This window comes from Chenopodium quinoa, unplaced genomic scaffold (assembly GCF_001683475.1).
Source record: "Chenopodium quinoa cultivar QQ74 unplaced genomic scaffold, ASM168347v1, whole genome shotgun sequence".
NCBI classification, from domain to species: domain Eukaryota; kingdom Viridiplantae; phylum Streptophyta; class Magnoliopsida; order Caryophyllales; family Amaranthaceae; genus Chenopodium; species Chenopodium quinoa.
Window position 1 is genome coordinate 228,529 of NW_018742552.1, and position 72,089 is coordinate 300,617.

The 72,089-nt window shown below is 38.8% G+C and overlaps 3 protein-coding genes across 3 annotated transcripts; all 3 read left to right on the forward strand.

Moving 5' to 3' along the window:
• Positions 1–5,040: 5,040 nt before the first annotated feature.
• Positions 5,041–30,276, forward strand: LOC110720259 (probable inactive serine/threonine-protein kinase scy1). Its single transcript, XM_021899262.1, has 21 exons — positions 5,041–5,355; positions 10,675–10,770; positions 12,059–12,210; positions 15,731–15,803; positions 16,487–16,609; positions 18,099–18,207; positions 19,986–20,065; positions 20,265–20,346; positions 20,606–20,745; positions 20,862–20,972; positions 21,125–21,241; positions 21,402–21,491; positions 23,900–23,953; positions 24,717–24,791; positions 25,143–25,218; positions 25,325–25,424; positions 25,960–26,029; positions 26,623–26,684; positions 27,886–27,995; positions 28,717–28,995; positions 29,703–30,276. The coding sequence occupies exons 1-21, from the start codon at positions 5,230–5,232 to the stop codon at positions 29,972–29,974; spliced, it is 2,397 nt and encodes a 798-aa protein (XP_021754954.1). The 5' UTR covers positions 5,041–5,229; the 3' UTR covers positions 29,975–30,276.
• A 7,691-nt stretch (positions 30,277–37,967) lies between these two features.
• On the forward strand, positions 37,968–49,957 carry LOC110720244. The gene is made up of 3 exons (XM_021899245.1): positions 37,968–38,360; positions 48,987–49,300; positions 49,384–49,957. The coding sequence occupies exons 1-3, from the start codon at positions 37,968–37,970 to the stop codon at positions 49,955–49,957; spliced, it is 1,281 nt and encodes a 426-aa protein (XP_021754937.1).
• Positions 49,958–52,095: 2,138 nt separating this feature from the next.
• On the forward strand, positions 52,096–52,662 carry LOC110720245. The gene is made up of 2 exons (XM_021899247.1): positions 52,096–52,431; positions 52,543–52,662. Exons 1-2 carry the CDS (start codon positions 52,096–52,098, stop codon positions 52,660–52,662), a joined length of 456 nt encoding a protein of 151 aa, XP_021754939.1.
• Positions 52,663–72,089: the final 19,427 nt, after the last annotated feature.

A 72,089-nucleotide genomic window follows, 5' to 3' on the forward strand; every position in this document is an offset into this window, starting at 1 on the left:
ATTTAATGGTTCCAACTTGTATGACTTAATTTAGTTTTGTTCATTGGTTTTGAACTTATTTATAACTGAGTTGGTTTTTCCGCTGCTAAATTCTGAATTAGCCTTAACGTTTGAACACGTGGCGGTAGTACGTCAGTAATTCTCTTGGATTTTATTAAAGGTATTTACAGGTTTAAAGATAGAATTATTGGGATGTTACATATGGGGGGGGGGGGTTATGTGACTTTATATTTGATCATAACTTCTACTGGAAGTACAAGATGCTGCATTTTCCTTTTTATTTTTTTGCGCAGGACGTCCGTCACTCTCAAGTGACATTTATGCCTACCCGGTTAGCTCTCAGAGTAGTTTATCCCAATTCTTTGGGGTAAGGATTTGGTGGGAAATCCGTTCGATGCATTATCAAAATAAGTAAAGTAATGAGTCCATGTTGTGTCTATTGTTTTTAGGTTGAACTCTGAGGCAAGGTAAGTTTTGTTGTTATTGCTAGGATGCTATCATGTTAGTGTGTTTCCTATTACGTTTATGTACTCAGCATTGCTAGTTGTTGTGTTTTGTGTTCATATTGGCCTTGTCTTTATCTTGGCTCTACGACGACCCATTTCTTATGGTGAGTAGTGTTTCGGGGTTTTTTGATGTCCTGCGGGAGAGTTACAATTCCGGGACTGAATCCGTGCGCCTGTACCTGCAAAACAACGGAAACTCCGGTTGGTGGGAGCTCCGCCTCCAACGATCAAGTTAGAACGTGTTTAAGGAGTAAAAGGTGCGGAAAAGTAAAGGTGATCTGGTTCTTCTAGGGGGAGGAGTGATCAAGGTGTACAATTAATTGCTAAGTCTGGTCTAGTAGTGAGAATGCACGTGTGTTTAGGCTTCTCTTGGTGAGATGAGTAATTAATTCTGAATCTGTTTAATGGAGGCTAATTACTGTTTTATAGCCTCGAAGTACGTGCCCAATACTAGGTTAAATGGTAAACCTAGGACTGATTGGGCTTGCCTCGGGAATTGGGCCCAGTTGGCCGTTTTCCAGGTTGGCAGATCGTGGGCCACGTGCACGTGGCGTGGCGTGATTAGTCCATGTTGGACCTCTCAGAGTGACAAGTGCACGGACGCTGATTGGTCCTTATGGCGGACACGTGGCAGGTCTGGATTGGTCCATTTGTCATGGTTATTTTTACCCTAATCAAGTAGTAGGGACAATTAAAGAGAAGCTTTTCAGGTGATGCGCCATATTCATGTTGAGGTTTAAGTGAAGAGCAAATCTTGTTCTAGTTTCTTTCAAATATGTGTTTATTATTTATTGTTGGATTATTAATATTGAATGCCTACACTAACGCATTGGTTTTAAATACTTTGGTTTTGAAAGGGCCTACAATGGTTCCAAGTTATAGGCTTGACTTCGTTTGACTTTGATTTGACTTTACTTTCATTTGGTTGGACTGTTGTACTTTTACTTTGTTTTGAAAGATTTTGAAAAGAGTCTTCCGCTGTGTGTCTTTGATAAATGTCTTAGCCGTTATCACGGTGGTAGTAATACCTTATGATTTCCTATTTGTGTTTTAAAAAGGGTAAAACAGGTATTTTAAAGGAAAGAGATTTCTAGGGTGTTACAATTGTGAAATACTAGATATTTCCGAATATAGTTAGTTGGCCATCCCATCCAGCGTTAAAAATGACTATTACTCAAATGTAGTTTGGAACGATGGAATATTATTTAGGAAAAGGTAATCAATACATAGGCCAACTACATGAATAATGAATGATATATATATTTATATTTCTAAGAATAATATATTTCTAAGAATAGCGGTAACAGTAACAACATACAGAGAATTATTATTCTGATTTTTGTTTAATTGTATTTCTTGCCTATTACTACTCATCAATTTATACTTATAAAGTTATATGGGCGTAGCACATGCCTTTGACTAGTTTAAGCAAAAACTACTCCAGATTTAAAAAAGGTACAAGAAATTACCACTCGGACTGCAGAAAGAGATGACGATGATATGGATAGTGGAGGACAGGTCTAAAAGCTGTCATAATGAATCAGGTATGTTTCCAATCGAATTTGAAATCACATAAATAAAAGAGTTGAAATGATCAACTAGCACCAAAAAAATCGGCATTACAACAATCATAACTTTAGACACCCCCAGAGTATATTGTTATCTATACTAAGATGTCAAATGTTTCTAAAAGAAAGCACCCTATAATATTGCATATTGCTCGGCAAAGAAACCATATTAAGTCTAATGACATTCATATCAAATCAACATTATAGGCAACATTGAAACATTAGGTACATGATATGAGCTCCAAATTCTCTAAGACGCATCCATATGATCAAAGAAGAATCAAGCCTATAACTGAGTATGTTTAGCATTTTTTAGCACCAAAGGGGATTAAGTACAACTATCAAGAAAGAGGAAAAAGAAAAGGAGTATGTTGAAAACGCCGTTTGGTTTGCACGGGGTAAAAGGAATGGAATGAACAAAGGGAATGAATAAAACAAAGGGAACCACCACCACCACCCCCATAACCCCCTCTTTCTTCACTTTCCCACTTCTCCAGCCATCACCAAGCCACCCCACCGCCCAACCACCACCTCGCCGGAACTCACCACCTCTCGTCGCATCTCCACCACCCTCGCCGCCCCTCCCCTCCCTGAGAAACCTTCCCCCACTCACGCATAACCGTCGACTGCCCCTTACATAACTTAATCAACTGCGAAAATTCCTTAATCCAAAGCCAAAGAATAGAAAAACCTAATTACAAACACAGAAATCACCTATTCAAGACAGAATATAACTTCCAAAACAAGCATTTCAAATCAGAAAAAGTACTTAGGTTTTCGGCGAAAAATCACACAAAGTCTTCAATCGAAATCGATTTAACAAATCCAATCAAGCAACAAACAATGACAAACACAATCAAGAAGAACACGAAGCCTTGGAAATGGAGGAGAGAGAAAGAGAACTTACATATGGCAAATGGGTCTGCGGCGCGGTGGCAAGGTGAGTTCTCGCAAGCTGACTGGGTTTTCGGCGAGGTGCCTGGGTATGGTTGTAACACCCCCGACCCCAAACAAATTAGGGAGGGGGCCTATTGTCACGAAATGCGCATCAAGGGCCAACAACTGTCCTCACAGACCAACACAAGTCCTTTCGGCGCATTTTGTCCTTACTCATGCGCATTCTGGGAAAACCAGGAGGTCACCTATCCCAAGACTACTCCCAGCCAAGCACGTTTAACTGAGAAGTATCTTAACATATGAGCTCCCTAAAAGGAAGATGCATCTTGTTGGTATGAGTAGTATATTAATTCCCTTTAAAGCAATCATGAGGAGTATTACAATAGTGGTGTAGTAGTGGCTAAGGAAAGGGAATGGAAAAGGCTTGGGGGTGGGGCCAATTGACCATATTGGTAAAATAAAAAAGACCTGTATCGACAATTTGGCTAAAAAAAAACTTCAGCTACACTTTGGTAAAAAAAGCTAACCTCAAATGAAGATATAGTAAAAAAAATTATCATAGGAGACAATTAACCCAAAAAACAACAAAAATTCCGACAACCCTTCTCCCGAATGCTTTATTTAGTTCGTTTTTCGTGGTTTTTTTTTTTTTTTTTTTTTTTTTTTTTTTTTTTTACAAAAATTTTCCCACCCCTTTTAGGGCATTAACAATTTGAAGTAAAAAAGCATTATAATTTTCCAACCCCTAATTAACGAAATTCCTTTTTAAAAAGAGGTTGGAGATAAAATTTGATATCGGGATTTATCAAAATAAAAAGGGGATGGCATATTAATACAAATTTTTAAATGGAAAAAAATTAATTTAAAAACACATTAACGAATTAAATTAGGATTTTTGAAGAGTTTATTGGAAAAAAAAAAGATATTTTGGTCTAAATGTCGCCTGAATTTTTTTTTTTTATACCAAATTGTCGCTTAGAGTTAGTTTTCTTTTACCAAATTGCCATCGAAGTTATTTTTGTTTTTTACCAAATTAGGGGTTTTGTTTTTATTTACCAATAAAAAACCGATATTTCATGAAATGCCACTGATCAATTGCAAAATTCACCAAATGCCATGAACCTTTTCAAAATTCACCAAATGCCACCGAGTTTTAACAAAAAATCACCGAGTGCCATTAATGACTGTTGACCGTTAGTTGACCCCACCACTAGCCACGTGTCAATTTATGATTGGTTCGTTTTTTAAAATAGAAAAAAAATAAAAAAATAACAAAAAAATTAAAAAAAAAGGAACTCAGAGGTGGCTAGCCACCACCTCCTCCCTGCCCCCTGCCCACCCCAAAACCCTTGCCACCACCACCCCCTGCCGCCGGGGCTAGCACCAGAAGGCGCGCCGGCCGCCGGTGACCCTTCCCCTTCCCCTCTCCTATCCCATCGCGACCCACCGAAGCTTTAAACACAAAATCCAAAACCCACTCCCTTCCTCCACCTCCCCGAACAATTCAAATCAAATTGGGGCTTAATTGAGGTTTATGCGGCTACAATGGTGCGAAGGCTGGTGGTGCGGCTGTGATTAATTGTGTGTGGCTAGCAGGGGTTGCGGGATTTCTGGCGGAGCAGGTTGTAAATGGGAGAGGAGCTGCGCGTGGTGGCTGTGAATTAGTGGTGGAGATGCGTTGTTGTAACGGAGCCGGTGGTTTTGGGGGTTTTGCGGGTGGTTTTGGGGGTTGGCGGTGGGTCAGGTGGGTTGCTAAAGGGTCGGCCGTTTTTCGGCAAGGTAAGGGGAGGGGCAGGGTTTTGGGGTGGTGGCTGGGGTGGTTTCAATGGTTTCTGTTTTTTTTTTAAAAAAATATTTTTTTTAAAAACGAACCAATCAGAAGGTGACACGTGGCAAGTGGTGGGGTCAACTAACGGATAGTGACGGTCAACTAACGAAAATGACATTTGGTGATATTATACTAAACCTCAGTGACATTTGGTGAATTACGAAAAACGCTATGACATTTGGTGAATTTCGAAATTACTCGTGGCATTTCGTAATATAACCGAATAAAAAACTACAATATCACGTATTAACCATTGAACCTTCTCTCTCCTAAAGGCCAAATTCTGTTGGTATTCCATTGAATATTACAGATCGCACATCAATTGCTCGTTCATTCGTTCAAGTTGGCCTTGCACTACTCTCTTTCATCTTTCATCTTCAATTTCAATCTCAATCTCCGAGATCGAGAAGCGTAAAGCAAAAAGCTAAAGATGTTCAAGTTCTTGAAAGGAGTAGTTGCAGGATCTGGCACTGGCGTAAAGGATCTACCCTACAATATTGGGGAACCATATTCCTCTGCTTGGGGTTCTTGGGTTCATTCTCAAGGCACTTCCAAGGTAAATTTTTAACTTTTTTCTGCAATTTTTTGTAATCAATTTCCTCTAATTTTGGTGGGTGATTGAATTTTGGTGCTCAAGTTAGCAATTGCTGTGACTTTGTTGATTGAATTGAATTTTGTTGTAAATTGCACTATGTTTTTGGTGTGATTGGAATTTTTTATTGGGGTGATTAGTGGGAATCTGAATCGTATTGTCGGCGAAAATCGTTACGTTAGTCGGAAAGTCTTCTTGAGATGAATGTACTATGTTTATTGATTGTATTGGCTCTAATTGAATTCATAGTGTTCATTTTAACTCGATCTCGTAGTGGTTTGGTTCGACTCGTGTAGCTGGATGGTATCAATTACTTGATTGCTGTGAAAGGGTTGGATTTTTGGCAATTGGGAATTGTCTTGATGGGTGTTTACAGGTCTTTCCAAGTTATTTTAATTTTTTTTTTTTGTTTGATATTCAAGCTCGTTTCATTAGTTGGATGTGCTGGTTAGAGTAAGACATGTAATGGTTGTCGATTTCTCCTGCAGTTAGTTGTGATTGAAAGATGGTTGGATGAATTGGGGTTCTATGTTTGACTAGGATCTTAGATATGCAATTGCTATTTGGCTTTGGTCTAGTGATGTAAACTGCACCTGGGATGAGTTAGTTTGGTGAGGCGCAGCAGAATGTTGCTGATTGATATTGAATCGGTATTCTGATTTTATGGGTTAGTTGGTTGCAGTTTGAATGTGTTTAGGGCATGTGTGGTATCAATACATATATTAGAAGAGTTGATTTAGGAGGAGATAGTTTCAAAGATATTTTTTCTAGGGTTAAAATTTTTTCCTCTGAGATATTTTGGATAATTATTATATAATTTCCCTTGTTTTAAAAACTCCTATTTTCTCTTACTTTGTCCCCCCTTTCCATCCCTTCCATTACTAGTCTGTTAGTGCATAAAGGTAGGTTTGATCATTTTCTTGTTAGCCCATGGAAGTTGTCGCCTTAAGAACTTAATTGCAACCTAGTTAACTAGAGAAGGAAAGGAACGGAAAATGAGAAGATAGGGAAGAAGCTTACAAGTGTGTTTTTTATCTAATTTTTCTTTTGAGGATTTGATGCTCCTATTGAAGTGGAGAAAATGCCTAATAGATTTTGTTTCTTCCTTTAGAGAGAGAAACATCCAATCTTCAATGAGGTCCAAGATCATATATGGATGGAAAGGAGGGAGAGAGAAAGCAATGAGAGAAAGATTACGTTAATAGTGGTAAGGTGTGTTTGGATTTGCATGATGGGGCTTGTTGCATAGTGTAATAGCAATTGATGGCACTAGAAAAGTGTAGGAGGTTATGTTAGAAGCATGAATTGTAACTCACTCCATTTCTAAAAGTTCTTCTCGTACAGAGTAGACACTATTCATAGCTTAAGAAACTATTCTAAGTTCTTTCCTACATATGAGAAAAAAACATAGTAAAGTGTGGTGCTGTTGATTTGTCTTGATGAGTACTTTTAGATTATCACTAATATCATGTAATTATAAATTTTGACGATTTAAAATGTGCTTTGACAAACGTTTCAAAAGGAAATGAATAAACGTAAAAGAGCGAAAGTAGCAATGTACAGGAGAGGAGAAAGGGTATTTGGTTATCCATAGGCTATGCTTGGATTGATGGTAATGTATTAAGGGGCTGTTTGGTTCGCATAGGGTAAACGGAATGAAATCAAGAAAGGGTAAGAGAGAGAATTGAAAGCAAAACCCTTTGATGTAAATTGTTGTTTGGGTAATAGTTGGTGAGTCACCTTTCTCTCTCCTCTTACCATTGCACCACCACTACACCACACATTCATATGTTGATGTCACCCTTTATGGTTGTCGCCCTACCATTGCCGTCATTTCTTGCCCCCTCCCCCTCCCCCGCCCCAGCCCCAGCCACCGCCCCCTTCTCCTTGCTGCCATTGCAACCCCTTGTCTCTCCTCTTCTTATTGTTTCACCACCACCATTGAAGCTCAAATTCAAGGTTTTAATGGTAAATTTGACCTTTTAAAGCCCATAATCAATAACATAATACTAAAACGGACACCTGGAATGACACGTGTCACTTCTTGGTGCTATTTTTTCCCTCCAAAGCTCCCCCTCCCTTTTTTAGCAAAAATCTTTTATTTTTAGAATATTTGTTTAATACAACTATAAAATCTATAATAATATATTATTCCTAATATTATATATTATCTTTATAATAATGGAAAAATTGCTTTAAATAATACCACCTTTCACCCGCCCGCTAAAAACAAGTCCACCTTTTGTTTATTTCAGAATAATACCACCTTTGGGGGGTGTCCGCTTTAAACAGGATATTTTACGTGCAACCTTAGTGACCAGTCAACCTTTTGATTTTTTCTTGTAATAACTTCGTTTAACACTTTAATTAACTCTTAATTAGGACTTTAATTATGGTTAACAATTAATATAATTAAAATAAATTTTTTTTTTAAAAAAAAAAACCGCAACAGCTGCCACCTACGTACTTCCCTTTCTCTGGCGCGCCCCACTCTCTACCCGCCGGCGCCGGCCACACCCAGATCCCCCCTTTGGCGTCGGCGTCGGCATCAGCGCCCGTGCCGATCCTTCCCCCTTTTCCCTCTTCCTCGAATTAGCAAACCCCTACCCAAAATCCATCTCCATTACCCACCCTCGAACTAGCAAACCCCCTAAAATCCATTACTCACCCTCGAAAAACCCCAACCGTCGGCAACGGTTTCGATTAGGGTTTTTTAGGGTGGGTGATGGATTTAAGGGTTTCGATTTGGATAAGGCGAGGGGAGCGGCATCAGCGGCGGTGCGGCGGAGAGAGATAAGTTGGGCGGCGGGGAGTGCGGTCTTTTAGGCTGCGGTGGTGGAGGTTGTTGCGAGGTGTTGGAGCGGCAATAGCGTTTGGTGGGGCTTTTGTGTAGGGGTTCGGTGCAGGTGGTGGTGGAGCTGGGCGTCGGCGGAGTCGTTGTGTGTGGGGGAGGGGGAGAGGAGGTGGCTGAAAGGTGGGAGATGTGGTGGCTGGTGTTTTTTTTTACAAAAAATAAATTAAATTAATAATAATAATAATTTTAAAAAGTTAAAAACATTAAAAACAAATTTTATTTTCAGACCAATAAAATGATGACACGTGTCCATATAACCTGTTAATCAAGTTACCAACAGGTTACAACTTGTTAAAAGCGGACACCCCCAAAGGTGGTATTATTCTGAAATAAACAAAAGGTGGATTTGTTTTTAGTGGACGGGTGAAAGGTGGTATTATTTAAAGCAATTTTTCCTATAATAATTGTATTCCTTTTTATTTTGTATTTTATTTACATTAAATAGTTATATTATATTTTGAGACCTTTTAATTAAGGGAGAATTAACTATAATTTAGAAGGTTAAAATATGGTGGAGAGTTTAAAATAATGGAGCCAAAAATACAATATTAACATTTAAATTACCATTATATAGTTGTACAATAGTGGAGTTCATTGGAACAAAAAAACATCATGATGTTGATTTGAAATCTTATGAAATAATAATAATACCTGAGTTAGTTTTTTGTTAAATATTTTTGTAATAATTTTACCAACTTATAACTTTTTTTTTTCCTTCAAAAAATCTACTTCGTATTAACTATTACTAAAATAGGTCATGCTTACATCGATTATTTTGGACATATATCATGCTATCATTAAAAAAATTTCCGCCAATACAAATATATGATCTCAGCTTTATTAAGGTTTTTTATTTTTATTTATTTTTTTATTTTTTTTGAACTAAATTAATTCATTAATAAAATGCCATACAACATCTACATTGTATAGTTTTATTGTGAATAACATGCATCATTAATGTAATATAATTTATATTATTTTTAAATATTTTAAGCAAAACTAATCAAAAATAATATAACTTTTTTCTCAATTATGTAGTTTAAATAATATTTTGCCTTATTATTTCATCTTTCTTATATACAGTGCATTTGTTTATTCCACATGAGTTGCCTTATTTTTATATTATATCATCACATATTAATTAGGGAAAAAATATTATTACTACTGTGCACGGGCACTAATCTAGTTGAAGATATTAAAAGGTAATTTCTCATTTTTAACTATTTTTATTTTTTTTCAAATTTTTAGCCTTATAGGTTTTTGAATGGTTGTTTTTACCGGTGGGTTGGGGTGGTGTCCTGCTGGTGGGGCGTGGTTTTGGAGAAGGTGAGGTTGGTTTTGGGTGGTTGATATGGTGTTCCCAGGGTGGTGAAGGTGGTATTCAGTGGTTGGGTTTGGTTTGATTTGTTATGGGTGGTGGTGCTAGCAGTGGTGATGAAGGTGGAAGTGGTGGTGATGAAGGTGACTTTAGCTTGGTTGGAGGTGGTAGTGTTGGTGGGTACTATTGTGTGGGTGGCTTATGAAAGGGAATGGAAATACCATTTGGGGGTGGGGAATCATGGTAGAGGGAAGTGGGGGAAACAAGAGGGGAAATGGAGTGAAAAAAATGACCTAACAAACAAGAAGTAAGGGAATCAAGTTAGTTCATTCCCTTACCCTTTCTTGAGGACCCCATACCAAACGGCTCTAAGGGACTAATAAAGTTGAACTAGGGAAAATATAAGTGATTAGAGGTGATCTTACAAGAGATAAGGAGTTGAAGATGAAATAAGGTAGGGGTGATATGAGGAAAAAAGTGTGATGGAAATTTTTTTACCCTCATAATGAGGGTAACCGTATCCCACCCTCACTATAGGATGAGTTTTACCTCCAAAATGAGGGTAACATTTCCCATTTCTTCACCTCTTACCGCACCATCACAACATAAGTACATAATCCCCTTACAGTTATACTATCACTATCTCATCTTTCCTTACTACTACTTCTATTTACTTTCATGTTCTTTAGTTTGACTTTTATTACCCTATTAATACCTTATTCCCAATTCATGCATGTCTTTAGAAAGAGAAGAGTAACTTGCCCCCACCTTCCAAAATGTTGACAAGATTCTTGGTGATAAGGATAGGACACTTGCACCTCTGAAAAGCTCTTTCTAAAGTAAGAATTACTTCTATGATGATCACATTGGGTTTTGCTTAGTGCCATTCATTGTTAAGGCATGGAGTATTGGAGTGCAAGTGCATCTGCAAAGTGTTGGTGGTTTTAATATTTAATATAATCTTTTGCTTGACAAAGATCAAGTATGTTTTCCCAAGCTATTTATATTTTTATTTTTTATGTGCGTGTGTGTGTGTGTGCGCACGGGCTGTTGAAAAGGTATTTATCTTGTTAAAGTTTATTAATTCCGTATCATTGATCTATTGTTCCAGGATGATGGGTCTCCGGTTTCAATATTCTCTCTTTCAGGAAGTGCCCAAGATGGTCATATAGCTGCTGGGCGCAATGGGGTAAAGCGATTGCGGACGGTATGCCACTCACGTTACTATATTCCCTTAAACCTATTAAGTTCTAATTGTATTTCATTCTTGAATAAGTTAATGCCTTCAAGTCATGGTCAAAGTAATCTAGAAAATTCTGATGGCGTTCACGAGGCAAAACTTGACCGAACTAATAACAGCCTCACAAAATGGAACTTGATATTTCAGTGGGGGAAATCCCTTAAAAATCCATTGCCTTTTTCCTCTCCAAATGTATCGCCATATTGCTAATGGATTTGTTTTCCAACTTTAACCAACCAAACTTTATTCAATGGTTCAATCTTTTCTTGGCAACAAACACATCCTTTAACAAACTAGGTTATACACTTATACCCATATTACCCCTAACAAGGCTAATGATTAGTGCCAAAGAGAAAGAACTTATGGACAACAGGACAAGAGAGCAAAAGATGATTAATTAGTTCTTTCTCCTAATGGCACAACTGTTGTCACTTGCAATGGAAAAAGTTCTTCTGCAGTTGGGGATTTGGTATCTTCACTTGTGACCCCAGTCACCCCACCCAAGTTTAATAAAGCTTCAGGAGGACTGGGGAGCATTCTTCTTCTGGATATCAACTGCTGGGAAACCCATTGCAACTCTTTATCAAACAAACCCAACTTCAGTTTTAGAATATAGATTCATATCACCATTTAGGATATTCCTGAATATGTTCTTTTTACCTTACAAAATAAAATTTAATGGTTTGAAATTAGTTTTCCACTTCTCTCTCCAATACATCTATTCTTTCTGACATTAAGCATTATCTAAGTTGCTTTTTTCTCCATCTACTTCCGCTAATTTTTTTTAAACTCAACAATTATTATTAAAATTTGTGCCTAAGTCAACTAGGAACTTTATGTGGGGGCGTAGGGAGGGAACCTGGACATGACATATATGGCAGCATACTAGTGTCACAATTCAACGTGGATCAGGATTCAGGGTACACAATACCTTGGGTAGGACAATTATAAACCATATATTAGAGAGTGTTGAGATTCTAGTAAAAATTGGTATTCAAGACCCACAGATAATCTTTTAATTGAAGTATTGTCTGAATTTTTTTTTTTGTTCTGTCAATTGAAGATAAAATCCACCATATAAATAGCTATCCAAGGGTGACAGACATGTCTGGTTCTCCAGCTGCCTTGTTTGGTGCATTTTTCTCCTTTGGCAGTTTGGTGGTTGACCATCTGTTTTGCTCGATGCTTCCTACTCCACTTGATTTTTCTTAAATATTTGTGTACTTGAAGATGCTGTCTTGGCTTTTTTTTGCAGGTTAGACATCCTAATATATTATCATTTCTTCATAGTACTGAGGTTGAGATGTTTGATGGATCTAATACCAAAATCACGATTTATATTGTTACTGAACCTGTTACGCCATTGTCAGAAAAAATCAAGGAGTTGGGTTTAGATGGCAAACAAAGGTATGTGTACTTTACTAATATTTTGTGTGACTAAATTATGTCTCTATATGTTATTATTATTTATTATATATTTTCTTACAGTCTATATTTTTTAAATTTCATTTTTCTTTACTTATCAAGTTCCTCTTCTATTTTCCTCAAAAAAAAAAAAAAAAAAAGTTCCTCATTCTATATGAATTATATTGATTCTTCCTAGTCCATTAATGCTTGTATTCCTTTTTAGGGTAAATCTTAGAGTGTCATTTCACTCATAACTAGAAATATATTACACAAGTAGATCCAAAAGGTAGAAAACCCTTAATAGGGAAGTCGTTCCCAAGGAAAAAATGAGTCCTCTAGGAAAAATTCTAGCCCCACTCTAGTGAACCTATGAGTTTAAATTTGTTTGAATGATTGGACTAACAATAGCCTATATGCCTTGGATTTTGTTTGCTAAAATTAGGCTTTTTATAATACATGTGGGTGTATTAGAAATGACATCTAGGAATTAGAAGCATAGAAGAGTGATTACTGGTTAGAATTGTACCTCTTACTAATTATATTCTGTATGCTGTTAGACTTATAGATCCCGATATATATCATTAAGGATCTTAAAAATAAATCCAAAATTTAAATTTTCTCTAGTGTGTGACAACCACCAGTTTTGAACATTGAAGAATAATTGAAACAAAACCTCTTACTCCCTCATTTTTATATGTCTTATTTTTAAATTGGTATTCAAAAAAAGGAAAAAAAAAAAAAAAGAAATCCTCCTTATCACATCAATTTTCAGATTTAGGAGTTGTTCAGTTTATTGTTAGTGAAGCCTAAACCTACAAGAGAGGGGTGTGATATGTGTGATGTTGGGGCTTTTTCTTACTAAAGATAGGTGACCTTTGCGCATTAGTCTTGTGATTGGAGGTCTGTTGCTTATCATAAATTTCTTCTCTCTCTCTTTTTTATTTTTTACATTTTTTTTAGGAAAAATTGATAGAAATAATCCCAAATTGCTCGATTCGCTCAAAATAATCCCAACTTTTGATTATTTTTTAATAATCCGAACTTTAATATGAGTTTGCTTCTAACGGTCCCAAATGGTCATAAAACTTGTTATAACAAGTCACTTGACACGTGTGAAGATGTGATTGGTCAAAAAAAATAAATTAAAAATTTAAAAAATTAACTAAAAAGTTAAAAAAAAAAATTGAAAAAACTTCAAAAGAATTTTTTAAAAATTAAAAAAAAAACTCCACCAGCGGCCCAGCAACCGTAGCCACCAGCGGCTGACCCTAATCTTGGCTGCGGGCGCCTGAGCCATTCCCCGGTAGGCGCTGACGCAAACAACCCCTCCCTCGCCGGCGAAGCCCACCTTACCCCTTTCCCCTTTCCCCTTCCCACGAACAAACTCTACTCCCCAAATCCCCACCCCGACGTGCCGCCCTCTTCCCATTTCCCCCTCCCCAATCCACCGCATGAACGCCCCTCCTTCCCCGTAACAACTTTCGTCCCCTGTTCGCCGGCCCCCAAAACCCTAATTTCAACTCAAAACTACCCTAGAAAACCCAACGGGAAGCCTACCTTAAACAACCCATAAAATCAAACCTGAAGGGGAGAGGAGTGCGGTGAGCTTCGCCAGCGGGGGAGGCCGTTAGAGGTGGGGGTCATGCTGAGGGCGGCGGTTGTTGCATTGGTGTTTTTTTTTTTTTTTAAATTTTTTTTTAAGTTAATTAATTAAATAATTAAATCAATAATATAAATTAAAATTAAAATTAAACTTATATTTGACCAATCATGTGATGACACGTGTACATTAATTTTTTTTTTTAAAAAAAAAATACCTATTCAAACTATTCACCAGGAAAGCAAATTCATATTAAAGTTCGGATTATTAAAAAATAATCAAAAGTTGGGATAATTTTGGGCGAATCGAACAAAGTTGGGATTATTCCCGTCAATTTTTCCTTTTTATTATTCTTTTTTGAGAAGAAAAGGAAGGGAAATTACATTGATTTTATATGATAAGTGAGAGGACCATGACTGATTGAAGGCAAAAGGGGTTGGGTAGGTGAGATGCCCAAGTAGAAGGGTTTTGCTTCAAACTTTTATACTAATTTGAGCTCTACCTTTTTTTCTTTTTGATTTTGTATGCTTGATTCTTTATATCTTGGAGAAAAGACAAGGGGGCGTTTGGAAACAATAAAGGGAAAGACATAAGAAAGGGAAAGAAGGAGAAAGGAAAGCAAAACCCTCCTTTCTCGTAGGTTGTTTATATTTAAAACAGAAATGGAAACCATATAACCAACATCATCCATCCCTTTCATCTACTGCAACCACCACCAATCCTCCCCTCCACCGCCATTGCCACTCCCCTCTAATGCCACTGTCGCCACTTCTTCTCCTTTTCTCCTTTATCCTATATTCTTTCTTAGATCTACTTAATTTTTTTCTTGGGGTGAGATTTCTTAATGTGTAAGGTTGGTTTAGGGTAAGTGGTGTGATTTTCAAATGGTTAAAAGCTGTTTTGGTGTTAGTGGGGTGGTTTTTTTTGTGGATAGGTTATTTTAGAGGTGGTTGGGGTGAAATTTAGGGGGTTGGGTGGTGTTTTTCTGGTCGTTTGGGTATGTTTACATTGTGGGGTGGGAGGGTGGGGTAGTTATGGTGATGGTGGGTTTTGGAGGTAATTAGAAGGTGGACTAGGTGTTTTCTAAGGTGGGTGGGTATTTTTGAAGTTCGGGGTAGGTTTTTATGGTGGGTGAGTGGTTTGGAGGGCTTTTGATGGGGTGGCACTGGTGGTTAGGCCGGTTTGTCGGTGATTGGGTTTAGCAAATCTAGGCATTAGGAAAATGGGACAGGTGGTGATATGGTGTAGTGGGTGTTCAAATTTGTAATTAAGGTGGTTGGGTGTAGAAGAGTTAAGGGATTAGGATGATTAATTTGGGGTTTTAAGAGGGGGGGGGGAATCATAGTAGAGGAAAGTGGGTGAATGAGAGGGGTAAAGGTAATGATAAGGTGGTTGGGTGTAGAAGAGTTAAGGGATTAGGATGATTAATTTGGGGTTTTAAGAGGAGGGGGGGGGGGGGGAATCATAGTAGAGGAAAGTGGGTGAATGAGAGGGGTAAAGGTAATGATAATATTGGTCAAAAGGAAGGGAATCAAGGTAGTTATTGCCTTTCCCTTTCTTTAGGACCATATGATACTACTGTTCGTTTTAAAAAATTTATTCAATGCCTTGTGTTTATTACAATTTTTCATTATTAGATGTTTGCAATTTGGTGAAAGTGAATAAGAGTGATGTATGAACTTTTTCTTTTTTAATTTCATCAGAAAAAATCCGACGAGATTCTCAAAAATTGCTTTAATTTTTAATTTACTGCAGAAAAGAATGTTATTATAATACGTGTGTCTGTTCCTAATTCTTGTGTCTTATGATACTGGAAGTGATTTGATGTAGTTTTGTGTTTGGTTTCCTTTCTTTTTGATAACTTAAAGCTCTTCAATGTTATTTTTTCTTTGGTTTTGTTTCACTCTTTTTTGGCGGCAGGGATGAGTATTATGCCTGGGGATTGCACCAGATCGGCAAAGCAGTGAGCTTTTTGAATAATGATTGTAAGCTTGTAAGATTTCTCTTCTTGGCTTACAGCTTTAATAAAATTTGATGATTAACAAGTTTTATTGTTATTGTTATTTGTTTAATCTATAATCTTACTATTTGGGTGACTTGGAAATCATATGGTGGTTGAAAGACATTACTTCCTTTTTCCGTTGTATTTTATCTAATTTTAATCTGTGTGAGTGTTGCTAATCTTCCTTTAAGATGGCTCTATTTTATTAGCCTAGATATTTGTTTTTGTATGATTTTTTTTTTTTTTTTTTTTTTTTTTTTTTGTGCGGCTGGATAAACTTTGTATCTATTGGTCTAAAGTGCTCACCTTTAATTTTAAATATTTTCAGACGGTTTAAAATAATTTAAAAATGTTAAGATGTTGAAAATGAACTTTGAACAAATTTGGCAAGATTCCACATGATTATGCTTTATGTAATAGTATAAAATTGCGGTTTTAGTTATTGACGTTTGACCATATAAGAAGTGGAATATTCAAAGGAATACAGAGGGTGTAACTTGAGCTCTATTGCACTTTCATTTCTGCCCCATGTTTGTTGGGGATATGAACCAAAATTCATCATTTCTTTCACAATTAGTTCATTGTTTTCAGTATATAAGTTTGAATGTGTTTATGTCTTTGCACTCTAGTCGCTGGCAATTTGATTTATTGTCCTAATACTTTTTCTGAAACAGATTCATGCTAATGTTTGCTTGGGGAGTGTGGTGGTTACTCAAACATTGGACTGGAAGTTACATGCTTTTGATGTCTTATCTGAGTTTGATGGAAACAAGGAAGGTTCTACGGGGTCAATGCTGGTAATATTTTTCAGTACTTAATTGCTCTTTATGCACACTACTTTCTTTTTTTTTTTTTTTTTTATTTTTTTATTTTCTATTTTTGGGATTTGATTCCTTGCATACATCAAAGAATATTATAAGTTATGTAGCACTATAATGGAGCTACTGTTTAAGGGAAACTTTGAGATCATAGAAGGTTTGTGCATTCAAAGTACTTGTAGCTAAGTTCCTCACATCACCTGCTAGCATAGTAATAGTCCTTGTATACATCAAAGTATGTTATGTGTTTGTTTTTGAAAGACAAAAAATGTTGTGTGTTAAGTAGCACTAAATTTGAGCAAATGTTATGTGTTAAGTAGCACTAAATTTGAGCTACTAAGGGAAATTTCGAGATTATCAAAGGTTTGTGCATTCAAAGTACTTGTAGCTAAATTCCTCACATCACCTGCTAGCATAATAGCCCCTACTGAATATGTACTTCTATTTTAGATCACAAGAGGAATGCACAAAGCCACAAATAAAAAGATGAAACATTTTCTTGAAGAGAAAGGCTACTGCAGTGTAAATATTTCATAAAGGGAACTATTTGTTGAATAATTATTACAAGAAGAAGCTGACTTTGTAAGAAACTAGATTCTTGAAGCAGTGTTTGAACATTATTATAAGCGTGTTAAGACTGGTGTGAATCAAGGAGAAGTCGCTCATTGATGCTGTTAGCAATTGATGAATTTAAAGAGATGCATTATTATTGAATCCTTTTAGAGAAATTTCCCATCTTTTGCTATGTTTTTAACTTTAACTGCTGGAGAACAGATAAGTATATGTGGTTGTGTTTCTAAATAATTTTTATTTTTTTTATCTTTTGTATGATTATTATTTTGGACAAGAGCTAGAGGCAAATCAATGGGACTGGGACCTGGTTAGGGGGATTGAAGTTGAAGAATGTGCTATGAATTGATAATAAGGGAGGGGTATTAGGGAGTCAGGTTATAATAAAGTTGTTAGTAGCTTGAAGGAGAAATTAGATTGCTTGTTAGGGAAAAGCTCTACAAATAGAGCTAATTAGAGAGAGATAATCATGTTGAATATTGTGATGAGTGATAATTTGTAGTTTTGGGAGAGTGTCATTTCTATTGAAAGATTGGTGAGGCTGTAATTGTGATAGTCACCTTAATTAGCGTTAATTTAGTCATATCTTTACTTGATCTTCCTTAATATCTCTTTTCAGTCTGTAATATCTTCGTTTTGGTCACTAATCTGAGCTAATTTATAGCAGAATGACGAGGCATATAAAATCAAACTCTTTTGTGTGTGCGTGTGGGGGCAACTGCAGTTACTGTATTTTGACAAACTCATAATTTTTCATATTATTTGGGGTATCTTTTTCTGATTTTATCTGCAGATTGTTTTGTTTTGTTTGGTTTTCTGAAGGCCCTCATATTACTTGAGAGTAATATCATATTGAATAAAACCGTGATTACTGATTTTTTGCTCCTTCTGTATGCAGCAATATGCATGGCTTGTTGGCACACAATACAAGCCAATGGAATTGGTCAAGTCTGACTGGGTAGCTATTAGAAACTCTCCCCCGTGGGCAATTGATTCCTGGGGAATGGGTAAGTACCATCCTCTTATTTAGCCGCTTATCTGTTCTGTGGAATTTATGTCTGAGTATTAGACCATGATACACAGCTGGAGAGAGAGGACTGTTCTATATTAAAAGAAGAAACTTGTTATTTTAAAATTAAAGAAGGTTAGAGGTTTTGTATTGGTGACCCAAGAGAGTATACAAGGCTTTTTATTCTCAATCAATCTATCTATCAATCAATCAATCTATCTATCAATCAGTTAATCAATGCCTTAATCCCATAAGTGGGGTCGGCTACATGAACCAAAAGTGATTATTCCGTATAGTCATCCACAAAAATTAAAAAGTGATCAATCCCATTAGGCTTTTTATTCTCAAATGACAGGAAAAAAAAAAGGGTTGAAAAGGCAACCAGGTGGCCAAATCCTTTTGAGTTCCTCTGGAATATATGGCATATGGGTACTTAGAAATCAAATTTTTGATGGAAACTCAAAACCTTACCAGCAATATTTCGTTCCAACATTCAAAGCCTACCTTTTTTTCTATAGGAGTATCAATCAGTATCAGGGTAATAAAAGACAATATGATAGCATTCATATTTCATAGCACCTTGACTACTAATATCATTTGAACTAAATGCATGCAATGCGTGCTTCAAATTACACTTAAATAAAGTACTACTTCATTCCAAATTAGCTGACATGTTTTGAATTTGATACTATTCTTAAACTTTACTTTGACAACATTTGTGAATTATACATATGAATAAATGGTCATGTGGGATCTTGTTATATCCGTTTCAATTTATACTTAATTAAAATTCAATTTATAGTATTAATATAATTAAAGATTTTTTTGATTGAATTTATGCGTTGGCAAATGTGATAAAAGAAATGTGTCAACTAATTTGGAATGGAGGAAGTATGTAATAAGGGTCGATAAAAAGTTAGTGCGTTTTAGATATTTTAGATGGACATTAAACTCCTCATGAGTTAGCTATTTTAGTTATAAGCCTTATCAATACTGAAGCAAATAAAATGACTCACTGGATAGAATGGAACACATGTAAATACTGAAAAGATTGTTTACATATTTAAGCCTCCAAACTGACAAAATCCAATATAAATTACATGGAGTGCAAAGCACTTAAATTAATTATGGAACTGAAATTAATTATGGAACTGAAAGGGGTTTCTGTGGAAAATTATTGAAAAATACCTCAAACAAGCAAGCTTAGCGAGAAAGCCAATATTTTGTGTTTGTGTAAGAGTCATAACTCATATTTTGATGTGCTACCACAAAAACAAAACCATAGAATTGTTCCCAAAAGGAATTTGATGTGCTGACATTTTAGTTGGAGCTACAATGTCATGTGTCATCTGTTTTGGTGCAAGTTAGTTAACAAAACCATAGAATTGTTCCCAAAAGGAATTTGATGTGCATGGGATTGGTAGATATTCTGATTACATTATCTTCTATAATTTGAGGTTTTTGAAGTATGGAATTGGTAGACATTGTGTATGCCCCTTTTATGTATATTTAACCCATCTAATTATGTTGCAGCATTGATTCATCTAGGGGTTAGATTTCAAATGAGGTGTCTTCAAGGGAAGACAAGTGATGTAGACAAGCTAGTGAATTGTAAATTAGGGGCTTATGTGTGGTGTTTCAGATTGTTATGCCTGTAGTCTTTTTATTATTTGTCCTTAATGCTTTTTTTAATTTTTTTCCTGGTTTTGATATGGGTTTTATGCTCTTTATTATAAATTTATATGTATATCTAAAAGTATGAATTGTAACTTTCAGGTTGTCTGATATATGAGATCTTTTCGGGTACAAGGCTGAGCAAGACAGAAGAACTCCGAAATACTTCTTCAATTCCAAAGGTTGAACTTTTTATTTTTGTGAAATATTGTTAATAAATAACTAATAACAATATTATTTTTTTAAATTTTAAATTAATTTTTTTTTATTCCTTTAGCACAATTTTATTCTGAATGTGTTGTATTTGTTGTATTTGGCTAGTCTTGATGTCTTCAAACTGATGACAAATACTTTTATGTGTGTGATTTCCTATTCTTTCAGTTGTTGCTTCCAGATTATCAGAGGCTATTGAGTTCCATGCCTTCCAAGAGATTAAACACTTCCAAGCTTATAGAAAATAGTGGTAAGTCCTGCAATTTTCTATTTTTGGTTTTGTGACTTGTATCATATCATTGGAATCTTTAGTATGGTATATGCTTGAGGCTAGAAGTTCAATTCGTTGTCAGTTTGCCTTTGAAGGTTTAGGTCTTTGTTTAAAGAACAATATAATTATATGCTGTTATGATGTGTTTACTATGTAGTTTTCTTTTTTTCTTAGGCTTTTCTTGTGAGGTAGCCATTTTCTGTTATAGCATATTTATAGTATTTGCCCCATCTTTCAGAATACTTTCAAAATAAGCTGGTGGATACAATACATTTCATGGAGGTTCTCAGTTTAAAGGACAGTGTGGAGAAAGATACATTTTTTCGCAAGCTTCCAACACTGTCTGATCAACTTCCTCGCCAAATTGTGCTGAAGAAAGTACTACTCTTGTCTGAACTTTAGTTAACTCTAATTATCTCCCTCGACTTTTACATGTTTTTATAAATGCTGCCTTTTCTATTATTTCTCTAATTACTGGTTTTACATTTTCTTAGATACTTCCACTACTAGCTTCTGCTCTAGAATTTGGCTCAGCAGGTGCTCTTGCTTTGACAGCATTGATGAAGATGAGCTCTTGGCTTCCACCTGAAGAATTTAGTATCAAGGTCATGATCTTTCTGGTCCTTATTTGTGCGAGGGATAACAGATCTTTTATCCGCATATGCAATTCCTGACCAATCTTTGGCATGAATTGTAGTCCTGTATATGAGCTTATATGCTGTTTATTGATATGTTTGCCACTTTGCTTTCTTTTTAGGTGCTGCCAACCATTGTGAAGCTCTTTTCATCCAATGATCGAGCTATAAGAGTTGGATTGCTTCAGCATATTGAGCAATATGGAGAGTCATTATCTGCACAAATTGTTGATGAACAAGTATGATAGTGATCACAGCATACTTACTATGTCCTTTTTAACAGTGATATGCTTCCCTTTGTCAGATTAAGCTATCTATGCTTTTTGCCACTTGATATAATAATATTCTTTCATTCTTTATCTCTCTTGTACTAAATTTTGTGTTGTTATTTGTGATTAGGTATATCCTTATGTTGCTACTGGATTCAGTGACACATCAGCTTTTCTTCGAGAGTTGACATTGAAATCAATACTTGTTCTAGCACCAAAGGTATTAGTAATTACCAGTTTTTTCTGTCTGATTTTGAATGATACTCTCATTTTATGTCTCATTTTAGGAATAAGATTTGTGTTGCTATTTAGTTCATTAGCTGTTTGTATATTGTGCTCATAGTTGAATGATTATTAGTTTATCTTACCTTTTGTCTTACATTGTTTATTGACTTCATCATGTGATGCCTGATAGATTTAGGACTGTAGAATGACTAGATGACTGAAACAACCAGTATTCCTTACCTTTATGTGCTTTTCTAGTACTGTTAATTTGTGGGAAAGGTTCAGCGTTTTCAGAATTTGTTATCTTCTTTTATTTAAGAAACACTGTCAGAGAAAGTGGCAGATGACATCATACTCTAGAGCTTAGTTTTCGATAGATGGGAGGTGGTTTTGAGTGTTGGCGATGGCTTTTCAGGTTGGGTGGTGGTCTTCAGTTGGTGGCTTATTGTTTTAGAGGTTGAATGGGTAGTTGGGTTGGTGTTTGGTGGTGGGTAGAGAATGGGTTGGTTAATAAGAAGGGTAGGTTAGTAAATTTAAATATTTAAGTTAAGTGTTAGCCATAAAGCATCAATAGGGGCACACTAATTAATTATGCACGAGGCTTCCATATATAGTTTTCTTTATTTTTCTTAGGGGGTGTTTGGTTGGGCCTTTTGGAATGGATTGTAATGGAGTAGATTCCAATCCAATGTTTGGTTGAACATTTTTTGCCATGGAGTCTCATACTAATGGTATCTAACTCCATTTTAATCCCCTATAATCTCATACCCACCTCCACCCCTAAGATTCTAAATCCCATTCCACCTTAAATACAAACTCTAACTAGATACAAATCCATTCCAATTCAACACCAAATAAGTTTAGCAAAGTATGGGGTTCTCAATCCATACCACCATGGTATGGGTTCCCAATCCATCCAATTTGTTGAACCAATCGACCCCTTAATTTATTTTATTTTTCAAATTATGTGCATAATGTAGCCTTTCATGTTGCAAAGCTTGTTTTATGGTAATTAAATGCTCCACTGTCCCAGAATACTATACTCGTTTCTTTTGGAAGTAACATGGTAGTGTATCATTAAAAACTAAGTAAAGTGGCCGCACCTAGAATCTTTTGATCATCATTATCTTTTAATTATTTATTAACAAAAATATAAAAAATTATGTTATGAAAATATACAATGAAATTAATCCACCTTTGTAGCAACAATTTTATTTTATTTATGAATTAGTAAAAAAATATTGTTGAACTATGTGTATGAATAGCGTAAAAAGTCAAAATGGATAAGGTATTGAGAGACAAAGGGAGTACCACCGAAAATCATAATATGATTTATATATTTTGTAAATAGTGCGTGCCTCATGTACAATAGGCTTGCACCTTTGCCTTGCGCCTAGGCTCCAAGTACCTTTTGCTCTTCAATCCTTCTAAAATTAAGCTCTGGAGACTTCACAAGGTCCTGATGCAACGCAAAATAATAATCATAAATAAATGATTTACAAAATTTTTTCAGCAGCTGAATTTGCACACTGCGTAGTATCGCTCACAAAGCTGAGACAGGGAGGAACCTCCTCTAAGATAATTCATTAGGAAATTTAGAGCTTGCAATTGCAGAATTGCAGCAGACAGAGTTATTGATCATTGTAGAATTCTTAACGTATCTTGAGTTAATCTCTGGCATTCCCTAGAATTGGAGTTTTATCCCACAAATTATTAAACAGAAGCGTAGAATAGGAAGCCAGCAAGCTGCTCTTTGCAGACTTACCTTTTATGCTGGTAGACTGGCAGTTGATCTTTCTGGTTCTTGATTTACACAAGGAAGCACTTTCCTATCTCCCATGTGCTCCAAAATTTGAGTGTCTACCCCATTTATTTAATGAATCATATTTTGTTAATATTCATTGAACAGTGTTAGTTATTCATTGAACTCCAAAGCCTCTGTTTGACAACTTGTATACTGTTGGGAATTTACTTTGAACTTACCTAGTCAGTTGCATCTGTTTCTAGGAGGCAGGATTTACCCATTACCATTTTTATCTACACAACTCTTGTTATGAAAGGGACAAGTTCTAAGCAAGCATTTTACTATTGAGAAAATTGCTTGTCCTCTAAACACTGGAGCATGAGCTCAATTGATAGAAGCCTCCTAGGTTTATCACCCTTTAGCCTTTTTGATTGCCTATGCAGTGGTTATGCTGCCTTATAATCCATTTTCTAAAGCATTACTGTAGCTGTAAAAGTCTTCACATGGTTATATTCTTGGCTAGCATTTTTTTAAAGATTTGAGTGATAGGAGTTTTGTTGGTGAATATTATATCTTTGCAAAAGTTTGTAGAGGAAGCCAAAATTGCGAGTTTATTATGAAATTCATACTGTATATGACATTATTTTGATAAATTTCAGCTTTCACAACGGACAATGTCGGGATCATTGCTGAAGTATCTTTCGAAGCTGCAGGTATTATTTGTTCACATGCCAATAGAAATTAATCCCTCCTTTTATGTTTGTCCCATTTGGAATGCTTTATTGGAACAGAGTAATAGTGACCATGATTATTCATTGATATACTACCTCCGTTTCATATTATTTGTAACGATTTGACATAAAGTAGAGAGGAAAAATGTCTAATCGTTGCAAATAATATGAAACGGAGGTAGTATAAGACAAAACATATTCATGGGAGTTTGTTAGATTAATATTGATTTTTGTTTAGTTAATTATACTTTATTAAAGATATTCTTGCTTGTGGATATGCATTAATAATTGCAAAAAAGAGAAATGGGATAAACATCAAGGAACAGAGGGAATACACTATGTTGGTCTTAATCTATTTTGTTGCACGTTTGGCTCATTTGGTGGAAGGTTACTTATGATGGTATTTAATTTATATGTAACTTTGTAAAGTTAGCGCCATGCCCATGTCTATGGTAATGGAACTCAATCCCCAAGAATGTATTTTTCTTCTCAAGTTTCTTTTCAAAAAATCACCTTTAGACGTGTAGGAGAATTATTTTGAAGTGATGTTTGAGGGTGAACAAGCATTATCGTGGACATTGGCTTGAGGCTCTCCTTACAGAATTAAACTATAAATGCAATACCATCACCACCAATTAGACACTTGACCTTGTTTAAATGACTTTGGTCGGGTACTAGATGAGTTCCATAACTTAATAGGACTTCCTAAATCATTGTCTGATTTTTATGCTTATAAGTTTTTCAGGTTGATGAAGAGCCAGCAATTAGAACAAATACCACCATATTACTGGGAAATATAGCAAACTATCTCAATGAAGGGGTAAGCATTTAGGCTTTTGGTCTTTTGCTTCTTTCTTGTTCTCTCCTTGCCTTCTCAATGTATTCATGTGTTTCTGGGTAGATGTTGGAGCTGGAGTAAGACTGTTTCTGTATTTTATTCATTTTCAAGTTTTTATTCGGTTTAATATATGAAATCAATTAATTGGGACTTACTTCCAGTCTGGTTCTGGTTGATTATGTTGCCTTTGGTTTGCAAATCCATTAGCTGTGATTTTCTTCTTAGATTTTTCTTCAACATACAAAGCGCAACTCTTTTCAATTTTACTAAATGAGTATTTTTTGTGGGTAAATTATTATTTAGTTTCTAACTTTTTTGTTTTTATGTTTGAAGACAAGAAAGAGGGTTCTCATAAATGCTTTTACAGTTCGTGCATTACGCGATACATTCCCTCCAGCAAGAGGAGCAGGTATTGCAGTCAGTAGTTTTCCACCAAGTTGAACTCTGTACCCTTTGGTTTTTGTTGTTTTATGTAACTAATAAGAACATGTTTTTTCTATTCTTTGTTTTGACAGGAATTATGGCCTTATGTGCCACGAGTTCCTATTATGATATCTCAGAGATTGCAACAAGAATTCTACCAAATGTAGTAGTGCTTACTATAGATCCTGACAGGTCCTCTTTCTATACTTATTAATCTGTTCTTACAGCAATATTCCTTGTGTTGCAGGGTTTGGGAAATTGGGACTCCTAAAGTCCTAATGCAATGTATGTCTAGCAATTGTGACAATTATCTTAATTTTTAGGCACTTCATGCCCTTTTTTGGGTCTTTCATGGATAAGATTAGCCCCATTAGCCTAGCAGTGCCAGATGTTGCTTGCAGTCTATGTAGCTTCAAGTTTCATGTATGCTCCACTTGATTTGCTAATGTACTAGAGAAGAAAAGCCTCCAAGTGATGATGAACATATAACATTTTGATAAATTGTTAGTAGAAATTTCTTTGCAATTAACATATAGAAAACAATCATACATGTGTGTATTCAACTTTCACAGTAGTTTGTTGGTTGTGCTTTATTTATTTATTTATTTATTATGTTTAGTCACTCCAGTAATTGCATTTTAAAATTCACGGCCAATTTGCGTTGTTTCTTGACTTCATGGATTGTTTTTAACTTTGCCATGCTGACTGACTTTCTTTTTTCACCTAGTGATGTGCGAACCAAGTCCTTTCAGGCAGTCGATCAATTTTTAAAGATTGTGAAGCAGTATAATGAAAAGGTATCTGTTAAGTTTCTAATTTACTCATTTTTGGAATGTTTATGTACATTTGGATCCTCAGTTTGTAAAGTACTAAGAAGATTATGTAAACATTGGCTGGGAACCAAACCTAATACTCCCTCTGTGTTTTAATAAGTGTTACACTTTAAGGCAATATAATTGACTTAAATAAAATAAGAGGTAAGTGGGGTAGTTGGAGTATTAAAAAATTGTAAAAGAAAGATAGTGGGGTTAATAGTTTATTGAAAAGTAATGACTATGAGAGGAAAGAAATAATAAAATAGTAGTAGTGGGTTTGGGTGGGGACCATGAGAAAAGAGAGATTATATTTAAATGTAGTTTTTTGCCAAAAAAGGAAGTAACACTTATTAAAATACGGCCGCATTTAGTAAGTGTAACACTTATTAAACCACGGAGGGAGTACGCTATATGCATCCTGTTTTTTTTTTTTTTTTTATCTTTTTTTTCTTTTGGATAATCCATGTTAAGTGTCTGATCATGTTATTGTAGGGTTTTTGGTGAATGTCACATATAGGCATTCGACCAATTTTTTTTAGGTTATGTTAACCATTTGTTATCTATTTTATCGACAGGGTGATACAGGAGATTTAAGCATGGCAAACATTGGAACTAACGGAAACTCTAGCTTGCTTGGGTGAGTAATATCATATGCTACTCTATTTCTTTTAATTTGTAAAACTAATGCATGGCCCTAACGATGCTTCAGGTTGCTACTTTGAATGTCATATTATATTTATTACACTTTTATTTTTGTTTTTGTTTTTGGTGTTTTTTTGTTTTATTTTCACTATTGTAAAAAACTTTATATTTCAACTTGGTTGTGTTTCTGTTGTACTTTTTGAGTAACTTTAATCTTTATTCTTTTTAACTGTCTAATAACTTGTGTATTTTGGTTCAAAGATGTAGAAATATATATGAATATTTGATTAATAAGATGTTATTCTATTACATATGAAAAATAAATACATAATTGTTCAAAATCATGTTTCTAGTTTTATTCTGTAACAATATTTATAGTCTTGTAATCGTCTCTTAATACAATCCAGCAATATTTTTTTTTCTTTCCTGAAAACATTCAGCAATATCATTAAACATACTTCCTCAGTTCCCCTAATATTGCAACATGGGTTGGGACATGGATTTTAAGAAGAGGAGAGAGATAGAGAGGAATCAAGATTTGGACCCATGTGATGAGGAAAGAGAAGGAGAGAAAACATGTGCAAATAGGGAAATGTTATAATATTAGTGAAACTTCCTAAAATGGTAATTGTTGCAATACTTATGGAACGGAGGAAGTACAAAAAAAATTAATGCAATCAAACAATCACCCGACCTATGTTTGCTGATTTTATATTTATAGTGTATTCAAAATACATTTAAAAAAAGATTATTGTTGTATACAATGTACATTCTATTTCCCAGAAAATGAATATTACAGTTGCTGGGATATAATAATGTCAAGGATGATATTATTTTGTCATTTGTACACACCTTTATCTCTGTACTTTCTACTATTGGTATGTTCATTAATATACCTCTGCAGATCTTCATGCTTGAGCTGCATTTTTCTTCTTGGCTGCTAATTTATTGGATAAACTCTTAGATATATGTTTGCAATGGAGTTTTTCATTCCTGTGTTCTTATTTGAATTTAGGTTCTGTTTGCTATCAGTTTTTTGTTTTTCTGATCATCAAAATTTTTGTGCTGGGTTTCCTTTTTCTCATTCCTTTTCTTTCTTTGGTGTTGGGTTCTAATTCCTTACCGTATTCTGTAGCTACTCACTATTTCTATGTAATTTCTCTAAAATATGTAGTAATGACAAATGTATGGTGCAGATGGGCTATGAGCAACTTGACTTTGAAAGGGAAAACTTCCGAGCAGGCACCACTTGCCTCTGGGGGTTCTAGTGCACCACTTGCTGCAACTAGCTCTGATGCCAATTCAGGTGTGTCTATTGTCCTTCCTGAAGCTCAATTTCTGCTCCAAAATATCATCTTTGGCTAATGATAAATTGCTAGTGGGCTCGGTTTCACTTTTAGTCTTGTCTGTGTTCATTTTACTTCGTAATCTGATCGGAATCCGGTTAAAAGCAGATTGGGTTTCAACTCCTCCGAGTTCTTTTTGCTGGGTTTTATAGTACGATATGCCAGGTTTAGAAATCACAGGGTGAGAGCACATATCATGTGTTTTGTGCAAGCATTTGTTGATTTATCGTGCAGAAATGTTGTCGGTCTATGCTAGGTTTAGAAAGGATACCATAAGAGCATGTGATGTCAGTTGCTGAACATTTGAATTCCTTTTCGTTAGTTTCCATGAGGGGTGGGTGAGAAAACCATTGTTCTAGAGAATAAGCTGGAATGAACTTTTAGATGAATCTATAAATTTTAACATGTGTTTTAGCTGCTTGTTTTGGGGTTCTGGCTCTGCTTTTTGTAAATTTCAATTCTCTGTATGATATATCTGTCCCAATCTATCTTTTTTATTAGTAAAGGCCCAATATATTGGTTATGCCCTATACACGTGTTGTATAATATGGGATATCAAGTAAAACTTAATCACATCAAATGTGATAGACTGATAGTGGCAGTATTTTGTATAGTTATTGACCTGTGGTTATATAGATAATCTGCTTCCAGCAAAGTTATCTCACTTTGTTAATGTTTCAGTTGTGGATGCTGTTGCTACTAGTGCAATAATGTCACCTCTTCGCACAAGTTCCAGTGCGGATTTAGTTGATCATCCTGTCCCAGCTTCCCCAACCTCAACGGATGGCTGGGAGGAAACTGAGAATGGGCTTGATGAGCATGATAGTGACAAAGACGGGTGGAATGATTTTGAATCGCTTGATGAACCAAAGCCATCTCCAGTCCTTGCAAACATCCAGGCTGCTCAAAAAAGGCCAGTTGCACAGTCTAAGCCTGCATTGTCTCAACCAAAACCAGCAGGTAGTTCACCCTATACGTGTCTTGACCGTGTAAATATGCATATTGACCAAGTAACAGAAAAGGCTTACTGTTGCTTAAAAATTCTTGCTTAGCTTGTTGGATAGCCTGTTGTTGCCCATTTATGTGTCAAAACTCTAAATTCCTATTGCTTCAAAAATTAAAAATCAGTCAAATTATTTTAAAATTATGGTTTCTTCTTAAACTTGTAGCTGTAATGCTTCATAAATTGTTGTATACAGCACTCTAGACTCTGTAGTATATAAGGAACATTGAATTCAAGCCCACTCTTTGAGGGTTTATCTTAATTGGGATATTACTTACTACGTATCTGTATATACGAAGTAATAAGATGGAATAATCTGCGTTTGAAAATAAAAATAATTCACAATTGACAATTGATGTAAACAAACTTCTGCTAATCTGCTATATATTAGTATTTTCAAGATTCCAGTGTGAGCCTGTGCAATTGACTCGCATGTCATTGTATAAGTTTGTATCCTCTATTCTGTTGTGTACTGTCTGGCTGTTTTTATATTATTGCTTAAAAATTCAACCAAAGTGAAAATGCATAGAGTACCTCAATGTGAAAAAAGCAATGGAGAAAAAGATGTTAGTGTCATAGATCCCTGATTTTATCAAAACCGGTTATTTTTTTATTTTGATCAGTTTTGATAGATTAGTAACTAATAGATGTTTTTCTTTTTCAGCTTCAGGTATGCATTCAAAAAGCGCTGTGCGAAAAAACAAAGATGACGATGAGTTGTGGGGTGAGATAGCTGCCCCTCCTCCCAAGGCCACTTCAAAGTCATTGAATTTGGGAGCTTCAACGACAAACGATGATGACTTGTGGGGTGCTATAGCTGCTCCACCTCCCATGACAAAAGCCAAGCCCCTTTCTTTAGGCAGAGGTCGAGGAGCAAAACCTGCTGCTCCAAAATTAGGAGCCCAAAGGATTAACCGGACATCATCTGGGGTGTAAATATGATAAATGAAACTGTAAGCTTAAGTCAAAACTTAGATGTGAGAAAATTGTTAAGGTCAGTTTTGTATAATCCCATTCTTTTTACTGATTTAATATATAGTATACCAGTGTCTACTGAAAATGTATTTTTGGGCCTTCAATGATACCTTCAGTTTGTTATATTCGAAGTAATTTTTTTTTTTTCCTTCTAATATTTGCTTGCTGGATAAATACATAGTTTTCTGTACGGACAGGATCGTAATTGTGGACAATGTGAAGCTTCTCTGAAGTATATCTATTGAAATTAATTTTGGGTTTTATACTTTTATGCATTCCATTGGTTCTTTGTCTTGGGTTCTACATCAACTTTAGCATTACTATGTAAAGGAACACTTGCTACTAGACCTGGTAAAAGGGTCATTCGGGCCAGGTACAGGTCGGGTCAATTTCGGGTCAACGAATGATCGAGTCGGGTTTAGGTCACTCAATTCTGGTTAAAATACGGTTGGGTCACTTCGAGTATCGGGTCTGTTTGTGTCCATCAATTAATATTAAAATCAAGTTGGGTACAGTCAGGCCGGGTTACTTCGGGTATCGAGTTATGTTCGGGTTAACTTCACTTCGGGTCAATGAGTTTGGATCAATTTTCAGATCAGGATTGCCAGGTCTAAAGTAGTTGTTTCTTTTCGTTTTTCCTTTTTCTTCTTTCGATTTATTTATTTATGTTAAATGCCTAATGTAGTATCAGTGTATAGGCCCAATGTACTTTGCAAAAATAAGATGATGTTAAGTAATAAGTCTTAGCTGCATCACACATCCACATCCTATAAAATAATGAACATTTTGTAAAAAAATATGAACACGTAAAAAAAATAGGATGATGATAAGCAATAAGTCTTAGCTGCATCCTAGTGCAGCTAAGATAGCAGCACCACACGTCCACACCCTATAAAATAATGAACATTTTGTAAAAAAATATGAACACGTAAAAAAAATAAAATAAATGAACATTCAGTAATATAAAATGAGCACATAAAAAAAAATGAACATTTAGTACTAAAAAGTGAAGATGTTAAAAAATATGATCATTTAGTATATTAAAAATGAACATGATTATCATATATATAATCATAAAATTGAAGGACCACGACCTTAAAAATGAACCTTTAGTAAAAAATATATATATGAACACGTAAAAAAATGAATATTGAGTACGAGTAATAAAAGTGAACACATAAAAAAAAGGAACATTTAGTACATTAAAAATGAACATTTATCATAAAATAATATAATAGCTGGACCATACATAATAAATGAATATTTCAATAAAATATATGAACACATTAAAAAAAATGAACATTTAGTATAAAAAAATAAACACGAAAAAAATGAACAAGTCAAAAAAAAAAATGTTGAACATTTACTATATTCAAAATGAACATGATTTTCATATATTCATTGTATATAACTTTTAACGAAAAATAAAGATAAAAATAAACCATTAAAATATTCTTTTTATTATGAACTAAATGTTCATTTTAGTGTATTAAATGTTCAATTTTAAAATATTGCATGTTCATTTTTTTTTTTACAGAAATTATACACAAGTCCGATTGTAATTATTTTAACTCTACAAATTTGAATATCCACCTTCAATCTAATTTTAGTTCATCATAGTAACAATAATTATCGATCTATAACATGGTAGATTAGGTATCACAAATGCAAAATTGGTAGAAACCAACAATTTTATAATTAACATTCGCATATTTATTATAAAAATAAAACTCAAAATTATCTCACGATTCACAATCGCGACGAAGAAGATGATGATGGAAAATGCTACAATAGTGACGAATTGGAGAATATCCAAAGTAAAAGGACAAGGAAGTTTAAAGATTGAAGGAAAGTGAGGTAAAAAAGAAAATTAACTTTAAAAAAATAAAAAAAAAGATGAGAGAGAAAATTTCAATTGGAGATTAGATTGATTAGATTTTTTTTATTTTTTATTTTTTATTTTTTTCTTACGGGTAGATTGATTAGATTAAACTATACTTTATATTAGTTATTCTTGTGCTTAGTATCATTGAAATTTAATTAGCCAATAAAACTCTTTTTGCACTACTAGTACTAGAAATTCTATGACATAAGTATACCATAGGGAGGAATTATAATACCATTACACTATCTAGTGGTATTATTTATTCACTTAATAATTATCTTTACAGTTGCTTTCGTTCCTAAATAATTGATATAGTCAAACTTGACACACATTTCAATGCACTAGTTTGACTTTAGATATATATGATTAAATATTAGTAAAAAAAAATTATATTATTATGAAACTTAATATTAATGTCCATTAACAATATATTTCATGATACTCCCTACGTCCCAAAATAATTGACACGATCAAACTTTGCACATATGCGATGCATTAGTTTGACCATATTTTTACTTAGGTAGATATTATTGAAAATTATATAAAAAAAAAGGTGATATTATGAAACTTTATTTAATTAACTATCTAACAATATATTTTATGATAAATGCTATTATGTTAATAAAAAACTATAGTCAAAGTAAATATATGAATAGTGAAAAAAAATCCAACGTGTTATTATGGGACGGAGGGAGTAAAACGATGGTCAAAATTAATATGTAAATAGTAAAAAAAAAAAAAAAAAAGTAAAACGTATTAATTAGGAATGGTGGGAGTATCTCATAAAAATTTCATGCTTCGTACTCTACTATTTAGGAAAATACTAACTTTTATATGTGGCTGGTCATAGGGTGTGGTCAGTCATTACGGGTGTTACACGGTCAGTTTTATACTTTTATTGCAGTTACTCGATCAATATTACTAGAATTACTCTTTACTCAATTAGTATTAGGAAAAATTGGTAAAAATAATCCCAACTTTAACGTATTCGTTTTAAATAATCCCAACTTTAGATTATTTTTAAATAATCCGAACTTTAGGGTGTATTCTCTTTCTTTGGTCCCTAACCGGTTACTAACCTGTTATAATAGGTAAAGGTGACATATGTCACCATGTGATTGGTTGAAACTGATGAGTGGCATTTATGCTGCTATTTCACCCCTTTTTAGGGACCTCATTTGTTACTTGTTTGTGCTTTCTCTAGTCATTTTACCCTTATTTTGGTTATATTTGCTTTCTCTCGTGTTTTTCTTCTTCTTTTATCTCTTCTTGTGTTTTCTAATATTTTTGTCTTTGTTTTGTAGGTTTTTATTGCTTTTGGAAGAAAGAAGATGATATGTTCATTTTATGTAGTATTTTATCCCCGTCCCTTGGACATAGTTAGGAGTATTTTTGGCTCTTTAGAGTCACTTTTATTACTAATATGCGTTTTCTAGTGTTTTCGTAGTTCTGGTATTGTTTTACAGGAAATTGCAGACTTGGAGCATTTCCCCGTACTTATTTGAGCCACCGCGAGCATTGGAGCGGAAACGCATTACTATGATCACATTCCAGAGCCCAGGGCCGCGTTAGAGAAATCAACCCGGTGATTAAGGGCTCGGTGAAGAAAAGAAGAGCTCGGGCATTGGACCGTAATTCAAGACCCAAGGAGAAAATCTTATTGGGCCAAGAAAATTAGCCCAAAAGACTTGAGTAATCCTTTCGCCAGGAGCTCGCTCGATCGGGCAGGGCTTCGCCCAAAGGCGTGCCCGACCGGGCGAGGAGGGAGATAGTAAAGGGCGAGCTTCGCCCGGTCGCGCGCCCGACCGGTCGCGAGGAAAGCATTATTAGAGAGGAAAAAGGCGCGCCCGGCCGGGCGGTGCCTCGCCCGATCGGGCGCGTGTTTATAATAGGAATTTTAATTTGTTTTAGCTTTTTCTTTAATTAGTATTAGGAGTTTAGTATATATACTTTCGGTTGCTTAAATTGTATGACGTTTTTCATATACCGACGAGTACGTTTTCTCATTAGATTTAATTCCAGATTTTGCTTAAGTTTGTTCTTGATACTATTATTCTCTCTACACTTCTTGATTAATGCAATTCAACCATTCCATTTAATTTGGTAATGATTTCTTCCCTTATTATTTTTAGTAATTTAATTGCTTTGGTTAATTATGTTTTGTTAGTTTAATTATTTTGTTTAGCTTAGGTTTGATTATGAGCGAGTAGATTTATTTCTAGGGTTGTGGTGATCCATGAATAATATGAAGGGGTAATTTATTATTGTTGATTATTAATGATTGATTGATATCCTATTGATTGATTTAATGCTATGCAATTAGATTTGGCCAGGTTTAATTGTATGAGTTATGAAATATTAATTCGAGATTCGAGAGATTAGAATTGATGTTTAGGCTTAGTTTCAACAGGCATGTTAATCTATAAATGGTTAGGTCAAGATTCGAGAGATGCGATTTAATACCGGTAGATTAATTATGTGATTATAATACGTAGCGAAAGCCCTTTATAATCTGATTAATTTATGCATTTATGATTTATTGTTATGTTTTATCTTGGAGTATTATTTATTGGTGAACCTATACCCTAGACCTTTTATTATTGATTATTCCCTTATTTAATTTGCTTAGTTTAATTATTAGTATAATTCACACAATACAAATTGCTTACTTGATAATTTAGATTATAATAATTGATTAGGAGTAAAAGAACATTGCTTTCCTGTGGATTCGACCCTACTTCCCTATCTACTTTAGCTAGAGGACTTAGGAATTACTTTTGACTAGGTGATACGACTAGAACTTGTCAGAAGACAAGCTTTGTTTGCCATGGAGAAGGAGAGAAGGCACTTTGGAGAGGGCGCTCAGTAGTCCAAGCAACCGCGGGCGCGGAGCTTAACTTTGGGAAAACTTCCAATGTTCCTGTAGAACGCTGGCCGCGCCCTGAGAGAGGGTTCTCCATTAAGCATCGCGGGCGCGATCTCTCTAATGTCTGGCTCTCCCTTGTTTTTGTGACTCGACCTCTCTTAGTCGAGAGAGGCCTCTCCATCAGCCACCGTGGGCGCGACATTCCAGGTCGCAAGCGAGGTTATTTTGGTCTTCTTTTATGTACTCAGATGAAAGAGGGCACGGTGCAGCTAGAGATGGCGCGACTTAGTTCGTTATTTCCAGATTTGCACTATAAATAGAATTTTTCTTGAATTTGTGAATTATCTAATTTTCCAAATATTATTAGAACTTTGTAGTGAGAGAAACTATTGGTATTTTAGAGAGAGAAAGTTGCCTATCTTCAAGATTTATCACTGTAATCAAGATTTCTTCAATCTATTGCAAGTAATTTCATGTTTTCTTCATCAATCAAGCTTTATATTAGTAATCTCTTAACTCTTTCCTTTTGTTTTGTTTATTGCTTTTGATTGCATTGATCTTCATCTATTTTCTTGATTCTACTTGTTTGATTGATTTACTTTGATTTTGAATTATGTTTCGTTTGGTTAAGATTGAATTCATGCTTAGTGTAGTTTAATTTGATGGCTATTTTCTCTTCTCCAGCTTAGATTTCTAGCTAGGGAAGGGGGTGAAGATCATGATTAGCTTTGATAATGGTGATGATTGATTAGATATTTCTTTGAGTTGATGATGATTTTGTGCTTAAATTGCTTGGAATTATTGATGTGTACCTTGGTAGTGTAAGTTTACGAATATAAATTGTTTGATTTGATCTAGGGTAGTAGATAACGACCTATTATCTGATCATCAAATTTTTGGCGTCGTTGCCGGGGAAACGGCTAGTTCTTGACTTTTTATTGTGATATTATTCGATTTGTTGCTTTTTCTTTTGTCTATTTACTCTTTTGCTAGTCATCGCTAATTGTTTGCTTAGCTTTTGTGAATGCTAAGGAGGTCTCAAGGATCACCTACACATTACATTGATCACGAAATCAACCGTACATTAAGACAACTCTGAAGGCTATATCAAGAAGAGTCCCGGGGTCTTGGTGAAATTGTTGAGAGTGAGAGTGATTCTTGGTCTTCAAGTTCTCAAAGTGAAGCAGTGACGAGACAAGAAGAGGACATTTTGTTTCGTGAGTTTGGAAACCCGGAGGACTATGAAATCATGGGTGGGATCTTGTTACCCGTCACAGAAACCAATTTCACCATCCATCCCCAATATAATATACAAGGATGGTACAAGCGGAGCAATTCTCGGGTTCTCCAAGTGAAGATCCAATAGAGCACCTTGATAGATTTTTTGAGCTTTGTGCCATGATTCAAACTAATCAAGTTTCTCAAGAGTACATTCGTATGCACTTATTTCGACAATCTCTCTTGGGTAGGGCCAAGAAGTGGCTTAAGCAAGTCAAGCCAAATTCTCTCACAACATGGAGGGATACAGTCAAGGCATTCTTGAAGAGATTCATCTCCGAGGAGAAGACCGACGAAATGAGAAGGAAAATTGCATCATTTGAACAAGAACCGGATAAGAGCCTTAGTGAAGTTTGGAAAAGGTTTAAAGAGTTGGTACAAGCATGTCCTCACCATTAATATAATCAAAGCTTGCTCATGCGATTCTTCTATGATGGTTTGGAACCTATGTCTAGAGCTAACTTGGATGCGGGGGCGGGTGGACAATTGATCAAGATACCCCAAAATCAAGTTGAAGAAACAATTGAAAAGGTGACTAAGAATTACTCTTAGGGTGGTAGAAGGAGGAATACACCCAAGAAAGGTGGGATGTATGAATTGGAGAAGGCTAATCAATTGCAACATCTAATTAAGCTTTCGACAAAAGGGCTTTCCAAGTTGAACACGAGTGTTAAAAGTGGGACAAGCTCCTCACAAGTCAATTCTTTCTCTTGTCAAAATTGTGGTGGTACAAACCACGATACATCTTATTGTGGAGGTTTGAGCCCCGAGCATGTGGCGGCATATAACACAAGGCAAGATGTTATAGGGGAAATGGAGGTGGGGTAGCTTAGAGACAACCACCCCCCCGGTTTTGCACCTTAACCCCAACAATGGAACAAACAAGCTCAACCATCTTACAATTCAAACCCTCAACACCGAAACCCACCTCCACCTCAAAACCAAAACCCAAGAGGGAACTACCCTAGAAACAACCAATACAACAACCAAAGCCAATACAACTATCAAAACCATGTTTCTCAAAGGAATCAAGATCAAGCATCTCAACCCGATACCACACAAACCCAAATTCTTCAACAACTCCAAGCTATGAACCAACAAATGCAAGAGGTCAAGGCCCATAACAAGATGGTGGACTCCTAATTAGCCCAATTGTCCAAAAGAGAATCCTTCAATTCACCTTCTACTTTACCCGGACAACCACAACCTAACCCATCTCATAACATCAAACCCGACTCTTGCAAGGCAATCACATTGAGGTTGGGAGCAGAAGGTCCAAAAGAGAAGGTTAGTGAAGAAAACAAGGGTGAAGAAGAGGGTGTGAGTGAGGATAAGGGAGTTGAGGAAGAAAAAGTTGTTGAGAAAGAAGAGAGTGTGAATAAGAAGCTTAAAGAAGAGAAGACAACTTCAATTCCTAGTGAAGCTAGGAATCTTGATGGGCCGGTCCCATTTCCCGGTCGACTTGCGGAGAGTAAATTTAATGACAAGTTTGCAAAGTTCCTTAGTGTGATGAAGAATTTTCACATCAAACTCCCTTTCATTGAAGTTGTCACACAAATGCCTTCATAATCCTAGTTCCTCAAAGACATTCTCACCAACAAGAGAAAGTTCAATGATGATCTCATCACTCTTTCCCATCAAGTGAGTGCACTTGTTCAACATAAGATGCCCAAGAAGGAAAAAGATCCGGGAAGCTTCACCTTGCTGGTAAAAATTGGAAACATGGAAGCTAAGGGTTCCTTACCCGATCTTGGAGCAAGTGTTAGTTTGATCCCTCTTTTCATTGCTCAAAAACTCAACATAGAGATGATTCCTACAATGAAATCATTCAATTGGCCGATCGTTTGGTGAAACTACCTTTTGGTGAGCTTGAGGATGATCCTATCCAAGTAGGGCACATATATGTGCCTTGTGACTTTGTAGTGATGGACATGGAGGAAGATGTTGACACTCCTTTGATCTTGGGTCGTGAAGCTCTTAAAACTTTGGGGGCGGTCATTAATTGCAAGAGCAACACCGTAACAAGTGAAGTGGCCGATGAGAAGATTGTATTTGAGTTCTCTAAGTTGCTTAAGATCCCCATGGTTGAGAAGTTTTATAGAGTAGATGTTGTGAATGAAGAGTTGGATCGCTTGGGAAGGATAATGATGAAGAATGATGCTATGGTTGAAGCTCTTACATGCAAGGAAGAGTACCACTCACAAGAAGCTAAAGATCTAGTCATGGCCATGGAAGAAGCTCCCAAAGAGGAAGAAGTTGAACAACGACAAGAAGTTGTGCTTGAGAAAAAGGAGGAGAGTCCCAAGCCTCCTCCCAACGTAGAATTAAAACCCTTTCCCCCCTCTTTGAAATATGCTTATCTTGGAAATGAAGGGGAATACCCTATTATTGTCAATGCTACCCTTAATGGTCTTGATTTGGAAAAATTGCTTGTTGTTTAGAGGTAATATAGAGATGTGATAGGGTATAGTATTGATGATATAAAGGGTATTAGACCCTCTTTGTGCATGCATCGAATTCATCTTGAAGATGATTAATCTACCTCAATTGAACCTCAAAGGAGGTTGAACCCCAACCTCCAAGAGGTTGTCAAGAAGGAAATTTTGAAATTGCGTGAAGCGGACATTATTTATGCTATCTTCGATAGCAAGTGGGTTAGCCCGGTTCACGTGGTTCCAAAGAAAGGTGGAATGACCAACATCAAGGGAGAGGAGGTGAAAGGAATGGTGTCCTTCCAACAAGTGTATTATTCTGATAGAGGGTTCAGAATTATCAGGAAGCTAATTCTTCAGTGAGATCAAGTGATATTAGTGAACAACTGATATTACAGCTTTGTCTTGACTGAACCCTTCGGGTCGAACCCAAACGAACTGCCGATCCGAACCGACGAATCAATCCGAAGGACTTGATGAGTCACTAGAGTATTACGAATACTGACGTCGGATATCGAGCCTAGGGCGTCGAGACTGAGCGCCGCAAAATCAACAAGCAACAAGTTCGAGCAAAGCCGTAGCATCACATTGGCCTTGCCAAGTGGTTGTTAGGCAAGCTTGAGCTAGCACAACATCATGGTGTGCGTGCGTGCGCGCCTTCGCATGGTGTGTGCGTGCGTGCGTTCCTTTGCATGGAAGCACCATCGCAACACTCTGGTGTGCATGCGTGCATGCCTTCGCATGGCAACACCATCGCAGCACCATGGCTTGCGTGTGTGCGTGCCTTCGCATGGCACAACACCATCGCAGCGTGCTTGCTTGCATATGTGCGTGCCTTCGCATGGAAACAACCAAGAAGCAAGCAGTAAGCAGCGAGGCCTAGCCCAGCGCCTAGCACTGTTGTGCGCTCAGCAGCATGCGTGGCTCGCTAGCAGCACGCATGTGCTCGGGCGTGCTGGCATGGCTGTGCTAGCTGGCCACCAAGGCAGGCTGCCAACCCAGGCTTGTCCTTGATGCCGGTTTAGGAGGAGTGGGGACAAATGCTTGGAGCAAAGCCTTGGGGAGCACGACAATAGTCCCCCCTTTGGTTATGGTCCTCACCTAACCTCTCCTCTCCTCATGCCACTTGTTGATTGTTGATTGCATTGATTTATAATTTATTTTTGATTTAAATAAATTAGTAGAAAATGCAACTATCCCACATTGATCATGAATGGGAAGAGCAAGTTGCATTTCCTTATAAATACCCCATGATTGGGCATTTGGAAATCAACTTGAGTGGAACTCAAAAAGGAATCTCTTATTATTGAGAAAACCTTTAAGTTCGTAAAACTCTAGTTTTATACTTGGTCAAGTCTCGACTAACCCTCGAGGCGAAGATCGTTCGGGTCGGGTCGTGGGTACGAGCCGTTGGAGGCCGTCACGCTTGTGAGGCTTTAAGCTTCCAAGTAAGAGCTCGGTTTACGAGCGAAGCACGCTTCAAGAGTATTACTTTTTTCTCCCTTCTCTTAATTCTTGTTTAATTATGTTTATGCATGATTTATTGCTTTAATTATTGGGGCGGGTCTTGGGCGGGTTTCTCTTCCGCGTAGCGTTGGACGCTATGAAACCCAACAGTGGTATCAACGCCAGGTGGTTTTTAATTATTGCAATTTGTAATTAATTATGGTGATTTAAAATGGATTTAAGTTTCTGGTTGTCCTTTTAATTGGATTAGAAGCTCGTTTTAATTAATTTTAAAACTCGTATTTTTTTAATTTTGGTTATCGAACCCAGATTTCGACTAAAAATAGTGATTTTTGGGTGGAATATATGTTCTAAATCGTTTCGGGTTCTTTTAGGGATGTCTAGAAGCCAAAATCCTCCTAGAAATATGTTTTTCGAGGGGTTTTTCGTTTTTGACAAAAAAAAATTTAAATCTTTATGCCTTGATTAATTTATGCATGTCAAGGGTAGATTAAATGCATTGTTTCATCCCTAATCTATAGAAATTTTAAACCCTTTTAGGCATGGTTATGAAGTCATAATGTGTGCTTAAGTTGTTATGTTCAATTTTTCACATAAACTTGTTATTTCACAATCATGCAAATCAATTGCATTAAAGTGTGAATGTTTATTGTGAATGTGAAATTTTAAAGTTCCTAGTATATTAAAGATCCAATCTTTAAGTGTTTAAATGGTTGGAACTTTGATTCTAAATTCCATGGTTGAACTAATTTTGGATTTAATCATTATTGTGTTGATTAAAGTCCTTAAAGTTCAAGTACTTGTGATTAAATCTTGATTAATCTTCATATTGGAAGATGTAATTTTATTATTTTACACAAGTTAAAAGTTGGAAAAATTTTCATTGTATGATTGGTTTCATTTTCCAACTCCCTACTTTGTCAAAACTCATCATTAATTTACATTTGAGTTAAATTAATTTTGGGTGTAGCCCTTCAATTTTAAAGCATAAAGAAAGACTTAAATTATTTCAAAAGGGCAATTTTGGATGATTTAGGCTTGTGCACCATTAAAATTAAATTTAATTAAGTCGGACTTATTTTATTTTCATTTTGCCCTAAATTGATTCTAAAATAAATTTAGGATTAATTTTATGTCACACGTAAATCGGGATTAAAATCCTGAGAAACGGCACGCAAATCGAGGCAAAAACACCCAAGCGTCACCAAGGCTAGCCGGGCTGCCTAGCAGCCCACATGTGGCTGCCTTAGGTGCGCACAAGGGTGCCTATGCCTTGAAGTGCTGATGTGCTGTGTGGCAAGGCTGTTGTGTGCTGCCTTGTGCTAGGTGCGTGGCTGGGCTGCTAGATGTGCTTAGGCAAGCTGCTGGGCAGCATGGCAGCAAGCCCCAGCCAGTCTGCCATACGCTGCCAGGCGCCAGCTAGCAAGCTAGCATGCGCAGCATGCATAGCGAGCTGCTAGTGCTGGCTGGCGTAGCACGCTACGCTGGGCGTGGATGCTGGCACCTAGCACAGTAGGCGCAACTCTCGTATTTTGTTGGTCGGTTGTTTTTGCTTAAATTTTGGGCTATCGGTTTTGCAAAATTTTGTTGTTTTAATTTTATTTAAAAATTTTAACGAGGTTAGACCTCGATTTTTCCGGCTCTTGCAAAATTTTAATTTTGACAAAATTTGGGTTTACCGGCTTAATTAATTAGATTAATTAAGTTGGATGCGAAATTTAGTGGGAGCTTATGAATTATTTTTTGAACAAATTGCGCCTTAGAAACATAATATGTTAAACAACTTTGACTAGTTTTAATTAGGCGTGTTAATGGGATTAACCACCTAAGTTAGTTACTAGTTTTTGCGTGTTGTGCAATTTACTTGTTTTTCGTCGTAAAATGGATGGGCCATTCACATATAGTGAATGGATGAATGGAAATATATTGTTTCACAGGTTTTGAGAAAATGACAACTAGTGGGACCCGACTAGGATAGAAAATACGGACTGCGTTCCATTACGTATTTTTGTAAACGGTACGCACCGTTAAGTATTTTTGTACCTTAATATTTAGATTAATCTTAGTCGTAGTAGCTAGTAATTTTATTTTGGCGAAGATGTCTCAAGACGGCGTTTCGATGAAGACGAGCCAAGATGAAGACCCTTGAAGATTTGAAGATTTCAAGGGGTCATGCTAGTTGCCAAATGCATCTATTTTTGCTTTACATATAAATATTATTGTGCTTATATATATTTAAATGTTAGATGCATGTCTAGGATTTCAAATGTTGCGATGATTAGTTAAGTTCACTTAAATCAACCAACATAGAAACCCTAGGTCCCTAAAATATTGAGCTAAAATTTGTCGTTCCAAGAACAACACTTACCGAACTAATGCGCGTACGTGATGGGCTACGCCAAAGCGAGGCATCACTACTTCCCTAGGAATGTAAGGTATACTAGGTATACAAGTTGATCTTGGTTAAGCTCAACGATATCAGTAAGGAGTCCTTAGATGTCGTGGCAAAAGAGATGAAATGTCAAGAATGCATTAGATGCGACGTTTTATCAAACCGGGAGTAGCTTAGAGCTATTAACAATTGGATTGCTTACCTTAAGATATTTAATGTTAAGACAAGCCAAAGCATGCTTAATCATTTCTTGATCTTTAGGATCTCGGAATCATTTTATTCTCGCCAAAAGGGACAAATATTAATGCGTGGATAAAATGATCAATAAGATTGAAAATTTGCATGAATGCTTTTAAATTTCAAACTTATTGATTATATGAATGGTTTTTCATTTCAAATTCTTTCAATTGTATAACCATGTCTGCAAGTAACTCAAACAACCAGTTTTCATTACGCTCAATTCTCGACAAGGAGAAATTGAGTGGGCCAAATTTTCTCGATTGGCAAAGGAATTTGTGTATTGTTCTCATGCAAGAGCAAAAGGAATACGTCCTTGATGAGGAAATGCCCGACTTTCCCAATGAGGAGGTCACTCAGGCTGCCCTTAAGCGATGGCAAAGTGCCAATCGGGATGTCAAATGCATCATGTTGGCCACTATGTCTCCGGACCTTCAAAAGACTTTCTTTGAAAAGGAGACGGCTTTTGAGATCATTTCTGAGCTTCAGAATATGTTTCAAGAGCAGGCCCGAACTGAAAGGTTCGAAACCCACAGGCAGATCCTTGAGAGCAAGCTCAAGAAAGGAGAGCCGGTTAGCCCGCATATTCTTAAAATGATTGGATTGTTTGAGAACATGGAAAGGCTCGATGCTGGGTATTCAACCGAGATGGCATCATTCTCCACTCGCTGCACAAAGGCTATGATCAGTTCAAAATGAACTATAATATGCGCAGCATGGAGAAAACTCTCACCAAGCTTCATGGTATGTTGAAGCAGGCCGAGCAAACCCTCAAAGATGAGGGAAAGCATGATGTGCTCATGGTGAGAAAGGGCAAGCCATTTAAGCGCTCTAGCAAGAAGAAGAGCTTTAAAGGGAAAAAGAAGAGTTTTCCGCCTAAGTCAAACACTGCCAAGAGCAGCAAGGACAAAAAGGTAGCCTCTTCCAAATCCGACTCCGAATGTTTCTATTGCAAGAAGAAGGGACATTGGAAACGGGACTGCCTCAAATTCAAGGAAGATAAGAAGAACGGCACCGTTGCTTCTTCATCAGGTATTTTTGTTATAGACTTAAACTTCGCTAGCAAAACATCATGGGTATTAGATACTGAATGTGGCTCACACCTTTGTTCCAATGCTCAGGGACTAAGGATACGTAGGAGGCTAGAGAAGGGAGAGGTCGAGCTTCGGGTCGACAATGGAGAAAAGATGTCTGCCGTCTCCGTTGGAACTCTCAGTTTGTCTTTGCCTTCTAGGCTCATTTTAGAACTTGACAATTGCTATCACGTTCCTAGAGTTACCAAAAACATTATTTCAATTTCGGCATTGGACGCCAAGGGTTTTGAATTTCGAATTAAGAACAATAGTTGTTCATTTTATTTCAGTAATGTTTTATATGGTAAGGCATATTCAGAAAATGGTCTTTATGTGCTTTCTCTTGACAAACAAGTTTATAACATTAATGATACCGCCAAAAGGGCTAAGACCATCGAGTCGAATCAAACCTACTTGTGGCATTGTCGTCTTGGCCATATTAACGTCAAACGCATCAAGAAACTTCTACAAGAAGGTGTTCTTGACTCATTCGACTTGGAGTCATTTGAAAATTGCGAAGGATGTCTATTAGGCAAGATGATAAAGCAGCCATTCTCCAAGTTGGGAGAAAGGGCAAGTGACTTATTGGGTCTAATACATACGGACGTATGTGGACTAATGAGTACACCCGCAAGGCAAGGTCATCGATATTTCATTACCTTCACCGACGACTATAGTAGATATGGCTATGTCTACCTTATGTCGAACAAATCTGAATCTTTTGAGAAATTCAAAGAGTTTCAGAAAGAAGTTGAGAATCTACTTGCCAAGAAGATAAAAGCACTTAGACTAGATCGAGGTGGCGAATATTTGAGCCATGAATCTGACGATTACTTGAAAGAAAATGGTATTCTTTCAGAGCTGACACCTGCTGGAACTCCTCAATGGAACGGAGTATCCGAGAGGAGAAATTGAACCTTGTTAGACATGGTTCGATCAATGATGGGTCTTAGTGAACTTCTTATCTCTTTCTGGGGACATGCGCTACTAATTGCGGCACTAACGCTGAACCGTGCTCCGTCAAAGCTGTCGAAAAGACTCCATATGAATTATGGACTAAGAAACCTCCAAGATTGTCGTTTCTTAAGATTTGGGGTTGCGAAGCATATGTCAAGCGATTAATTTCTGACAAGCTTCACCCAAAATCAGACAAGTCTTTCTTTATGGGCTACCTAAAAGAAACCAAGGGGTATTACTTCTATAATAAATCCGAGAACAAAGTGTTTGTTACTCGTGATGGTGTCTTTTTGGAGAAGGAACACCTTTCCAAAATGACAAGTGGGAGGAAAATCGAACTCGACGAAGTTCGAGAGGACGAGCAACAATGTCAACTTGATAAAACTGACAATCAAAATGCTTTTGAAGCAGTTGATAAGATTGGTCAGAATCAAACAGACAATGAAAATGCTCACCCTATTACCCTTCGTAGGTCGCAACGGCCAAGAACTCAACCGGACAGATACCTTGGTATCGTCATAACCGAAGATTAGGACATCCTACTTGTGGATGGAGATGAGCCAGCGACATACAAACAAGCTATGACAAGCCCCGACTCTGCTAAATGGCTAGAGGCCATGAAATCCGATATGAACTCCATGTCTGAAAATCAAGTGTGGGACTTGGTGGATTTTCCCAAAGGTTATACACCTATCGGTTGTAAATGGATTTTCAAATTGAAAACAGACAAAGATGTATCAATATAAAAAGCTAGACTGGTGGCAAAAGGTTACAGGCAAATCCAAGGGATTGATTATGATGAAACTTTTTCGCCAGTCGCAATGCTTAAGTCCGTCCGGATCATCCTATCGATTGCGGCATATTACGATTACAAAATATGGAAAATGGATGTCAAAACCGCCTTCCTTAATGGGATTTTGGAAGAAACTGTGTATATGACACAGCCGGAAGGTTTTGTTGATCCAAGCAACGCTGGAAAGATATGCAAGCTTAAGAAGTTCATTTATGGACTAAAGCAGGCAAGCAGAAGTTGGAATCTGCGATTTGATGAAGCCATCAGTAAGTTTGGTTTTATTAAGAATCCAGATGAGTCTTGTGTTTACAAGAAGGTCAGTGGGAGTGATATCGCATTCCTAGTCCTATATGTCGATGACATATTGCTCATTGGAAACAACACAAAATTATTAGAGTCTGTAAAGGGCTGGCTGGGAAAGTGCTTTTCAATGAAGGAGTTAGGAGAGACACAGTACATATTGGGCATCAAGATCTATAGGGATATATTTAAGAGGATGATTGGATTGAGCCAGAGTACTTACGTTGACAAAGTACTGGCATGATTCAGCATGGAGAATGCCAAGAGAGGGCACCTGCCTATGTCCCATGGCGTAACTCTCAGCAAGAAATAGTGTCCACAGACACCTGTTGAGCGGGAGAGAATGAATCAGATTCCATATGCTTCGCTAATTGGATCGATCATGTATGCCATGATATGTACTAGGCTTGATGTATCGTATGCCTTAAGTGCTATGAGTCGATACCAATCAGACCCAGGAGAGGCACATTAGACTGCTGCCAAGAATATCATAAAGTACCTGAAAAGGAACAAGGATAAATTCCTGGTCAATGGTGGCCACAAAGATTTGGTTCTTGAAGGTTACACCGACGCTAGCTTCCAGACTGACAGAGACGACTTCAAGTCACAGTCAGGGTACATATTCTTCCTAAATGGAGGAGCGTTTAGTTGGAAGAGTGCCAAGCAAAGCACCACTGCAGATTCTACAACTGAAGCTGAATACTTGGCAGCTTTGGAAGCAGCTAAGGAGGCAGTTTGGATTCGTAAGTTCGTCAGTGAACTTGGTGTTATACCCTCATCAAGGGTCCAATAGATCTCTATTGTGAAAACAATGGAGCTATTGCTCAGGCCAGAGAGCCAAGAGAGCACGAGAAGGTCAAACATGTCCAAAGGCGATTTCACATGATAAGGGAATGGAAATCCGAAGGTGAAATCAGAATTTGTAAGATCGGAACGGATGACAATGTGGCCGATCCTTTGACTAAACCTCTGCCTCAAGTGAAGCACAACAAGTACGTCGAGGCAATGGGTATCAAGCACGTTGGAGATTGGCTTTGAATTCCCTATACATGTGTTTTAATTAAACTAGATGTCTTAATGTAAAACACTATATTGAAAACATTCATTTATGGGGTAATTAATTTTATGCAAAAATTACCATTCACTCCATTGCTATTTAATTATGGTTTAGAATTAAATAATGAGTCCATTCGATTTATGAGAATATTCAAAACAGGGTATCAAGACCATGTCTTGGATAAAGAAACACCTGTTAAGTGAACATTGAATATTTAAATCGAAAATTATCCCTAATCGAGGTCATTTAACTGATGGACGATTAATGACCATTGGAGATTAGTGTGTAGTATGATTTACAACACCGTTTCTTGTGCTGCAAAGACACAGTAGTCATAAATCATTTGCATAGGTGCTGGTTTGGAACTGCACCAGATTGACCTATGAGAGTACTTTAAGAGATTTAAAACGTCATAAGTACATTTCTCATTATAGCTATCGGAACCTGTTTCCTCAACCATGAGTATTGTGAAGTTCTCTTGTTTGAGTAATAGTCTCTTTGATGTTGTCAAACGTCCGTTGTAACTAGGGATTATAACGGGAACACTCGGGAGATTAGGTCCTCTTAGTAAGAGAGGCTTACAGTACAAGTCTGGGAATGTCCCCCTATTAACAATAGGGAATATTACCTTATAGTTCACGAAGAGACATTAAGCGACATAGGAAATAGGCTATACAATGTATGCACACTTGTCCGGCAGGACAAGTGGGAGATTGAAAGGAATGGTGTCCTTCCAACAAGTGTACTGTTCTGTTAGAGGGTTCAGAATTATCAGGAAGCTAATTCTTCAGTGAGATCAAGTGATCGGAATGCCTGGATGGAGGTCGCTTCCGATCTGTAATATTAGTGAACAACTTATATTACAGCTTTGTCTTGACTGAACCCTTCGGGTCGAACCCAAACGAACTGCCGATCCAAACCGAAGAATCAATCCGAAGGATTTAATGAGTCACTAGAGTATTACGAACACAGATGTCAGATATCGAGCCTAGGGCGTCAAGACTGAGCGTCGCGAAATCAACAAGCAACAAGTTCGAGCAAAGCCGTAGCATCACATTGGCCTGACCATGTGGTTGCTAGGCTAGCTCGAGCTAGCACAGCACCATGGTTCGTGTGCGTGCGTGCCTTCGCATGGCAGCACCATCGCAGCACCATGGCTTGAGTGTGTGCGTGCACAACACCATCGCAGCGTGCTTGCTTGCATATGTGCGTGCCTTTGCATGGCAGCACCAAGCAGCAAGCAGCAAGCAGTGAGGCCTAGCCTAGCGCCTAGCACTGCTGTGCGCCCAGCAGCATGCGTGGCTCGCTAGTAGCACGCATGTGCTGGGGCGTGCTGGCAAGGGCAGGCTGGCTATGCTAGCTGGCCAGCAAGGCAGGCTACCAGCCCATCCTTGTCCTTAATGCCGATTTAGGAGGAGTGGGAACTAATGCTTGGAGAAAAGCCTTGGGGAGCAAGGCAATGGTCCCCCCTTTTGGTTATGGTCCTCAACTAACCTCTCCGTCCTCTCCTCATGCCACTTGTTGATTGTTGATTGCATTGTTTTAATATTTATTTTTTATTTAAATAAATTAGTAGAAAATGCAACTATCCCACATTGATCATGAATGGGAAGAGCAAGTTGCATTTCCTTATAAATACCCCATGATTGGGCATTTGGAAATCAACTTGAGTGGAACTCAAAAAGGCATCTCTTATTATTGAGAAAACCTTTAAGTTCGTAAAACTCTAGTTTTATACTTGGTTAAGTCTCGACTAACCCTCGAGGCGAAGAATGTTCGGGTCGGGTCGTGGGTATGAGCCGTTGGAGGCCGTCACACTTGTGAGGCTTTAAGCTTCGAAGTAAGAGCTCAGTTTACGAGCGAAGCACGCTTCAAGGGTATTACTTCTTTCTCCCTTCTCTTAATTGTTGTTTAATTATGTTTATGCATGCTTTATTGCTTTAATTATTGGGGCGGGTCTTGGGCGGGTTTGTCTTCCGCGTAGCGTTCGACGCTAAGAAACCCAACAGGAGGAGAGGACATCTCACTCGGACGGTGACCGGGTGGAGAATATGCATCGACTATAAGAGGTTGAATAAAAACACAAAGAAAGATCATTTCCCTCTCCCCTTCATGGACTTAATGTTGGAGAGGCTTTCTCACCACCCTTTCTTTTGCTTTTTTGGATGGGTACTCCGGATTTTTTCAAGAGACGAGTTTGGTTTTGAATTGGGAAAAATGTCATTTTATGGTCGAGGAGGGCATTGTCCTAGTCCATAAAGTGTCCAAGAAAGGCATTGAAGTAGATTTGGGCAAAGTTTCGGTGATTGCCAAGTTGCCCCCTCTTACTTCCATCACAAGAGTAAGAGCTTCCCTTGGGCATGCCGATTTTTACCAGAGATTTATCAAAGATTTTTCAACAATCGCCAAACCTTTGACCGAATTGCTTAAGAAAGATGTTGAGTTTTGCTTTAATGAGGCTTTCCTTGGAGCATTTCATAAGCTCAAGGAAGCTCTTATCTCCTCTACCATTGTGCAAGCTTCGGATTGGGGCTTGCCATTTGAGCTAATGTGCGATGCGAGTTATTTTGCTGTGGGTGCGGTCCTTGGTCAAAGGAAATATGGAAATCTTATGTCATCTACTATGTAAGTAGAACTCTTGATGAAGCTCAAAAGAATTACACAACAACAGAGAAAGAGATGCTTGTGGCTGTGTTTGCTATGGACAAGTTTAGGTCCTATCTTGTTTGCTCAAAGGTCATTGTGTACATGGATCATGTAGCGGTTCATTATCTTATGAGCAAGAAGTATGCAAAGCCACGCCTCATCTGTTGGGTTATTTTGCTTCAACATTTTGACATGGAGATGAGAGATAAGAAAGGAGCGGAAAACTATGTGGCGGACCACTTGTCTAGGCTCCCTTTTGAAAACAAGGATGACGTACCCATCAATAAGGAGATGGGAATTGAGACTCTTATGTCTATAGCTTCAACATCTATCCCTTGGTATGCGGACATAGCCAACTATCTTGCATGTGGAGTCATTCCCCTGGAGTTTTCCTCTCAACAAAAGAAAAGGTTCTTCAAGGAAGCGAGGAGATACATTTGGAATGTTCCTTACTTGTTCAAACAATGCGGAGATGGCCTTCTCTGTAAATGTGTCCCGAATCATGAAATTGAAGGAGTTCTTGAGCATTGCCACTCGTTACCATGTGGTGGACATGGTTGAGTTGACAAGACAGTGGCAAAAATCTCTCAATCTCTCTTATGGTGGCCAATGATGCATAAGGATGCTCACAAGTTCATTTCTAGATGTGATAGGTGCCAAAGAAGTGGTGGAATCACCAAAAGAGATGAAATGCCTTAACAAAACATCTTGGAGGTTTAGCCTTTTGATATATGGGGTGTAGACTTTATGGGACCTTTCGTATCTTTGTGTGGGAATTTGTACATTTTGGTGGCGGTTGATTATGTCACTAAGTGGATTGAAGCCATTCCTTCCCCCACCAATGATCATAAGGTTGTGCTCAAGCTTCACTACTAGAAATAGGCCGTTTTCCGAGGGAATCGTTCCGACGGACGTAAATTCCGTCGGAAATTCCGAACTTTCCGACGGAATTATGATTTGTCGGAACATTCCGTCAGAAATAGTTCGTTACGACGGAAAATCCGTCAGAAATCTTGCGACGGAAGTTAATTCCCTCGGAACAATAGGCTTCCGACGGAATATTCCGTCGGATAGTTAGTTTTCCTAGGGAATTTAAATCCGTCGGAAATTTCCGACGGAATATTCCCTCAGAAAACCTAAATATTCCGACGGAAAAATCCATCGGAACGTCCTACTATATAAAAAAAAAATTCCAGAAATTTTTCAACCCTAATACCCAAATTCCAGAAATTCGGAACCTTCATCTTCTCCCTTTCTCTCTCCTCCTTCCTCTTCTCTTCCTGTTCTTCTCTGATCTCCTCTTCCTCCTTCTCCTTCCTCTTTCCTTTTCTCCTTCCCTTCGCCCCTTCCTCCTTCCCCTTTCTCCTTCCTCGCCCCTTTTCTCCTTCCCCTTTCTCCTTCCTCGCCCCTTCTCCTTCCCCTAAGATTTAATGGTTTTTGTGGTCAAATTTGACCATGAAAAGTGTAGATCTAGACTTTTCATGGTCAAATCTGGCCTTAATAAACCAAACTCGAACTCAATTAAAGTTTTAAGGTATGTTTTTGTGTTTGTAATTTTTGTTTTTTTTTTTTTCGAATTCGGTATTTTTTTTTTCGTTTTTCCGGGAAGGTTGGGGTTTTGGTTGCGTGAGGTGCGGTGGTGGTGGCTGGTGGTGGGGGTGGTTCGGTTTGTGGGTGTGATGGTGGGTGGTTCGGTTTTTCTGACTTTTTTCTTTGTTTTTTTTTAAAAATTTTTGGGGGTGTGATGGTCGGTGGTTGGTGGTTTAAGGTGGTAGATCTGGTGGTTTCGGGTTTTGGGGGGGTGGATTAAGGTGATTGTGGGGTGGTGTAGGTTGGTGGGTAAGGGGGGTAGGTGGGCAGTGTTGGTGTGGGTGGTTTAAGGTGGTTGTAGGGTGGTGTGGTTTGGTGGGTAAGGGGGGTAGGTTTGCAGTGTTGGTGTGGGTGGTTTAAGGTGGTTGTGGGTTGGTGGTACGGGTTAGGGGCAAGGGGGTAGGGGAGCAGCGTTGGTGTGGGTGGGTAGGGGGTAGTCAGGGGGGCAGAGGGTGGGGTGGGCAGTGTTGGTGTGGTGGGTTAGGGGGTAGTCTGGTGGCGCTGGGTGTGGGTGTGGGTGGGGGTGGGGGTGGTCTGGGCAGGTGGGGTGGGAGCTGTTTTTTTTTTTATTTTTCTGACGGATTTTTCCGTCGGAATATCCCGCCTCCGACGGAAAATTCCATCGGAACATCTCCCCCACCGACAGAAATTTTCGTCGGAACACATCACACTCCGACGGAAATTTCCGTCGGAAACTTGCGACGGATTTACACTGAAAGTCAACAAAAGCGCCGACAGAACAAAATCCGTCGGAATAGACCGTTCCGACGGAATATCGCAAAATACCTACAAAAGGTCTTCCGACAATGCTTTCCGACGGAATTCCGTCGGAAATGGGCATTTCAGACGGAATTTCAGGGTTTTCCGACGGATTTTTTCCGTCGTTGATTGACTGTTTTCTAGTAGTGCTTCTCAAGAAGATAATTTTTCCAAGGTTTGGGGTCCCTAGGGTGCTAATTAGTGATGGTGGTTCTCACTTTGCCAAGAAGTAACTTGAAGCTCTTCTCAAGAAGTATGGAGTCCATCATAAGGTTGGTCTACCTTATCATCTTCAAACTCAAGGGCAAGTGGAAGTGTCTAATAGAGATATCAAGAATCTTCTTGAGAGAATGGTGAACAAGTTAAGGAAAGATTGGTCCCTTAAGCTTGATGACTCATTATGGGCCTTGAGAACGGCATACAAAACCCCCATTGGCACGACTCCGTATCGTTTGGTCTATGGTAAAGCTTTTCATTTACCAGTTGAGTTGGAGCACAAGGCTTGGTGGGCTATCAAAGATCTCAACATGGATTTATCATTGGACGGAGAGAAGAGATTGCTTAAGCTTAATGAATTGGAAGAGCTTAGATATGATGCCTATGAGAACTCAAAGCTATATAAGGAGAAGACTAAGAAGTGGCAAGACCAACACATAAGGAACAAGATTTTCAAGGTTGGAGACAAGGTGTTGTTATTCAATTCTAGGCTTCACTTGTTTCTCGGAAAGCATAAATCCAAATGGTCGGGCCCTTTTGTGATATCAAAGACTACTCCTTATGGTTCTTTTGAGTTATAGGCGGGCGATCATAAGTTCATGGTGAATGGCCATCGTTTGAAGCATTATCTTTGCAAGGATGAAGTTGGTTTGATCGAGTGCATTCGGCTTGATCCTATGGATCCTAAGCCACCCTCTTGAAGACAACATCTCATGGTCAACCCGAGATCTCAATCCTTTCTTTCTTTTATTTCTTCTTATTTTGGTTGATTTTAGTTGATTTTTCCCGTAGTTCTTTGCTTATGTTCTTTTGTTTGTCTTGTGTGTTTTTTGTAGGAATTTGAACTTTGGGCATTGAGTTTGTGGATGAAGATTTGAAGGAGTTATAATCTTAACAGGAGGGATTTCAAGAGCAAAGGATTGGCCTATGATAGAAGAAGAAGGTGAAAAAGTGAGTCTCAAGGCTAAAATCAAGAGTCGCCTAGGAGAGCCCTCTCCAGGTCACCGCGGGCGTAGCATAGAGGAGAGAGGGCGCAGTGCCCTGGTATTTAGAACTCAACAAACTTCCTATAGATGCCGCACCGTGGGGAAGGAGAGGGCGCGACCCTACTTATCGCGAGCGCAACAGGTGGCAAACCACGGGCGCGGCGTTCTGGGTTTTAATAACCCGGTTTCTCTAAATGTCGAGCCTTATTTCTCTTTCCTCTTGCTCAACTTCTCTTGCTCATTCTCTCTCTAGAATTCAAAACCCCCAAATCTCTCAAACCCTAACTCCACAAATCTCACAAATCCTACCAATTTTCACTCAAATTTCTACAAAATTCCCTCAATCTCCATCAAAATCATCACTTTCACCATTTCTACTTCAAATTTGGTCCGAAACTTTTGCGTTCTCCATTGGCGGACCTTGAAGCTTGCTTGAGGAATTTTTTCTTGGGGCTAGATTGAAGGTGTTCTTGAACCTAATTTGTTGGTATAATTGATTTAGGTATTTTTACCCCAGCCACGTGGACCAATAAGAGTGTGACACGTGTTACCCTAAGAAGAATCTAAAATGGACCTCCCAGGGCTCGACACGTGGCATACAGATGTTCAAAGGGAATGGCGGCCTTCAAGGCCCATTTCCCAAGAAGCCGCAAAAGCGGCGCAACCCACCAAATCTAGTTCAGAGTGACCTAGGTAGGGGCACAATTCCCAATGATCCTATAAATAGGGACATTTACCCCAATTTGGGGCATGTTCATTTATTACATCATTTAATATTCTCCCACAGCAGAGAATTCATCTGATCTCGGGATCCGAGAAGATACTTTTACTTTCCGCATTTTAAACTCCGAACACGTACTAACTTAACCGTCGTAGGTGGAACTCCGAACAACCGGAGCTTCCGTTTGTTACAAGTACAGACAACGAGGATCCAGACTTAGTGACGTAACTCTCCCGCTGGACATCCAAAAAACCCCAAAACATTTGGCGCCATCTGTGGGGAGAGTACCTCTAAGATGGTTTCTTAAGAGACTGTACCGCCTCCTAAGGACAAACGTCTAGAAATAGAGGTCCATTCGGACCATGATATGGAGTCGGATCCAGGTCGAAGTACATACGGCCAAAGATGGATCCCTCATCACAAAACGCATCTGCCAAAAAGAGAAAAAAGAGCAGGGCAATGGCCATGCGGGACATTGCAAATTAGGCGGCCAACCCCAGGCTACAGGGCAGACAGCTCACATCACTCGTGAGGAGTTTGTGAAGTTCATGACAAACTTCAAAGGTGAGATAAGAGACCTCATCAAGACCTAAACGGCTGGTCCAAGCAAAGGACAGTCGTCCAAGAAACCTTCTCATTCCCGGAAGACAAAGTCGGTCAAGGACAGGCTGCCCACTCTGCATCCCAAGCATAATTAGGGGGACCGACCCTTAATTGATTGGAGTAAACTTCGTCTCCCAGGGGAGACCTATAGAAAACCCATTTGGCATGTGCAGCCGGATGGCAGCAAAAAGACTAACGCTGATGCTCGACATTTTATTGAGCAAAAGTGGAACAACCAATTGTCTGACACGGCTTCAACGTCGACAATGCCAGACAGCTTCAGGATCACCTCGATGAGGTATTCATAATCTACACAGGAGCACCTGTCAGGCAGCCAGTCCGTCTATATAGGTCCTCAAATGATAGACTCGGTCCCGTATGTGCCCCAACAAACATGCAGGTCATTTGCCCAACCTTACCAGCAACCTGCCCTCTTCGGAGGTCAGGCGGCATATCAAGTCTAGCCATTGGACTGGCAGCTACGTTTGCTAAAACTTGGAGAACAACCCTTTGCGTTCTCCAAGGAGATAATCAAGGCGTCACTGTCGACCAAGGTTAAGAATGTCTTGGTTGGTGCCTATGATGGCACCACCAACCTAGAAGACCGCCTGATGGCCTACACCAACCTCATGTACTTTCAGGGGTTGGATGATGCCACTTGGTGTAGATGCTTCTGATAAGTGACATTTATGTCACTCTTAGGGAGTAGTAGAGTCATTTCGCGTTTGTTTTCTCTTATTTTTCCCCTTTATTATCTTGTTTTCTTTTTAATAAAGTTTCTAGTTTATTTTGTAATTTTGGTGTGTTTTAGTTTATTTAGTTTATTTGATTAATTTCTAGTTTATTTTCGTATTTTATTTGCTTTAATTCGTTTTCATAGTTTTATTTATTTTTGGTTTGTGTTTTGTGCGTCTCTTTATCATTTTACTTTATTTAATTTTATTCTCAATTTTCCTTTTTGTTATTGGTTTTGTGTGTAGGTGATAGCCAAGGTTTGAGATTCAAATGTTAGAACTTAGTGTTCAATACATGGCTTGGTTGTGCTGCTACTTTTGCCCCTTTGATTGCTGTCATCGTTTCCTTCACCACCCAATTTCCTATCCTACACTACATCTACACAATGCCACCAAACACAGCCCCTGCTGCCCCTAATCACCTCTCTTCCCACAATTAACACCAGTCGCAACCGCATCCTAGCAGCCCTGCACGCACCAATTTCAGCCAGCCAAACCGACACCAACTGCACCTCATTCCAACCTCACTCTCACTCCAGCCACCAATTTACAGCCACAAGCACACACCCACTCGCATCTTCAAACACCGCAGCCACACCTGACCACCTGATAGCGCATCCACCAATCCGCATCCATCACCACCAGCCAATTCCCTGCTCCCTCTTCTCAGCCTCGCGCACAGCAATCACAACCAACACAGCAGCAAGTTCCGGCCTCCACCCTTCACCAATTCGCGCAAGAAATAGAGCAAATTGCAGATTCTCAAGGTTCGGGCAAACTGTACAGAAATTCGGTCGAACCTCGTCTAGAAAGTAATTTGAGTTTGCCACTAACTTTCTTTCAGATTCGACCGACATACCCATGGTTCGACCGAACCAATTCACGATTGAGGCTTGTACGGAATTAATGAAACTTTGCGAATGAAATAAACGGCCAAGATCAGTTGATGGTGATGATGTTCATGATTAGCCGTTCGATTGCGTTGAAGCCATTGATTTAGAACAACCAAAATCAAAGGAGGAGAGCTGCGTTTTGGGGATCTGATTTCGTGCTTTGCCTTTTTCCTTTTAATTTCCTTTTATTTTCTTTCTCTTTCCTTCTTTATTTTCTTTTCTTTCTTCCTTTAATTTATTTTTCCCTTTCTTTTATTTCTTTTCCTAGCTTAGTATAAATACCCATTTTTGGGGTAATTAGTAAGGGCTTAATTATTATTACTCTCTTAATTAGTTTTAGCTCTCTCTTTTCTCTCTTTTAGCTTAGGTTAGGGTTTGAAGGAGGATAAGCCTCCATAGTTAGGGTATTAGAGAGAGAAAGTGAGGAAAATCAAAGAGAAATTGTGTATTTTTTATTATCAACTAGTGACAAGATGATTTGACGATTTACATACATCAATCAATGAGCTTTTCTCACTCTCTCTTCTCTTATTTTACTGTTTGTTGATTTTGTTTAGGAAAAATTCATGGCAATAATCCGACCTTTAGCCCATTCTTTTTTAATAATCCGACCTTTCGATTATTATTTAATAATCCGACCTTTAGCCCATTCTTTTTTAATAATCCGACCTTTCGATTATTATTTAATAATCCGACCTTTGAGGATCTTTAAATTTTATTGGTCCCATTTGACAAGAAACCGGTTGAAGTGGTAAATATTTTTTTTTAAACTTAATTTCCACGTGTCACAATTTGATTTGTTCAATATTAAAAAAAAAATTAAAAAAAAACCACACCCCTTCCACCACCTTCCCCACACCCCTGCCACCATTACCTCTCCTCCTGCCCTTCACGCAGCTCCCCTCCCCCCAGCCCAGAAATCGGCCGGCCGGCGTCCAGCTCACCCACCGCCGGCCGAACCACCCCCTATTACTCCGACCTCCCCTTAACCGTCGCCCCACCCATCCAAACGAACCCTAACCCGCAAAAACTGCAGCCCCAAAACTGCAGCCCCGAAACATCCACCGCTGCGATTGTTTACTGGGTGGCGTGAGGTGGTGCTGATTGTGGATGCTGTGGTGGCAGTGAGGGAGTAGGGTTGTGAGTGAGGGAGATGCGGGGGTGGTTCGGTGGGCTGCTGGTGATGGTAGGGCAAGAGCAGGGGGAGAGGGAAGGGGAGGTAGACCGACGGCCGTCGGCGCGTCTGCTGGAGTAGGTACCGACGGCAGGGGGCTGGCCTGGGCTGGTGGCTGGGCTGGCTCCCTGGTGGTTGGCTGTTTTTTTTTTTGTTTTTTCTTATTTTTTTTTTGTTTTTTCTTATTTTTTGTTTTTTTTTTTGTTTTTAATTTTTTTTACCAATCAAAGGCCGCCACGTGTCATGTAACCTGTTATAACAGGTTACATGACCGGTTGGGACCAATATGTAGGGTTTCGTAGTGACCCGACACTACGCGGAAGGAAACCCACCAAGACCCGCCCCTTAATTAAAGCAATTAAACAAGCATAATAAACTTAACCAAACAAGATTAGGAACAAGAATTATACTTTTGATGCGTGCTTCGCTCCCAAATAGCTCTTAATTCAAAATCCCGAAAAGACGAGATCTCCGACGGATCGTACCCTCGACCCGACCCGAGCGTCCTAAGTCTTGAAGGTTAGTCAAGACCCGGACAAAATAACTACGAGTTTTACGAATCAAAGGTTTACTCTTTTCTTAGAGTTGCCTTTTTAATTCCACTCAAGGTTGTTCATTTCCCAATACCCAAGCTTGGTATTTATAGGGAAATGAACCCTTGTATTTCATTCGCCAACCAATGTGGGAGAATGTTTTATTTGCTAATTAATTTATTTCTAAAATAAATTAATAAGTAAATGCAATCACAATTCGACAAGTGTCAAAGGGAGAGAGAACATTAGATGAGGACCATGGAGAGGTGAGGGGACCAACGCCTTGCTCCCCAAGGCTTTCCAAAAGCCTTGGTCCCCACTCTCCTCACAAACCGCCTCAAGCAAGTTGCTGGGCTGGCAGCCAGTTGGCACGGCCAGCATGCGCAACCTAGCTAGCACCAGCCCACCAGCAGCCTTCGCATCCCAGCCAGGTAGTGCTACTTAGTGCTAGGCGATGCTTGGCGCTGGTGCGTGCCAGTGCTGGGCACTGGTGCGTGCTGGCGCTGCTGCTGCCCCTGGCATCCCACGCACCACTCGCATCCATGCTTTACCCTTCACACATGCTCCCACACCCAACATGCGTGCTGCTAGCGAGCCATGCATGCTGGCCCCTTTTGCTTCGTACACCACGCACACACACCTTTGCAGCATCTCCCTCGCACCATTGCTAGCGTAGCCTAGCATGCGTGCTGCTAGCGAGCCACGCATGCTGGCCCCTGCCTTGCCAGCCATGCGCCCCAGTCTCGCACACCCTCGCATGCTGCTGCTGCTGCGATTCCCTCCACGCACATGCACACCCACACAAGGCTTGCCATGGTGTTGTGCTTGTGCGTGGTGCCTGCGATGGTGCCTAGCACCCAAGCACGCATGCTGCGATGCAGTGCCATGCGAAAGAATGCATGTGCGCAGGCACGCTTATTGCGATGGTGTGCTATGGTGCTGCGATAGATGCCTTGCGCACCCAGGCACCCAGGCTAGCACGCTGCTAGCTTGCGATGGGCTGCCTGGTGCTTGTGGTGCTTGCGATAGCAGCCATGCGCACCCAGGCACCCATGCTAGCATGCTGCTAGCTTGCGGTGGGCTGCTAGGGCGCACCAAGGCTGCGATAGTGCCTAACACACCATGGTGCGCCTAGCACACACATGGTGCGCCTAGCACACACATGGTGCGCCTAGGCTTGTGATGAGCTAGCCTAGCCTAGCTATGGCTACGCTCATACTTGTCGATTGTGATTTTGCGACGCTCGGTCTCGACGCCCTAGGCTCGATGTCTGACGTTTGTATTCATAAAACTCTGTCGACTCATTAAATCCTTTCGGATTAATTCGTCGTCTCGGATCGGTGATTCGATTGGGTTCGACCCAAAGGGTTAAGTTAAGATCAAGCTATAATATCAATTTGTACCTCGATATTACTGATCGGAAGCGACCTCCACCTAGGAATTCCGATCACTTGACCTTACTAAAGAATTAGCTCTGTAATAATTTTGAACCCTCTATCGGAAGAATACACTTGTTGGAAGGACACCATTCCTTTCAATCTCCCACTTGTCCTTCCGGACAAGTGTGCATATAGTGTATAGCTCATTTCCTATGTCACTTAATGTTTCTTCGTGAACTATAAGGTAAGATTCTTTGTCATCCTTATTACGTTCAGAAGTGTTTCTCGATCTCCGAGTTCGACTGTCAATAAGCAGATGATTTCTAAAATCCATCTGAGCACGGCCATGCATTTTCACAGTCTCGCTCTTCGAGCGGCCTTGTAAACAACAAAACATTTTCCCTATTGTTAGTAGGGGGACAATCCCAGTCTTGTATTGTAAGTTCTTCTTACTAAGAGGACATAGTCTCCCGAGTGTTCCCGTTATGATCCCCAGTTACGGCAGACGTTTGGAAACATCAAAGAGTCTAGTCCTTAAACAAGAAAACTTCACAGTACTCATGGTCAGAGGAAATAAGTTCCGATAGTCATAATGAGAAATGTACTTATGACAAAATTTAAATTTTCTTAAAGTACTCTCATAGGTCTTATCCAGTACAGTTCCAAACTGTACCTGTGCAAATGATTTATGACCTTCACGTCCTCGCAGCACAAGAAACGGTGCTGTAAATCATACTACACACTAATCTATGGCGGTCATCAATCGTCCATCTGTTAGATGACCTCGATTAGGGACACTTTTCGATTTAATATTCAATGTTCACTTAACAGGTGTTTCTTTATCCAAGACATGGTCTTGATACCCTGTTTTAAATATTTCCGTAAATCGAATGGACTCATTATTTAATTCTAAACCACAATTAAATAGTAATGGAGTGAATGGTAATTTTTCACAAAAATTAATTACTCCATTAATGAATGGTTTTAATAAAGTGTCTTACATTAAATATCCTATTTAATTAAAACACATGTATAAGGAATTTCAAAGCCAGTCTCCAACATGCTTGATTCCCATTGCCTCAAGGTGCTTGTTGTGTTTCACTTGAGGCAAATGTTTAGTCAAAGGATCGACTACATTATCATCCGTGCCGATCTTACAAATTCTGATTTCACCTTCGGATTTCCATTCCCTTATCATGTGAAATCGCCTTTGCACGTGTTTGACCTTCTGGTGTTCTCTCGGCTCCCTGGCCTGAGCGATAGCTCCATTATTATCACAATAGAGGTCTATCGGCCCCTTGATTGAGGGTACAACACCAAATTCGCTAATGAACTTGCGAATCCAAACAACTTCCTTGGCAGCTTCCGAAGCGGCCAAGTACTCGGCTTCAGTTGTAAAGTCTGCAGTGGTGCTCTGCTTGGCACTCTTCCAGCTAAACGCTCCTCCATCCAGACAGAATATGTACCTCGACTGTGACTTGAAGTCGTCTCTGTCAGTCTGGAAGCTAGCGTCGGTGTAACCTTCAACAACCAGTTCTTTGTGGCCTCCATACACCAGAAATTTATCCTTGTTCCTTTTCAGGTACTTAAGGATGTTCTTGGCCGCAGTCCAATGCGCCTCTCCTGGGTTCGATTGGTATCGACTTGTTGCACTCAGGGCATACGATACATCTGGCCTTGTACATATCATGGCATACATGATCGATCCGATTAGCGAAGCATATGGGATCTGATTCATTCTTTCTCGCTCAACAGGTGTCTGCGGACACTGTTTCTTGCTGAGAGTTACCCATGTCACTGTTTCTTGCTGAGAGTTACGCCATGGGACATGGGTAAATGCCCTCTTTTGGCATTTTCCATGTTGAATCGAGCCAATACCTTATCAATGTAAGTACTCTAGCTTAATCCAATCACCCTCTTAGATCTATCCCTGTAGATCTTGATGCCCAATATGTACTGTGCCTCTCCTAAGTCCTTCATTGAAAAGCACTTTTCCAACCAGCCCTTTACGGACTCCAATAATTTTGTGCTGTTTCAAATGAGCAGTATGTCATCGACATACAGGACTAGGAATGCAATATCACTCCCACTGACCTTCTTGTATACACAAGCCTCATCTGGATTCTTGATAAAACCAAACTTGCTAATGGCTTCATCAAATCGCAGATTCCAACTTCTGCTGGCTTGATTTAGTCCATAAATGGACTTCTTCAGCTTGCAAACCTTTCCAGCGTTGCCTGGATCGACAAAACCTTCTGGCTGTGTCATATATACAGTTTCTTCCAAAATTCCATTAAGGAAGGCGGTTTTGACATCTATTTGTCATATTTCGTAATCGTAATATGCAGCAATCTCTAGGATGATCCAGACGGATTTTAGCATTGCAACTGGTGAAAAAGTTTCATCATAGTCAATCCCGTGGACTTGTCTATAACCTTTTACCACCAGTCTAGCTTTGTATATTGATACATTTCCATCCTTGTCTATCTTCACTTTGAAGATCCATTTGCAACCAATGGGTGTATAACCCTCGGGCAAATTCATCAAGTCCCAGACTTGATTTTCAGACATGGAGTCCATCTCGGATTTCATGGCCTCTTGCCATTTTGCAGAGTCGGGGCTTGTCATAGCTTGCTTGTATGTTGCCGGCTCATCACCATCCATGACTAGGATGTCCTAATCATCGGTTAAGACGATACCGAGGTATCTGTCTGGTTGAGATCTTTGCCGTTGCAACCTACGTAGGGTAATCGGTTGAGCATTTACATTGTCCGTTTGATTCTGACCAATCTTCTTAGATGCTTCCAAAGTATCTAGATTGTCAGTTTTGTCATGTTGACATTGTTGCTCGTCCTCTTGAACTTCGTCGAGTTCGATTTTCCTCCCACTTGTCATTTGGAAAGGTGATCCTTCTCCAAAAAGACATCATCACGAGCAACAAACACTTTGTTCTCGGATTTATTGTAGAAGTAATACCCTTTGGTTTCTTCTGGATATCCCACAAAGAAACACTTATCTGATTTGGGGTGAATTTTTTCCGAAATTAATCGCTTGACATATGCTTCGCATCCCCAAATCTTGAGAAAAGACAACCTAGGAGGTTTCTTAGTCCATAATTCATATGGAGCCTTTTCAACAGCTTTTGACGGAGCTCTATTCAGTGTTAGTGCTGCTGTTTGTAGCGCATGTCCCCAAAAGAGATAGGGAGTTCACTAAGACCCATCATTGATCGAACCATGTCTAATAAGGTCCAATTCCTCCGTTCGGACACTCCGTTCCATTGAGGAGTTCCGGGAGGTGTCAACTCCGAAAGAATGCCATTTTCTTTCAAGTGATCGTCGAATTCATGGCTCAAATATTCGCCACCTCGATCCGATCGAAGTGCTTTAATTTTCTTGCCAAGTTGATTTTCAACTTCTTTTTGAAATTCTTTGAATTTCTCAAAGGATTCAGATTTATTCGACATTAAGTAGACATAGCCATATCTACTATAATCGTCGGTGAAAGTGATGAAATATCGGTAACCTTGTCTTGCGGGTGTGCTCATTGGTCCACATACATCCGTGTGTATTAGACCTAATAACTCACTTGCCCTTTCTCCCAACTTGGAGAATGGCTGTTTTATCATCTTGCCTAATAATCATCCTTCGCAATTTTCAAACGACTCTAAGTCGAATGAGTCAAGAACACCTTCTTGAAGAAGTTTCTTGATGCGTTTGATGTTAATATGGCCAAGACGCCAATGCCAAAAGTAGGTTTGATTCGACTCGATGGTCTTAGCTAGTGGTATCAACTTTTGTCTAATCATATGTAAAACATGCAGTTTAATTGAACATAAATTTGTAAGATGAACTTGAAACAACTATTGCCAAAGTCTTACATTTAAATTCCTAGGTGTCCAACACCATGGATCATAATATGTTCAAAGCATGATGAAAACTAGAATTAGTTTAATTACATGTCATAGACAAAATAGTGCATGCAAGCACGACCGAAAAACCATCTTCGTCGTCTTCTTGCTCTTGCACCAACACTTGATAAACTTCTCACTTGGTCCCTGAAAAGGCAACATTAAGTGAGTCATACTTGGTATCTAATACCTATGATAAGCTTAATCCACAAGTGTTAAGGAAGATACCTGAGGTAGTCGGAGTGATCCCCTCTTCCTTGATGAGCATGCATTCCCTCTTGTAGTGGCCTTGCATACCACAATGGAAGCATCTCATCTTTTCCTTGACCTTCTTGAACTCCTTCTTAGCTCTTAAGGGCCTTTTGGTCATTCCATAGGCGGTGGCTTGGCTAAGAAGTTGCACCACCTCCTTAAGGGAGTGTGTCTCCTTTCCCGCAGCGATATGCACTCTAAGTGCATCATAGCCCGAGTGGAGTGAAGCAAGCAAGATATGCCCCGCCATCTCATCTTCCAATGGAATTCCGAGAAGCTGCATGTGTTTGAAGAGCCTAGTAATACCAAGCACATGAGGTCGGAGGGGCATGCCGGGTCTCAATTTAGCATTGTAGACCTTGGTTCAAAGCCGTCGCCTTTCCTTAGCAAGACATCCCACGTTTGGTGGCTTTATCCTCATGTTTGAGAGTGACCTAGTCAAGTCAAACACGAGTCCATCAAAGTTGCCATTGTCACTCTTGGTGACTCTTACATTGACAACGTCCTCAAGTGCTTTGAGGAACATGTCCGGAAGGTAGGAGGAAAGAGTTTCCTTCCAATCTTCCGGGATGGAATTTTCCATGAGTCGTGAGACCCTTTTGCAATTAGAAGACCATTCTTCATAAGCCGCCGGTCATGATCCCTTTGGCAAAGAAGCTTGGAATGGGAGTATCAAGAGTATACTCCAAGGAATAATTCCGGAGAGTTCTCCTGAGTTCCTCCTCCCATTCCTTAAAGTTGACCAAGTTTAAGGGAAAGGCCAACTTTTCGGGGAGTTCCGGGCACATTTGGTTGTTGTTTGAGTTAATTGCAGACATTGTTCTACAATTGAAAGAATTTGAAGTGAAAAACCATTCATACATCAATAAGTTGAAATTTAAAGCGTTCATGCACATATTCAAACTTATTGAACATTTTATCCACGCATTTTTAAGAATTGTCCCTTATGGGCGAGAATAAAATGATTCCGAAATCCCAAAGATCAAGAAATGGTTAAGCATGCTTTGGCTTGTCTTAATCATTAAATATCTTAAGGTAAGCAATCCAATTGCTAATAGCTCCAAGCTACTCTCGGTTTGATAAAATGTCGCATTTAATGCATTCTTGACATTTTATCACTTTTACCACGACATCTAAGGACTCCTTACTGATATCGTTGAGCTTAACCAAGACAACTTGTATACCTAGTATACCTTACGTTCCTAGGGAAGTAGTGATGCCTCGCTTTGGCGTAATCCATCACGTACGCGCATTAGTTCGGTAAGTGTTGTTCTTGGAACGACAAATTTTAGCTCAATATTATTAAGGGACCTAGGGTTTCTATGTTGGTTGATTTAAGTGAACTTAACTAATCGTCGCAACATAATAGAAAACCTAGACATGCATCTAGCAATCATATATAATAACAATATATAAGGCATAAAATAGATGCATTTGGCAACTAGCATGACCCCTTGACATCTTCAATTTCCATGGGTCTTCATCTTGGCTCGTCTTCGTCGAAACGCCGTCTTGAGACATCTTGGCCAAAATGAAATAAAAGAAGCTAGCTAGAACGACTAAGATTAATCTAATAGTACAAAAATACTTAACGGTTTGTAGACCGTATTTAGATTTACAAAAATACATAACGGAATGCAGTCCGTATTTTCTATCCTAGTCGGGCCCCACTAGTTGCCACTTTCAAAGAACCTGTTTTGAAAGCAATCTTTCATTCACCCGTTCACTATTTGTGAACGGCCCATGCAATTTTACGAAATACATAATTAAACACGCAAAACTAGTAACTAACTTAGGTGGTTAATCCAATTAACGTGCCTAATTAAAACTAGTCAAAGTGGTTTAATCCATTATTTCTAAACGCAAAATGCTTACGCGCTTAATTAAGCTCCCACTAAATTCCGCATCCGTACTTAATTAATCCGATTAATTAAGTCGGCATAACCCATAATTTGTCAAAATTTTGCAAAATCGAAAATCGAGGTTTTTAGCCTCGTTAAAATAATTATTAAAATATTTTAAAACGGGATAATCGCAAAATTATAGCTCAAACTTAAGCAAAATACCCCACACTAACATTGGGTGGATGCGCACCATGGGTGCTAGGCAGCCCATGGTATGCTGCGCTTGCTGTGCTGTGTGCCAGCATCCACGCCCAGCATGGCATGCTGCGCCAGCCAGCACTTGCAGCTCGCTACGCATGCTAGCTTGCTAGCTGGTGCCTGGCAGCGTCTGGCAGGCTGGCTGGGGCTTGCTGCCTCGCTGCCCAGCAGCACGCACAAGCAATTCCAGCAGCCTTGCCATGCACCTCGCACTACGACAGCACACCTCTCCCACTGCCACACTACTACGCACCATCGATGCACAGCCATATGCGCACCACAGGCAGCCTATATGTGGGATACTAGGCAGCCCGGCTAGCCTTGGTGACGCTTGCGATTTTTCATCGATTTGCATGCATTTTACTCGAAATTTTAATTTCGATTTGTGTGTGACAATAATCATTTCTAAATTACATTTTAGAATTAATTTTGAGGGAAAATAAAAAAAAATTAAGTCTAACTTAAACAAATTTATTTTATTAGTGCATAAGCCTAAATTTATCCAAAATTTCAATTTTGAACAAAAATTAGGTCAAACATTATGCTTAAAATAAAATGAGCTATTTCCAAAATTAATCTTGCCAATATGCAAATTAATAATGGATTTGACAAATGGGAGTTGGAAAAATAAATTAACCATCCAATGATAAAAAATTTTCCAACTTGCATACTTGTGTAAAATACCAAGATTACATCTTCCAATATGAAGATTAATCAAATTTTACTCACAAGTAATTGAACTTAATGGATTTTAATCAACCAAACATGAAAAATCCAAGCTTTGTTCAATATGGACTTTAGGGTTAGGGTTCCAATCATTTAAACATTTAAAGATTAGAACTTTAACATTATTTGGGAACTTAAAATACAAAATTACAACAAGTTTTCACACCTCGTTGCAATTTATTTGAAAAATTTGTGAAAAACAAGTTTATGTGATAAATTGGTATATCAACTTAAGCACTAATAAACACTCCATTATTATGCTCAAGGATATTTTAAAACCAGTAGATTAGTGATGCAAATGTGCATTTAATCTAACCTTGTAATGCTTGCATTAATCAAGGCTTAAAAAGAATTAAAATTTTCGTTGCAAAACGAAAAACCCCAGAAAAAATGGGTTTCTGGTTTGAATTTGGCTTCTGGACAACCCTAAAAGGATTGAAACAATTCCAGAATGTCGATTCCACCCAAAAATCACTATTTTTGAGCCAAAATATGGGTTCGACAGCCAAATCGAAAATAAAATCGAGTTTTAAAAATTAATTAAAACGAGCTCCTAATCTAATTAGATGAACATGAACTAGAAAATAAATTCTTTTAAAACACCTTAATTAAACAATAATTGCAAAAATTAAAAGGAGCGTGGCTCCGATACCGCTGTAGGGTTTCGTAGTGACCCGACACTACGCGGAAGGAAACCCACCAAGACCCGAATTAGAGCAATTAAACAAGCATAATAAACTTAATCAAACAAGATTAAGAACAAGAATTATACCTTTGACGCGTGCTTCGCTCCCAAAGAGCTCTTACTTCAAAATCCCGAAAAGACGAGATCTCTGACGGATCGTACCCTCAACCCGACCCGAGCGTCCTAAGTCTTGAAGGTTAGTCAAGACCCGGACAAAATAACTATGAGTTTTACGAATCAAAGGTTTACTCTTTTCTTAGAGTTGCCTTTTTAATTCCACTCAAGGTTGTTCATTTCCCAATACCTAAGCTTGGTTTTTATAGGGAAACCTTGTATTTCATTCCTCAACCAATGTGGGAGAATGTTTTATTTTCTAATTAATTTATTTCTAAAATAAATTAATAAGTAAATGCAATCACAATTCGACAAGTGTCAAAGGGAGAGAGAACATTAGGTGAGGACCGTGGAGAGGTGGGGGGACCAATGCCTTGCTCCCCAAGGCTTTCCAAAAGCCTTGGTCACCACTTTCCTCACAAACCGCCTCAAGCAAGCTGCTGGGCTGGCAGCCAGCTGGAACGGCCAGCATGCGCAGCCTAGCTAGCACCAGCCCACCAGCAGCCTTCGCATCTCAGCCAGGCAGTGCTGCTTAGTGCTGGGCGATGCTTAGCGCTAGTGCGTGCCAGTGCTGGGCGCTGGTGCGTGCTGGCGCTGCTGCCCCTGGCATCCCACGCACCACACGCATCCATGCTTCACCCTTCGCACATGCTCGCACACCCAGCATGCGTGCCGCTAGCGAGCCACGCATGCTGGACCCTTTTGCTTCGCACACCACGCACACACACCTTTGTAGAATCTACCTCGCACCATTCCTAGCGTAGCCCAGCATGTGTGCTGCTAGCGAGCCACGCATGCTGGCCCCTACCTTGCTAGCCATGCGCGCTAGCCTCGCACACCCTCGCATGCTGCTGCTGCTGCGATGCCTTCCATGCACATGCACACCCACACAAGGCTCCATGGTGTTGTGCTTGTGCGTGGTGCCTGCGATGGTGCCTAGCACCCAAGCACGCATGCTGCGATGCAGTGCCATGCGAAAGCATGCATGTTGCGATGGTGTGCTATGGTGCTGCGATAGATGCCTTGCGCACCCAGGTACCCAGGCTAGCACGCTGCTAGCATGCGATGGGCTGCCTGGTGCTTGTGGTGCTTGCGATAGCAGCCATGCGCACCCAGGCACCCATGCTAGCATGCTGCTAGCTTGCGATGGGCTGCCAGGGCGCCCTTAGGCTGCGATAGTGCCTTGCACACCATGGTGCGGCTAGCACACACATGGTGCACTAGGCTTGTGATGAGCTAGCCTAGCCTTGCTATGGCTACGCTCATACTTGTCGATTGTGATTTTGCGACGCTCGGTCTCGACGCCCTAGGCTCGATGTTCGACGTCTGTATTCTTAAAACTCTGTCGACTCATTAAATCCTTTCGGATTAATTCGTCCTCTCGGATCGGTGATTCGATTGGGTTCGACCCGAAGGGTTCAGTTAAGATCAAGCTGTAATATCAATTTGTACCTTGATATTACTGATCGGAAGCGGCCTCCACCTAGGCATTCCGATCACTTGAACTTACTGGAGAATTAGCTCTGTAATAATTCTGAACCCTCTATCGGAAGAATACACTTATTGGAAGGACACTATTCCTTTCACAATAAATATTAAAGACCCCCAAAGGTCGGATTATTAAATAATAATCGAAAGGTCGGATTATTAAAAAACAACGGGCTAAAGGTCTGATTATTGCCATGAATTTGTTTATTGTTATTTATTATTGTCTTTGGTATTGTTTGTTAATCATGTTGACGCTTGTTAATTTGTTGATTAATCTTGTTATTAACATGATTAGTGAGTAATTCCCCCATTAAGGGGATGGTTGTGGTGTAGTTGGATCTTGAGCATGTTTTAGGGTTTGGAATTGATTTGGTTGTGATTAAAGTCTTTATATGCTTGATGTTCTTCAATCTACTTGCAAAGTGCACATTGTTAGTTGATTGAGGGTGAATTGACGCTAGGTTATGCGATAGTTGAACTAGCTAGATTCATTTGTATCTATTGTTACTTGATTGCACCTCCCAATATATGGTTCTAATGTGACAACATAGAGGCTATGTTAGGAGAAGCCAATTGACCCCGACAGGTGGCTAGATTAGATCTTTTATCGATATTCAAGCATATTTAGTTCATGATTAATTTAGTTTCATGCCTTGTTTATGCTTGAGTGAATGTTATACCTAAGTTGTTTCCCTTAGTGCTTTATTTCTTGTTTTAGTGTCATTAGACTTTAGTTTCTTTCCCTTATCCCGAAGTAGCTTAATTGTTGATAGCATTTGGTAGTGCTTAACTGTTCCCTATGGTTCGACCCCTACGCTTACCTTATACTCGTATTAGGTTTGTTTAGGTTGTATAAACTGTATTTGATCTAGGGATAGACAATTGACGACGCGTTTATTCCCTTATCAGCTTCCCAGCTACATTGAAGGGCATTGCCCAACAGTGGTTCGACAATCTTCCGGCTGGGTGCACAAACAATTTCAGGACGCTTGCATTCCTTTTTGCCTCTAACTTCTCCATGAACATACTCGCCAATAAGACAAGCATCGACTTGAGAGCGGTACAACAGGGAGACATGGAGAGGCTCCACTCATACGTCAGACGGCTCAATCTAATGAGAATTCAGATCCAAGAGTTGTCTGACAATCTGGCTTTTACAGACTTCTTCAAGGGTTTGAAAGACGGTTCGACTTTCAAGTTTGACCTCGTCCAGAAGAGAATCTCCGCTATTTAAGAAGCGCTAATGGAGGTTGAAGCTTATATCCAAGCAATTGAGCTTTGCTCCACCAGCAAGCAATCGGACTCAAAGAGGTCTGACAAACAAAAAGGGAGTCGGCAAGATCAGTCGGCTTAAAAAGCTGAAGGCAGTAAAAAGAGAAAAGAAGTTTGGGTGGTTGAGGAATCTAATCAGCGTCTAAAAAGAAAAAGAAAGAATTTAAATGGTACATCCCTAGGTACGAGTTTAACAAAGATTGTACACTATCCTCATGGAAATCAAAGACCGGGTGGTGCTTGAGAAGCCCGCGGCGATGAAAGGTCTGGCCAAAAACCGGAACAAGGACAAGTACTGTCACTTCCATGAGGATATTGGTCATGACACCAACGACTGCTATTGCCTCAAGCGGTTGTTGGATAGATTGGCTGATAAGGGAGTGTTGAAGTCTTACATTCTTAAGTCCAAGGTGACCCTAAAGACAGACCCCAGGTAGCCGTAAAAAAAGTTCGGACACAGATCTAGACATGATCTGCACCATTGCAGCCGGCTTTACCTCTGGGGGCCTAACTATTAGAGGCACCAAGGGCCATGTCAGACAAATGGATGTCAACCCAGTCGATGAAGGCCAGACGTTTGCCGCTACCTTTTCTGAATACAAGTTGTCTTGGTTAAGCTCAACGATATCAGGAAGGAGTCCTTAGATGTCGTGGCAAAAGGGATAAAATGTCAAGAGTGCATTAGATGCAACGTTTTATCAAACCGAGAGTAGCTTAGAGCTATTAGCAATTGGATTGCTTACCTTAAGATATTTAATGTTAAGACAAGCCAAAGCATGCTTAACCATTTCTTGATCTTTGGGATCTCGGAATCATTTTATTCTCGCTTAAAAGGGACAATTTATTAATGCGTGGATAAAATGCTCAATAAGATTGAATATTTGCATGAACGCTTTTAAATTTCAAACTTATTGGTTATATGAATGGTTTTTCATTTCAAATTCTTTCAATTGTAGAACTATGTCTGCAAGTAACTCAAACAACAACCATGTGTGCCCGGAACTCCCCAAAAAGTTGGCAATTTGCCTCAACTTGGTCAACTTTAAGGAGTGGGAGGAGGAACTCAGGAAAATTCTCCGGAATTGTTCCTTAGAGTATACTCTTGATACTCCCATTCAAAGCTTCTTCTCTAAGGGGATCATGACCAATGAGGCTCATGAAGAACGGTCTTCCAATTGCAAGAAAGTCTCACGACTCATGGCTAATTTCATCCCGGAAGATTGGAAGGAAAGCCTTTCCTCCTACCTTCCGGACATGTTCCTCAAAGCACTTGAGGACGTTGTCAATGTAAGAGTCACCAAGAGTGACAATGGCAACTATGATGGACTCGTGTTTGATTTGACTAGGTCACTCTCAAACATGAAGATAAAACCACCAAATGTGGGTTGTCTTGCTAAGGAAAGGCGTCGGCTTTGGACAAAGGTCTACAATGCCAAATTGAGACCCGGCATGCCCCTCCGACCTCATGTGCTTGGAATGACTAGGCTCTTCAAACACATGAAGCTTCTCGGAATCTCATTGGAGGATGAGATGGCGAGGCATATCATGCTTGCTTTGCTCCACTCGGGCTATGATGCACTTAGAGTGCATATAGCTGCGGGAAAGGAGACACGCTCCTTAATGGAGGTGTTGCAAATACTCAGCCGAGCCACCGCATGTGGAGTGACCGAGAGGCCCTTGAGATAAAGGAGAAGGGAGTTCAAGAAGATCAAGGCAAAGATGCGTTGCTTCTATTGTGGTGGGCAAGGCCACTACAAGAGAGAATGCAAGCTCTTTCGGGAAGAGGAGGAGAGGAATGGAGCATCTACCTCAGGTATCTTCCTTAAACACTTGTGAATTAAGCTTATCATAGGTATTAGATACCAAGTATGACTCACTTTATGTTGCCTTTTCAGGAACCAAGTGAGAAGCTTATCAAGTGCTGGTGCAAGGACAAGTAGACGACGAAGATGGTTTTTCGATCGTGCTTGCATGCACTATTTTGTCTATGACATGTAATTAAACTAATCTTAGTTTTCATCATGCTTTTGAACATACTGTGATCTATGGTGTTGGACACCTAGTTACTTTGAATGTAAGACCTTGACAATAGTTGTTTCAAAATTGTCTTGTAAATATATGTTCAATGAAATTGCATGTTTTTTTACATATGATTAGACAAAAGTTGATACTGCTAACTAAGACATCTAAGAATTCACTTTCATCGACGATTTTAGTAGATATGGTTATGTCTAATTAATGTCGAATAAATCTGAATCTTTTGACAAATTCAAAGAATTTCAGAAAGAAGTTGAGAATCAACTTAGCAAGAAAATTAAAGCACTTAGATCGGATCAAGGTAGCGAATATTTGAGCCATGAATTCGACGATCACTTGAAAGAAAATGGTATTCTTTCAGAGTTCACACCTCCCGAAACTCCTCAATGGAACGGTGTATCCGAACGGAGGAATCGAACCTTGTTAGACATGGTTCGATCAATGATGGGTCTTAGTGAACTTCCTATCTCTTTCTGGGGACATGCGCTACAAACCGTGGCACTAACACTGAACCGAGCT

Coding starts and splice junctions, on each gene's coding strand:
- LOC110720259 (XM_021899262.1), top strand. CDS start 5,230: ATGTTCAAGTTCTTGAAAGGAGTAGTTGCAGGATCTGGCACTGGCGTA. Junction 20,066..20,264: donor ATACTTCTTCAATTCCAAAG/GTTGAACTTTTT, acceptor CTATTCTTTCAG/TTGTTGCTTCCAGATTATCA. Junction 20,347..20,605: donor CAAGCTTATAGAAAATAGTG/GTAAGTCCTGCA, acceptor CCCATCTTTCAG/AATACTTTCAAAATAAGCTG.
- LOC110720244 (XM_021899245.1), top strand. CDS start 37,968: ATGGACATGGAGGAAGATGTTGACACTCCTTTGATCTTGGGTCGTGAA. Junction 38,361..48,986: donor GTCCCAAGCCTCCTCCCAAC/GTAGAATTAAAA, acceptor TTTATGGTCGAG/GAGGGCATTGTCCTAGTCCA. Junction 49,301..49,383: donor GGCTTGCCATTTGAGCTAAT/GTGCGATGCGAG, acceptor CTATGTAAGTAG/AACTCTTGATGAAGCTCAAA.
- LOC110720245 (XM_021899247.1), top strand. CDS start 52,096: ATGGTGAACAAGTTAAGGAAAGATTGGTCCCTTAAGCTTGATGACTCA. Junction 52,432..52,542: donor TTTTCAAGGTTGGAGACAAG/GTGTTGTTATTC, acceptor TTTGAGTTATAG/GCGGGCGATCATAAGTTCAT.